We start from the raw sequence: 72,089 nt of genomic DNA, 5'->3' as shown, positions 1-72,089 counted from the left end.
TCCATAGGTTAGTTGAAAATGGTTTCATTACAGTTGAAAATCCATAGTTTAGTTGAAAATGGTTTCATTACAGTTGAAAATCCATAGTTTAGTTGAAAATGGTTTCATTACAGTTGAAAATCCATAGGTTACTTGAAAATGGTTTCATTACAGTTGGAAATCCATAGGTTAGTTGAAAATGGTTTCATTACAGTTTAAAATCCATAGGTTACTTGAAAATGGTTTCATTACAGTTGGATATCCATAGTTTAGTTGAAAATGGTTTCATTACAGTTGAAAATCCATAGTTTAGTTGAAAATGGTTTCATTACAGTTGAAAATCCATAGTTTAGTTGAAAATGGTTTCATTACAGTTGAAAATCCATAGGTTACTTGAAAATGGTTTAATTACAGTTGAAAATCCATAGGTTAGTTTTAAAAGGGTTTCATTACAGTTGAAAATCCATAGGTTACTTGAAAATGGTTTAATTACAGTTGAAAATCCATAGGTTAGTTGAAAATGGTTTAATTACAGTTGAAAATCCATAGGTTAGTTTTAAAATGGTTTCATTACAGTTGAAAATCCATAGGTTAGTTTTAAAATGGTTTTATTACAGTTGAAAATCCATAGGTTACTTGAAAATGCTTTCATTACAGTTGAAAATCCATAGGTTAGTTTTAAAATGCTTTCATTACAGTTGAAAATCCATAGGTTACTTGAAAATGCTTTCATTACAGTTGAAAATCCATAGGTTAGTTTTAAAATGGTTTTATTACAGTTGGAAATCCATAGTTTAGTTGAAAATGGTTTCATTACAGTTGAAAATCCATAGGTTACTTGAAAATGGTTTTGTTACAGTTGAAAATCCATAGGTTAGTTGAAAATGGTTTCATTACAGTTGAAAATCCATAGGTTAGTTGAAAATGGTTTCATTACAGTTGAAAATCCATAGGTTAGTTGAAAATGGTTTCATTACAATTGAAAATCCATAGTTTAGTTGAAAATGGTTTAATTACAGTTGAAAATCCATAGGTTACTTGAAAATGGTTTCATTACAGTTGAAAATCCATAGGTTAGTTGAAAATGGTTTCATTACAGTTGAAAATCCATAGGTTAGTTGAAAATGGTTTCATTACAGTTGGAAATCCATAGGTTAGTTTGAAAATGGTTTCATTACAGTTGAAAATCCATAGTTTAGTTGAAAATGGTTTCATTACAGTTGAAAAATCCATAGGTTACTTGAAAATGGTTTCATTACAGTTAAAAAATCCATAGGTTAGTTGAAAATGGTTTCATTACAGTTGAAAAATCCATAGGTTAGTTGAAAATGGTTTCATTACAGTTGAAAAATCCATAGGTTAGTTGAAAATGGTTTCATTACAGTTGGAAATCCATAGGTTAGTTGAAAATGGTTTCATTACAGTTGAAAATCCATAGGTTACTTGAAAATGGTTTCATTACAGTTAAAAAATCCATAGGTTAGTTGAAAATGGTTTAATTACAGTTAAAAAATCCATAGGTTAGTTGAAAATGGTTTCATTACAGTTGAAAATCCATAGGTTACTTGAAATTGGTTTCATTACAATTAAAAATCCATAGTTTAGTTGAAAATGGTTTCATTACAGTTTAAAATCCATAGGTTACTTGAAAATGGTTTCATTACAGTTTAAAATCCATTGGTTAGTTTGAAAATGGTTTCATTACAGTTGAAAATCCATAGGTTATTTGAAAATGGTTTCATTACAGTTGAAAATCCATAGGTTAGTTGAAAATGGTTTCATTATAGTTGGAAATCCATAGGTTAGTTTGAAAAAGGTTTCATTACAGTTGAAAATCCATAGTTAGTTGAAAATGGTTTCATTACAGTTGAAAATCCATAGTTTAGTTGAAAATGGTTTCATTACAGTTGAAAATCCATAGGTTACTTGAAAATGGTTTAATTACAGTTGGAAATCCATAGGTTAGTTTTAAAAGGGTTTCATTACAGTTGAAAATCCATAGGTTACTTGAAAATGGTTTAATTACAGTTGAAAATCCATAGGTTAGTTGAAAATGGTTTAATTACAGTTGAAAATCCATAGGTTAGTTTTAAAATGGTTTGATTACAGTTGAAAATCCATAGGTTAGTGGAAAATGGTTTAATTACAGTTGAAAATCCATAGGTTACTTGAAAATGGTTTCATTACAGTTGAAAATCCATAGGTTACTTGAAAATGGTTTCATTACAGTTGAAAATCCATAGGTTACTTGAAAATGGTTTCATTACTGTTGAAAATCCATAGGTTAGTTTGAAAATGGTTTCATTACAGTTGAAAATCCATAGGTTAGTTGAAAATGGTTTTATTACAGTTGAAAATCCATAGGTTACTTGAAAATGGTTTAATTACAGTTAAACAATCCATAGGTTACTTGAAAATGGTTTCATTACAGTTGGAAATCCATAGGTTACTTGAAAATGGTTTCATTACAGTTGAAAATCCATTGGTTAGTTTGAAAATGGTTTGATTACAGTTGAAAATCCATAGTTTAGTTGAAAATGGTTTAATTACAGTTGAAAATCCATAGGTTAGTTGAAAATGGTTTCATTACAGTTGAAAATCCATAGGTTACTTGAAAATGGTTTCATTACAGTTGAAAATCCATAGGTTAGTTGAAAATGGTTTCATTACAGTTGAAAATCCATAGGTTAGTTTGAAAATGGTTTCATTACAGTTGAAAATCCATAGGTTAGTTGACAATGGTTTTATTACAGTTGAAAATCCATAGGTTAGTTGAAAATGGTTTCAATACAGTTGAAAATCCATAAGTTAGTTGAAAATGGTTTCATTACAGTTGAAAATCCATAGGTTAGTTGAAAATGGTTTCATTACAGTTGAAATGTTTCATTATAGTTTAACAGCAAATAACATTGTTTAACAGCGACACCTGTTTGATTACATCTCACAATTTATTGATTACGGATAAAGATGTATTAATTAAAGCTAAAATGTATTGAGTACAGCTAACAATGTATTGATTACATGTAAAGACGTATTGACTACAGATAAAAATGTATTGATTTCAGCTAAAGACATATTGAGTACAGCTAACAATGTATTGATTACAGCTAAAGACGTATTGACTACAGATAAATATGTATTGATTACAGCTAAAGACGTATTGACTACAGATAAATATGTATTGATTACAGCTAAAGACGTATTGACTATAGATAAATATGTATTGATTACAGCTAAAGACGTATTGACTACAGATAAATATGTATTGATTACAGCTAAAGACGTAGTGGTTACAGAAAAATATATGTATTGATTACAGCCAAAGACGTATTGACTACAGATAAATATGTATTGATTACAGCCAAAGACGTATTGATTACAGATAAATATGTATTGATTACAGCTAAAGATGTATTGACTACAGATAAAAATGTATTGATTTCAGCTAAAGACATATTGAGTACAGCTAACAATGTATTGATTACAGCTAAAGACGTATTGACTACAGATAAATATGTATTGATTACAGCTAAAGACGTATTGACTACAGATAAATATGTATTGATTACAGCTAAAGACGTATTGACTATAGATAAATATGTATTGATTACAGCTAAAGACGTATTGACTACAGATAAATATGTATTGATTACAGCTAAAGACGTAGTGGTTACAGAAAAATATATGTATTGATTACAGCCAAAGACGTATTGACTACAGATAAATATGTATTGATTACAGCCAAAGACGTATTGATTACAGATAAATATGTATTGATTACAGCTAAAGATGTATTGACTACAGATAAAAATGTATTGATTTCAGCTAAAGACATATTGAGTACAGCTAACAATGTATTGATTACAGCTAAAGACGTATTGACTACAGATAAATATGTATTGATTACAGCTAAAGACGTATTGACTACAGATAAATATGTATTGATTACAGCTAAAGACGTATTGACTACAGATAAATATGTATTGATTACAGCTAAAGATGTATTGACTACAGATAAATATGTATTGATTACAGCTAAAGACGTAGTGGTTACAGAAAAATATATGTATTGATTACAGCCAAAGACGTATTGACTACAGATAATATGTATTGATTACAGCTAAAGACGTATTGATTACAGATAAATATGTATTGATTACAGCTAAAGATGTATTGATTACAGATAAATATTTATTGTTTACAGCTAACAAAGTATTGAATACAGCCAATTATGTGTTAATTACAGCTAATAATGTATTGATTACAGCTAAAGACGTATTGATTTCAGCTAAATATGTATTGATTACAAATAAATATGTATTGATTACAGCCAAATATGTATTGATTTCAGCTAAAAATGTATTGATTTCAAATAAATATGTATTGTTTACAGCTAAATATTTATTTATTGCAGTTAAAAATGTATTGATTACAGATAAATATTTATTGATTTCAGATAAAAATGTTTTGATTACAGATATTAATGTATTGGTTGCAACTAAAGATGTATTGGCTACAGATATATATGTATTGATTACAGCTAAAATGTATTTATTTTTCTTATTACAACTGTAAATGTATTGATCACAGCTACAAATATATTGATTTCAGGTGAAAAATCATTTGGTTTGAATGTTTTATTATTTTAAATTATTTTATTCCAGGAAATAAAGGTTGACTTGTATTGAATTGCATTTGAAAATTATTTTATTATAGTTTCATTTAGATTTTTTTTTTACAGATACAAGTGGTTAATAACAAAGCTTGGTGGAATTCAGCTAAACATTATTTGATCACAATTGAAAATTATTGGATTGAAGTAGATAATGCTATGATTTGTACGTGTATAATGTATATAAAAACAAAAACTCCAAATTATGATTTCAAAAGTCAGATTGTATAAAAGTTTAAAACAAATATACTGTAAACTGACGGACGATAAACATAAGGAGAACGTGAGATTTTAGTATATGAAGAAAACAATTGTGAAAAAATCAAAGACGTTAAGAAAAAAAAAGCTGAGAAACGATTTTACCGTCTCCTGTGTAATTTGTAAGCCCCAGATCCACCAACCTGTGGCCCCGGTGTGTACGAGGAATAGATATCAAAGCGGTTGAGATTGATAACCCTGCTCTAAAACAAGCCAAAAACTTCACCGAGCATGCATGAGCGCACGGTTTCTCTTTCTATTGTGTTGTGCTCTTTTGAGCAACACAGCCTTAAGTAACCCGGATTGACAGTAATGAATCTGAAGGAAGTTTTCGGGCGTCTAAAATATCCGTCATTATATTACCTGTCGCAAATTTCCCCTGCACCTGCTGTCACATTAGCATGCAGCCATTCATTCCATTCATCTAGGAAACATCGTCACGTCGTGAACGACTGTTAAACTGGCTCTAACACGGCTGAAAAGTACAGGCACGTGTCCGGTGGAGGCCTGAGTGATTACCTCAGTGCTTTGACATTTGCAACCGTATTAATGAGGCATGTCTCTGACAGATGTGTCACCAGCAGCCGCCACTGTCTCGCTTGTTCACTTCCAACACTGGGAAGGAAGCACAGTGTGGCCAAACACTGGCACTCTCTCCAGATAATGATGGCTCACCCAGAGAGAGGCACAGTGTTGAAGGAAGTGTGCGCATGTGTGTTTTCACTGGGACAAAGAAGTGAGAAGGAGGCCTGGTAGAGAGGGTGTTTGTGTGTGTCTGTCATTGCCAAGATGGGAATCAGAGAGAGGAGGCTGGGCTGGGACATAAAGACTAGTAGTATAAAAATTGAGTGGGCTGAAAATGCTCAGCAGCCTCCCGTCAAGCAGGGCGATGATTTGCATGTGCACACCAGCCAGCCACAATGTCTATTCTGCATCGAAATTATCCTGCAGGATCACTTTGGAGCGGCGGGAGATGTATGCAAAATGTAGCTACTTCAGCGTCGGCCGCGTGCGTCCTCCAGGGCAGCGGCTATTTCAGGAGATTAGAAAATACTTTCAGGCGAAACAATCAGGTTTACATCAAACTGAAAATACTGGAAAAAGTTTTTCTTCCGCCCAGTTCAGTGCCTAGGTAATGCTAACAGCAGTAATCACACCGAGAATTCTATTTCAGCTTCTACCACACACTGTTTTTCTACATTTGTCTACTGCTTAATCCTCGACAGTGGTCGCAGGAGGCCGGAGTCCATTAGTATATCAGTGCTTTCAAATATTGAAAGTTGAATTTAACATTTATGTGGTTGAAACTTTAATTTTTTTGAAATTCAATATTTGTTTTATTAAACATAGAATTTGACTTTCTAATTCCCTTAATTCAGACAGTAAGTAAGTAAGTAAGTAATTTTTATTTATATAGCGCTTTTCAGGACCAGGGTCACAAAGCGCTTAAACAATCAAAACAATATTCAATAAAGTATATACTTTAAAGGTCAAGATAAAACTGATAACACAACAGGAGTTCCAGAAAATCAAGGAAAAGCCTGAACAAATAGAAACGTCCCGAGGGACATTTGCGGCCCTTTTAGCAGATACCATGTGCCCTGCGGTCTTCGTTACGAAGATATGTTATTATACCAGAGAATGTAAAATGGGTTAAATCATAAAGAAAAAAGCTTCATAAATTTCAATGCTAATTCATTAGCACTGAAATGTGTGTCCTTGTTTGTCTGGGGGAAGCTTTTATTTTGAAGTTCTGAATAAGATAACTCTTATTATTATCTGTTTGTCCCTCATTTGTTTTCACTTCATCAAATGTGTCCCTTTTTCAAAGAAAAGGTTTGGAAACTAATCCTGAATTCAACATTTTTTAAATTCGTAGCCATTTAAATGTAACACAAAAGTCACAACAGACAATATTAAAAGAGCATTATTTATTTATTTTATTTTATTTTATTTTATTTTATTTTATTTTATTTTATTTTATTTTATTTTATTTTATTTTATTTTATTTTATTTTTATTTTTATTTTTATTTTTATTTTTATTTTTATTTTTATTTTTATTTTTTATTTTTATTTTTATTTTTATTTTTATTTTTATTTTATTGTATCTTTATGTTATTGTTTTTATTTTTATTTTTATTTATTTTTTATTTTTTATGAAAAATTGCTGTATTTTCTGTGGCTATTGGAAAAAAACAATTTGGATCAATAAAGTTTTACCTTACCTTACCTTACCTTATTTCAACCAAACATGGTACCACTTTTATACCAACATTTTTTTAATAGAATTTTAAAATACTACGAATTAAAAAATATTGACTTCAGAACTTTTATTTTTGAATGATTGAGACATGAATATCCGATTGTAGGTGTAAAAATCAATTGATTTATTTGGAAAATAATCTATTTCTTTCAAATTCGATTTGTCTTGACCCAGAGAACGCACTAGGGATACCACAAACTCATTTGTTTTCTTGCCTTCGGGTCAACTTGACCCCGAGATAATACAGGGGATAAAAAGAATAACCTAGCGTGCACAGAGTTCGGTACAAGTGTGGAACACGTGCAGCAATTTTGTTCTCCATATACAAACTCCTTTGGGTCTCATGTAATTTCATTGTATTGTTAATATTGCAAAGCTTCTGCCTCGTGTTGCGCGACCTTGATCTGCATTTCCACAAAACTACATCCTTGGTGTGACCTTGTTATTCAGCTCCCGTGTTGGTGTTTTGCTCAAAATCGATTTGATGATTCTATTGAACCATAAACTCGTGGTTTGAAGTAGCTCGAAAACCTTGCTGCGCAGAAACTGTATCAGCAGTGGAAGTGGGATCTTTAATGTCTGCTCTTTCTTTCAAGTCTGATTGAAAGGGATGTTAATTATGATCGTATCGTTTAAAAAAAGCGAGCTCGGTAATAATCACCTAGAGAAGGTTTTTTTCCGCTCCTCGGAGATTGATATGTCTAATGTCTGATTCCTGGATCCTTCCTGGTTCTTTTCTTCTTTTTCGTGTGAATGCCTCTAGACATGATGATAAGAAGAAATAGTTTCATTTAAGAGGCGACATGTAGACATGTCCCATGATAATAATCTTGAGTCCAACTCTCCTGACTCCCATGTTCCAAATATTAAAGTCTTCCTCTCCGAGATGCAGTAACTCCCTCATCATGAACATGTTTTCAACTTATTATTTTATAAAATTCTCCCCCGTCTGAAATCTGGACGAATGAGATGTTACGAGAGAGGAGTTCATTATGTCGTAATTATGGTTTTCACTCCTCCTCCAGCCTCCTGTAATCACATCCTGCTTTGTTTATACTACGAGTCCTTTGGAGGTGGAGACTTTCGGGATAGAATAACTTGATGCTTGACTAATCACAGCAGAGTGGGAGTGGTTATGGTAAACAAGATTTAATCTCCAGAAAAACTGTTTCCCAAATCGCGCACTTCTGCTCTTACACTTATTACACACAGTATTTTGTGTGCACAAGTATAGTGTATAGTGTGCAAAAATGTAGTGCGCAATGAGCACTAAATTGGCCCAGAAAATTGAGTGTGCATCGATGGACACTTTCCACCCTCAACAACCGCCATCTTAGTGACGTAGTCAGTGCCTAACGGAAGCTACGTCACTTACGCCGTGTATTCGGATCAGATACCGGTTTTACCACAATGACAACACAACAACAACAATAACACAATGAAACACATCTTTATCACTTGTTATAATTGGCGAAAATCGCTTTCAAGTGTTGACGATAGTGTACGCAACTCCGGTTGCGATCAGTGTTAAAAAGTAGTAGAAGAAGAAACTGTCGAGTCATTTCAAGTGTGTAGCGGCAGTAAGTAAGTAAGTAAGTAAGTAAGTAAGTAAGTAAGTAAGTAAGTAAGTAAGTAAGTAAGTAAGTAAGTAAGTAATTTTTATTTGTATAGCGCTTTTCCAGATCAGCGCCACAAAGCGCTTAAACAATCAAAACAATATTCAATAAAGTATATACTTTATAGGTCAAGATAAAACTGATAACACAACAGGAGTTCCAGAAAATCAAGGAAAAGCCTGAATAAATAGAAACGTCTTAAGATGTTTCTAGACAGTACTACCCTGTCAAAATGTGCACACTGGCCAAGTACGTCATAATGTGTACTATAAACAAGTGCAATCAAAGAAGTGCGCGATTTTGGGACACAGCCAGTGTTTTCAGTGGGCGGGCCTTGAACACATTTTCCGATGTAAATATTTCAAAGAAAGTTTTGTACCAACAGACACATGAGTACAGTAGAGGTCCAAGATCTACTTCAGAGACACAAAGAAGCTACAGCAGGAGGACCGACCTCAAACCAGCTAATGGCTACATGCAAACATAGCCGAGCTCAAGCATAGAGCGAAAGAAGAAAGAAAAGACGTCAACTAAAGCCACTCCAGTGAACCCTCCACAGCTTTCACCCGAGGTTCTCCACGTGATTACCAACTGATTTTATTGTACGGTAGTGATAATGGCAGGTTGTGGTTTTTAAACCGCTGATCAGCAGCGTGTTGTGACGGCAGGTCCAGGGAGTGACGTGTGACTAAAGGATCCTTGCTGTGGTCTGTTTGCAGGAGCATCCCTTCCCTTGTCTTCTTTCTAAAGCCTTCAAATCAGTTGTCTCTGATCTCAAGCCTGTGGAGAGTTTTGGAAACCTAAAGAGACTCGTTCACCCCCCCCCCTTCCTCCCCTCCTCCTTTCCTTCAGTCCTTCCACTTTAAATGCTTCTTTCATATGTATGAGTCACATCAGCAGCGCATATTTAAAAAAAATGAAACCACTTTCTCCGCCGTTGATTCCCTTGTCTCATTAGAATTAACATTTAGGTGGGGGGGCTGGTAAATGTTAAAGCACGCTGGAGTCGAAACTCGCTCCTAAAAATGGACTTTGAAAACCGTCAAGTAAAAATTACGTTGGTGCTTATCTGCGTTTAAAGAAAAACAAAAAAACTTGAAAATGAAGTCAAATCAACACAATAATAAATCAAATAATATTACTGATGGAAGGTGGAGCCTGACCACGAATAGATCCGAAAGTAAGAACCAGAATTTTAAAATTGATCCTAAAAGAAACTGGCAGCCAGTAAAGAGCTTTAAGGATCGGCGGAAATGTGAGTTCTTCTACTAGAGCAGCTCAAATTGTACCATTCTGAGTTCGGGGGCAGGAGTGGAGTAAAAGTATCTGGATGTTCTGTTCTATGTTAGTCTTTGTATCCTTTGTCTTTGTTGTTTTTCTTTGATCTATGTTCTTTATCTTCAGACTTAGATTGTGTCATCTTGTTCTTTCTCTTTATGTTCTTCTTCTTATTTTATTTTGATTTATTTTTTATGAAAAATTGCTGTATTTTCTGTGGCTATTGGAAAAAAATAATTTAATATTAATATCAATAAAGTTTTACCTTACCTTTTACCTTACCTTAGATTAGATAGATAGGACATTTTCGCAAAATAAAAACTTGAACTGACAATATTTTCTTTCACTTTACAGGACTATTGACTGAGATATCTTTAGTTTATATGATTATGATAGATATATAAACACCTATTTAAAAAAATGAGCACAAAACAGAAGGATAGAAAGGTGGGGGGGGGGGGTTTGTGACCACTAATCAAAACATTATATTGTTTTTATTTAATATACCTTTAGAGGTAAAGGAAAGTAATATCTTCTTTCTTTGCATCCATCAATGTGAAGCCGAGAAGCAACAGAAATAAAGCGTGTAAATTTAAAAAAAAAAGGTGTTGGTAAATCTCGTCTAATTCATGTCGGACATGATGCATCAAACCTTGTTGTCATTCAAGACGCCGTCAGTCAAGGCGGCGGCGGCAGAGGGTTCACTTCCTGTTAACAAGATTTGTTTACGGCGTCAGCGTTGGACCCCCGCCATCTGTGTGTATGTTCTTTCACCACCTCTCGTCGCTCGGCAGGATTGATGCGTCCACCGTCTGTGTTAACCATTAACCGCCATGTTTTGGGGGTACACTCACGGGCGACAGGATGACACTCGTCTCCCGGCTTTGGCAGGGTTTTTTTTATGAAAAGGAGCCTAAATGTTTCCCTTCAATGACAGGATGCTGTGAGTAACCATTAACTCGAGCGGGGTTGAGTGAGTAGACGGATCACGGTGTGCCCCCCTAAATCTCAGGCTGGAGAAATATTAACCTGATAACAGCCGGGGCTCTTCCTCCGTCGAGCCACAGCTAAATGCAGAGACACTGATCCCTCCATCACCATCAGCTTCTTCTTCCTCCTACTCATCCTCTCTCTGTGTTCGTGTCTCTCTTGGCACCGCAGACGGCGGCGCCTTGTAAAGGAGGCCGGGATTGATATGGAGAAAAGGTAGATGTGCTGCTTCCTGCTTGTGTGTGAGAGAAGAAGAAAAAAGGGTTATTTATGCAATTTAAGATGTTGTTTCTTTTTTCACAAGAGTCAATGCTCAGCAATTTAAAAGAAAGTACACCGTAGGACCTGAATGACGTTGATCACACGAGGCACTACTACAAAATAGTCAGATAATATAGAACCAAAAGCCAAAAAACATGAATTAAACTGTAATAGTCCTGATATTAAACCGTTGTAATATTAATATTTGTTTTAATACCTTGTATATTTTAGGGTCACTAATGTGAAAACTTGTCATCGTTCACCAAGACCCAGAGACAACACAAGGGATAACACAACCAAAATGTGTTTTCGTGCCTTCGGGTCATCCTGACCCCTGAGATAAAACAAGGGTTAAGAAATGCAGAAAACTTAATGGAGGCCATTACGAACACATACTGTTGAATGAAGAAGACTCATGTTTTTGATGTTAGTATTGTCTGGTGATTATAACAACGCTTTTAAAAACCTTATGCATAAAAAAAGTTACATTCAATTCTTAGAGAAATAAAATTCCCGTTTATAACCAAGACCACAATAGAAGAAAATAAAATGGGTTTTAATAATATTCAATATCATTTTAAATAGTTTGATGATTAAAAAATATGTTAAATATTCATATAGCTGAAATTTTCTATCTTTATTTTGACCAAAATATTATTTCCCAACTGGTATTGTATCCAAGCAAACCCTTTGTAAGTATTGAGAATATTAAACCATTAACGGAATTCAAATGAGGTCGTCGTGGCAGCGCTTGGACGACTCAAACAGCAGGATTTCTGAAGCTGTCGATCAACAGAGTGATCCTTCATTTCTAAGTTCAAGTGATGATCGTCTTATCGTGTTAACATTTCTGAAAGTTGAGTTGAGATCCACATGTTCGTATTTCGAGTCATTTTTCTATCAGACAAAACAAGAGGTCAGCGAAGACACAACCAACATATTATATAATAATTCCTGAAATATATTTGCTGTAATAGAATTGTAAATAACAGGGAGGTTAATCATTATTATTTTTAATAATAATAATACTGATAAAACGTGAACTGAAATGACAAGCTGAACAAATATAAAACTATACTCACAAGGTGAATAAAGCAGGACAAAAGGAAAAGGTCTGTGTGGACGACTATAGTAAGGCAGAGGTTCTAATGCCTTCATAGGCACTTCCTCTTATACAAGCACTTCAGCTTCAGTAGCTCTTAACAAGCACTACATTTAAAACTATCATGTTTATACTTTAGGCTCCAAAGATAAGCTAACACTCAACCGTTGGCAATTATCTAATGTAGCCACTTCCTCGCAGCACACACTTCAGTTGAAATGAACCCTCGTAATTACAATAACTAGTCAAATGTTAGCATTCTCACACCAAACTTGACATTTCTCACACTTTTATATACACATTCAAACCTTTTTCATTAAAATAAACCAACCAAGAAATATAAAAGCATCAGAAGCAACAGTGTCTAAGTATCTTAACGGCGCGTCAAGTAAATAAATAATAATATAATAATAAAGTAAATGTAACAACAGGCTAACAGCGGTCTAGCTAGCTAAGAGCCTTGTTTAACTTTTCGGAAAATTTCCCCCAAAACGCCATAAAACTTCCGACTTTGAAATTAATAACAACGCTGCTTTGCTTTGCAGACATTCATCATCGCGGTCAAACTCAACTCTGTTTTCCAATGATTTCTTTTTTCTTATCGTTCATTATTTGGTGCCATATTATGATTGTTGTAAAACACAGTTATATAAAACATTTCAGCCAGTTAAATGGTGTTCTGATCAGTTAAAAGGTCAAGTTTGAGATGCGATAAATCAATACTATCCCTGAGTTACAATCTGTCACTGCCATAGATTTCTTCTAGAAGTTCTGGACCACTGTCCAACAACATATCATAACATTTGAATGTAGTATATTAGAGAAGTGATATACCAATCCCAATATTTGAGCTTTGTTGTGTATATAACATAGTTCTAGATGACAGTTTTACAATGCTAGAGATCTAGATTATTATCCAACAAAATATCTTTTTTTTTATGTAAAGCTTTACAGAGATTGATCAATTAAACATTGCATTTTAGCTATGTACTGTACATGGAATTATCCAAGATGATGACAAGTTTATGATGCTATAAATCAATAATTATTCTAAGGATTAATGACAGTTATCTCATCTAGAACCATGAGCCTCACAGAAAGAACAAATAATTTGTATAAATTCTGTTCTATCATTACTGTCTTAAAGGTGTTTTGTTATGAAGTAACTTAATAGCCGGTGTCACTTGACACTCGTTTCAGTCAAGTTTACTCAAAAAACAAAACTTTTATTCTATGTTAATCATTGTATCCTTTGTCTTTGTTATTTTTTTTAATCTATGTTCTTTATCTTTATCTTTATCTTTAGACTTAGATTGTATCATCTTGTTCTTTCTCTTTATTTCTCTTTGTTCTTGTTCTTATTTTATTTTGATTATTTTTTATGAAGAATTGCTGTATTTGCTGTGGCTTATTGGAAAAAAAAACAATTTCAAATCAATAAAGTTCTACCTAAACTAGTGTAGAAAGAGTTTTATATGAAGGTCCGTGAATATAATGCCTGGATTAAACCGGTCCGCGACCCCTACTCTATTGTCCCACAAATATCACGCGATTTAAATGTAGAATTCGCGAGTAACTGTCACTTAAAACCTCTGAAAGTTAACGTCCCTGCCGATGTAACTAGGATTTGTCGTGTCCCGAAATTTACGTGCCCTCGTGTGTCACTTCCGGCTTTTATTTTGAAGGCCGGATCCCATGTGTTTCTGCCAATTTTGACTGGCTCTCGCGATTTGGTTCACCTGTGTCTTCGCCTCACCTGTGCTCACCTTCACTGTTTTTTCAAACCCTCCTGTGTCCGTTACTGTTGTGACGTGGCAGTACTTCTGGTATGTGTTTTGATCTTTTGTAGTTTTTGACAACAAAAAAAATAGTCAAAAAAGTATTTTTTGACAAAAAAAAAACTTGTTGTCATGTCATGTTGTTTGTGTCAGTGGTTGACACTTTAAACTCTTAATAACTGTTTTTTAAATATTTGCTCCGTGTCATAGCGAATAATAAACTAGCATGTTAAGCCTAGTTGAACACAGAACTAGTTAGTAGTTGATAGTAGTGATGGGTTGATGAAGCTTCATGAAACAGTGTCATCATTTTGTGACCGCGGTTGGTGGTTTTAAAAAAAAGATCAGAGGCTTAAAGAAAAACTTGCAAATGTAATACAGCAAAGAATACAATACTGTGTAACAGATCATGGAGGTTCATCGATTTGGCCCCAGGATCTTGATTTTGCCACTTTAGGCAGCCATTTTGTTGATCAATTAACATAATAACTGTTAAAAGTACCTCCTCGGATACGCATCCTTTAGGGCGACGTTAAACGACTTTTTTTTGTTAAAATAAAACAAACATTTTGCATCAATAAATTCAAATTAAGGTAAGGTAAGGTAAAACTTTATTGAAATTGTTTTTTTCCAATAGCCAATAAATACAATACATACAGCAATTTTTTATAAAAAATAAAAAATAAATCAAAATAAAATAAGAACAAGAACATAAAGAGAAAAAATTAGAAAAATACTAAATAAAAAAAATTGTATCCCTTGTGTTATCTCAGGGTCAAGGTGGCCAGAAGGCCCGAATAACAAATGAGTTTGTGGTATCCCTTGTGTTAATTCTGGGTCAAGGTGAATTTTACCCTTAAACACATTTATTTGGGGTCACCTTGACCCAGGGATAACATGAGGGTTATTTTTTATAAAATACAATTTGTATTGAAGTAAAAAAGGGTTTGAAGTTATATTTTTTTAATTGGAATATATTGTTAGTTAGTGTAAAACATTTTTTTATTGAAGCAACTTTTTTTTGTTTAAATAGTAAAGCAACAAATATATCAAATGAAAGGAAAACATGGGCTAAAATATATATTCTTCAAACGAGACAAAACCATTAAGTCAATACTTCAGTAATGAGAGTAACCGGAGGTCGTGACTTCTATCGGATCTTTGAATGACTTTTCTAAATCATTAGAAAATAAACTATATGGATCAGAGGTGAAACGTGCACCAAGAAGCACATTTGTTACTTGCCTTTCATGTGAACTCTGCTTGCAAATCTTACACAACAATGATCATGAAAGAAAATTTCTTCAAATCATCGATTAGCAAAAGGATAAAGAGTCCACGCACTATATCTATGCGAAAGTCTCGCTTCCATCATAGTGAAAAAGGCCCTTGTGATATTGCCAGCTACCATATTAACTCTCCTATGACCCGTCTATTAATAACTTCTCAGCCTCGTACATCATTTCCAAGATAAAAGGAAGCCTAACCTAACACATGGAGAACTTGAAGGTCAGGGGTTCGACTCCAGGCGAACGGATGATACCGTTGTCATACCTACAGAGAAAAGCCTAAATAAGTTGCTGTGGAAAAAAACAAAAAAAAAACACAAGGACCATACTTGATAAGGCATACTCGTGTTACCATGACAACATCGATGGCTGAAGCTCAGAATGCAGAGATGTGGGTAATTGTTGTCGTTCTGATACACAGACTTGTGCAGTGAAATCCTTGTGTTGCTGAGCTCGTATCAGTCAAACGTCTGCAGCACTCGCAGATCTGGAATTCAGCTTAAACTTGGATCAAGTTTACTCGCATTCAATGACGAACGATTGATGCCAAGGATTGATCGTTTGCTTTTCATGCTTCGTATAAGTTGCATGTGTAAAAACAACATCTATGGACGCGTGTTAGTGCATTAATTATTTACAGATGTCACTTCTGATGCTGGATTTGTGTGAAGGAATGTTTGTTTGTACACATTGTCGGAGGAATAAAATGCACTAATGTCAATATTAATCACTGATTTAATTGTGCTTGTTTTAAACAACAAAAACACCCAATTAAACGACTAGTTTCTTTATTCCACTATAATCATTTTATTTCATGCAAAAAAAATGTGAGTTTTAATGTCAGCTTAATGATGTTATTATTTAATAGATCAAATTAGGTCAAATATGTTACCATATAAACATGGTTGTACTTGTATACAATTATTTGAAGAATATTAAAATAAGGAAAAGATGTTCCCATTGATTGATCAGACAAAATATTACTGTGTTAAAGGAAAATCTTGTTTTTTATTAAAGTATTACGCAACATTGTACTCATAGTTTAGTTCATTAGCTGGAGGTGAATTTTTTTTATTATTCTTTTTATTCCCTCTTATTTTTAAGTGAATGTTATTTTCGTTTTTTAATCTTTTTTTTTTTATATATATTTTTTATTTCCCCCCCAGAAAAGACAGCGCTTCAGACTTTCATCTGTGTAATTGAATGGTGCCCCCTGCTGTTCAAACGCCACATTACCCTTTACTCTCTCATCTTCTAAGCATTTCTGTGGGTAATGATGGTGAATTATTCTTGAAACGGCAACAGTTTAAAGATCTTAAATTAACTGTTGAATTATATTGGACACGTCTGCGGTCACACCTGCTGCGTCAGGACTCATCCCGTCACGTGACTCGCCACCTGGTCAGTCCTCCTTCTGTCGTTCTTTCATTTATTTTCTCTCAGACCTGAATTTCCTCAAAACGAAACCTCGATTTTAAACAGTTTCTGATCACATTGAACGAGTATAAATATACATTTGTTGTCATTTCTTCCTTGAACTTCATCATCTATTTTTAATATTTTTTATTTGTTTAGTTTTATCCTGATAGCTGTTCTTCTACCACCAAGGTAATGCACACATTTATAAATATTGTAAACTTTATGACGTTAGTTGAAAAGTAAACGTGTGTTTATTATTTATTTTATTTTATAATATTATATATATATATATATATATATATATATATATATATATATATATATTGTATAATTTCTGCTAGCGTTTGCTATGTAGCATGCTAATAGCAATTTAGCTAATGCTAACTAACTATCCCACTAGAGTCGAGATTATACTTTGTTGCATTAGAAAAATACTTTTTTTGGCCCATTAATCTAAAACACGCGTGTGGTTTATTAGCAGCACCTACGATACATCAATGATGCATTCACGTGTGATAGAATAAAATGTATATTTTTATTTAAATGAATGTATTTATACATTTTCTCATACATTTCCTCCGGTAGATTTCAATAATAAAGAAATAATAGTAAGTAAGTAAGTAAGTAATATTTATTTATATAATGATCTGTTTTGTGTTCAAAAGGCATTTATTAATATATATATATCTTATATATAATTTTTATCATGCTGGCCTTTGAAAGTACATTAAGTCTCTAACAGAAACATCTGTTTGTAAACAGAGTGAATATGTTTGTGAAGGATGGTGAAGGCTTTTATAAAAACGTCCCTTTATTTCACGCTTGTATTGAAATATTAAATCGTATTTTAATTGTGTATACTTCCCCGTGTAGTCGCTACACTATCCTCGGAGATGAGCAACCGTTGCCGAAAGATCAGTAAATATTTGTATTTCAACGAGAATGTTGTTTATTTAAATGAATTTATTTATACATTTTCTCATACATTTCCTCCGGTAGATTTCAATAATAAAGAAATAATGATCTGTTTTGTGTTCAAAAGGCATTAATATATATATATATATATATTGATATATGATGATTTTTATCATGCTGGCCTTTGGAAGTACATTAAGTCTCTAACAGAAACATCTGTTTGTATACAGAGTGAATATGTTTGTGAAGGATGGTGAAGGCTTTTATAAAAACGTCCCTTTATTTCACGCTTTCAATCTTTATTCAAATGCCCCCCCCCCATCCCCCCGTCCCCCCGTCCCCTCTAAAGAAGAAAACTTCTCATTTTCACAGCTTGTCACCTGCTACACACCTGCTAGACCAGGACCACAAAAGATTGACGCACTAAAAGCTTTAAAAGGATATAAAACGAAAATTGACGTCCAAAAAAAAAACCATTGAAAATTTAACACCTTTTTAATCTTTCCTGGTTTTTCATATTTACAAGAAATGAATGACAAACCCTTTTGTCTGGTAATTACAGAGCTGTGGACCTTCATTGTCGCGAGGCTGACGAAGACGTGCCTCGGCTCTCATGCGAGATACTTCCAGCTGGATATTATTAGCCCGTGTTTGCTTAGCAACCACAACAAAAGTCTGATATTCTCCATGTCAGCAGGAAATATTACCATTAATGAAGAAAGTGCCGACAAAGATTATTGTTTAAAAATCTGGTAAAACTCTCGTTTTAAAAGATGTTTTTCTTTGACTACTGTGTTTCAATGTAACGATATGACACCTCTTCATCTTATTTACTTTTTTCTTTCCACAGTTCTGAACCAAGTTCATCAGAAAGATTGACTTTTTATTATTCTGAGGACACATTCAACGTCAGAAAACATGTATTTCACATCAAAAGCTGGGAATAGTCTTGTGTTTTTTTCCCCTCTGTTCAGGTCGCAGGGGGCAGCAGCTTCAGCAGGGAGGCCCAGACCAGCATGTCCTGGGTCTACCTCGTGGTCTCCTACCGGTACCTGAACATGCCCTGAACACCTCACCAGAGGGACGTCCTGGAGGCATCCTAACCAGGAACTCATCCCCAAACCCCAGAGAAGGCTCGGAGAAGATTTGGAGGTGCTGATTCTCATCCCTGCTACTTCACCAGTAGGTTAGGAATCTTTTCCAGTGAGAGCTGACGGTCACGGTCGGACCCAATCCCAAGGTCACCAAACCGGAGTCCCTCAAGGCCCCGGCTACACCTGGAAATTCTTGACGGAGTCACTGGAAATGAGTCCGACTTAATATCCGATATGTGGACCGTAGCTCTGGATCCGTTATTACAGACAGTCCTTAACTGGGTATCTGATACCCCATATTCCCGGAGTACCCCCCACGGTACTACCCCGAGGGACACGATCGAAATGCCTTTAGGATCCTGCCGAAGGTCCTGCCACGACCTGGACCAAAAACCACATCGATCCTCCTGAATCTGAGGCTCGACGATACTTTCCAGAACCTCCAAAATAGACCTCGAAAGGGAGGCTGTGAGGTTTTTGTGATCCCCCCTACAGTTGGAACACACCCTCTGATCCCCCTTCTCAAAACGAGAGTCTGCCGTTCCAGAAGTACTGCCCCCCCAAAGACCATAGAACGTTGCAGAGTCAAGACAGTCCGGACTGAATTCTTCCTGAAATAACCGAACAAGTGTGATTCTCGTCATGTGAATTTGTATAACAATAGTGCCTGTAAATTGGATGAGTATAGTTGGCACTTTTCATGTGAGTGTAGTTACAGAGCATCGCCAGTAAGCGGCGCTCAAACCAATATTGTGTGAAGCAGCTGGAGGAGGATCTCGTTGAATCTTTATCACCATCACAACGACGTAGTACTTCAGCTGAATCCTGTTACTTCAAATGTAAGCAGAAAGTAGAATATTTCGAATAGTTGCATCTTTTTCTAAGAAAATTCTAAATCTTTCGTATGCTTTTTTGAACATATATTTTTTGAACATATATTTACAAAATCTGTAAAAAAAAAAAAGTTATAATAAAATAAACACAAGTATAAAACAAAATTCATATAAATGCAAATGTCAACACATAACTTGCATACTTACATCGGAAACATACAATGTGTATTATGTATTTATTTTATATGTAATTGATAAATTAACAAAAAAATATATAAAAAAAAAAAATACAATTTGTTTTACATTTCCAAGCCACCGTAAGGAGCTCAAGGAAACCACCAAAATCCTAATGCTATGCAAATGAAAACAGAGTAAAGGTAGATGATTGGAAATAAACCGAGAATATGTATTAAATAATACTTGCAGTGTAATTATAATAATAGTTTTTGCTACCATATCATGCCGTGTCTGTGTTGAATGTGTTTCCTCTTGTAACGTTTCAGTGGGTACGACAGAAGCAGCAAATATATCTGTATAAATATTAAATGTTTGCAGGGATCGGAACAGATTGTGTGTCTAGTGGAGCAGCAGTCGTACAACTTTTACTCAGCTGTCAAGTTAAATTAAATGTATTATGTCCATTATTGTGGTATTGACTTCAATCTAAATGATTCATTCTTTACACTCAACTAATGTAATGCAATACAGTGCAAACAAACTGTTAGGATAAATTTAATGAACGTTGTGTCATTTTAAATGGTATTGATGTATTTTCTTTGCTCCATAATTCTCCTTTCTTTCTGGTCTCGCCTCCTGCTCTCAAGATGTGTCCAACTTCTCTCTTTTCGTCCTTATTCCTGGAATTCCCTCCATTCATTCTGAGATATTTCAGCTACACTTTCTCCTCCTTATTCAAGCTCTGTTCATCCCCTCTCCCTCCACTTGTTTCATCCCTTCTTCCTCTTGTTTCCTCTTGGCCTTCATCTTACTTTTTCCTATCCCTCCTCATTCTTTAAGTCTCTCCTCTAATCCTGTTCCTCCTCTTCCTCCCCAACTTTCTGTCCTCCTCATCCTCTAACCTTTTTTACATCCCCTCTTCATTCTCCTTTGACCTCTCTATCCAATCTCTATTCTACTCACCCCCTTTTCTTTTGCTCCTTCCTCCCATCCACCTTTTCACTCCCTCTCTCCGCCCCTCCCTCCCTTCTCACCTCCTCCTCCTACTCCTCTCACTCCTCTGCAGGCCCTGCTGCTGCAGAGTGAAGCTGCGTGACGTCACAGAGGGCTGGAGCGCCTCGTCGGTTTTAGGAGCCGGAAAAAAAAGGGGGGTGAAGACCTGGAGGTGAGTAAAAAACGCACGTTTCTGTAAATTCCAAAAACCGAACATGCACCGGTTCGTGTCCGACATCATCCCGAGGTTGATTTTTTTTTTTTAACGGATGTCCGTGAAGGTGTCGCAGTGACAAGAGAATGTGTGCGTCAAGAGACCGTTGCTGCTGCTGCCTTCAGTGTCGTCACTGACGCTGACCTCAAGACATTTTTTTTTACTCCCCAAAAAATTGTGAGAGGTCGTGAGGACGATGGGTCGATGGTTTCGCTGCCGGGTCCACACCCACTTGCAGCCGAATCCATGTGTGCCGTTCAAGCGCTGCGTCTCTGCCGCTGTTCGCTGTCAAAAACCACGATCAGAGGCATCCACACGTATGACATGGACCTGGTCTTTTTTAATGTTGGATGAGGTCGAACGTGAGTCTGTGCAGGTGTAGCCTTCGTGCATGTCGTGTTTTGGGAGTACACATGCGCCAAACACTGGCCAGTTTTTTTTTTCTTCTGGTCATTCATTTCATCAAGGAAGTGAGCATTTGAAATATGAATAATAATAATTTGTTTGTAGCTGTGATCTACAGAATCAGAAACTTGTATTGCCAGTGATGTAAACATGTCCTATGATTTGTTTTTGTGGTGTCAGTACAGAATATAATATATATAAGGATGAAATAACACACACACAAAAAAAAGCAACCAAGCATTAAATGATTTTGCATTAAACCTCATTTATTTTTAATCACACTTTGAAACGTCATTGTCAAGTAAATCAAACTTGTTTTTGTGGTATATTTAAAAAAAAAAAGTTTGTCATTATAATATTCAAATGGCACTCAAATTTGCTGAAGAAGTTTTAAATCACTGAATCCGTCCATACATGGTGTAAAGCAGTGGTCCCCAGGTACCATTTGTTAGTGGGTCACACAGAAATAAATTTTAAAAAAAAGTTCTATTTATTATCACTGCCTGAAAGGTGTTTCATTTTGAGAAGAAGACCAGATATTCTCTGAAATAACATGTGCATTAGTTGACTAGTGACGATGAGTAAAGCACAAACTCGATAGAGTTTGATAGACTTCAATGAAGTAGATAGACTTCATTAAATTTCTCTGGAGATCACCTTCAGGAAATTAGATTTCCAGTTCACAGCAGACGATTTAAGCTACAACAAGTTTCATATAAGCCAAGAACAAAATGAAAATAAAAAGAACTGAGCGCAAAGAGATAACAAAATGTGAATATAAAGTGCATACTTTGTGTTGTTTTCGAAGGAAATGACACAAAGACCTATAAGGATACAAAGGTTAACATAGAATAACATCATCCTTACTCTCTGCTCCTGCCCCCAAAACACAGAGTCATAAAGTCTAATAGCATGAGTAATGAAAGAGTCTATTAGTGTTGCATCTAGGGAGAAGCATTCGTGCACTAAACTTCTGTTTTTATAGTCTTCATTTCATATAATTAAGACTTAAACACAAACTCGCATATTGGCACAAAGTCACTAAAAGGTAGGAGACACACGCATACAAAACAACATCTTCAGCATACAATCAAATCTACATAGACGCATGTGAACAGTCCAGAGCTGACTCAGCATTATGGTGAGATGCTGTTTTTGTTCACTTAATTGTAATTTTTTTTGAAGGTCATGCTAACGTCTGTGAATATAATCCTGACATTAAACTGGTCCCTGGTACAACAAGATTGTTGGGACCCCTGGTTTAAAGAGTTTGTTCACTCAAACCTCACTTATTTTCTTCTCACCCTCATGTCGACTAAGATTTGGGATTATTTTCATAGTAATCTGTTCCTTTTTAGAGTTGTAAAAAAATGTATGTCCATTTTCATGTAGTGTCTGGAGCTCAGTTGTCGTCCCCTCCATCTTCGTCTAAAAAGACATCCAAATACCTCCATACCACTCGTCTGTAGCGTCCATCTTGTTTTAAAGCCTCGACAAAAGTAATTGTTCTGCAAAAGCCTAAATAAGTCTCTATTTCTTAAGCCTGGAAATATATCTGGAAGTGTTTCCTCATTAAAACACACGTCAAGACCTTTTACAAGTACCATTCAGAACAACATATTTCTTTCATTGTTATCAATGTATATAAACTCCGATATATATATATATATATATATATATATATATATATATGGACTTTATTCACTTGCTGTGGATCTAACATTCATGTTCATTGGTCCCCAGTCAGTGCAATGGATTCATACACATTAAGAGCACTATTCCAAGTAAAATGACAAGGGCTGGGTATGTAGAATTTCTGTTCTTTGGAGACGCCGACCAAAATTCTTTCTTTAGTATCGTGTATTGAATCGTAGGACTTGATAATACTGTCGGCGATTGGCTGTAATGTTTACGGACGGGTTCACCTGCACAGATGGCAAGTACCTGGAAGTCGTAGGCCGGACTTAAATGGTACTCACGCCAGCGTTGGCAATGTTCGTCTGCGCACCATCCCCATGTTATATAGATCTACTTAACGTTAACTGAACCGGCTAAAATGCTACAATGCGCAATACAACATGTAAAAGACTGGTGACTCGAGTCATTTGTTGACGCACAAACATGCACCGAATCAATTTAAGAGCAGAAAGTTGCTCCGTATTTGACTGCATGAAGAACAGTCGACGGTCATCATCCTCTCGTCATTGAAGTCTGCCTTTGAACGTTCAGCCTGATTTAAAGTCTCCGCTGGTCTGCCCTTCGTTCGACAGTATACACTATTGTTAATGCAACTAAATACATGCATCGCTCAGTCGGTGAAACATGGATCAATGATACCCTAAGTTATTATTGTGTAGCTTTATTCTATAGATGAATTGAGTCTGCAAGTTTTAACATCCAACCAATGTTTACTGTTGTGTTTATCCTAGTAGCCTCTAACCATGATGTGAGGGGGACAGTAATAGTGAATCCAGTGTGATAGATAGATATCTCACATCTATTCGATCAATAGATAGAACTTTATTGATCTCTCTGGAGGTCTCCTTCGGGAGAAAAACTGCCAAGTCAAAAGCATTTAATATTAAATAGTTATTTCATCGCATGTATTTTTTGCAATAGAAACTAGTTTAGGATGCCATTTTCTCTATGTTACAATTAATCTTGAATCGGGAACTGTTGTCAAAGTATAGATAACGGTATTGGTACCGGCATTCAAAAATCCTCGATTGATACCCCGCCCCAAAAATGACAGCAATGTGTTAAATACAAATAGTTATCCTGCAGCATTTGCCGATTAATCTTAAAAAAAATGTTTTAATTAGAAAGCTATGCTGCCTTAAATAGTTGAAAACTATTCCATCAGAAATTGACACCCTCTAAAAATTATCCAAATTCTTCTCTGTCTGTGACTAGTACTCCCTGTTTTGGACAAACGAAGTGTGACAAATGTGATGCATATGTTCAAATTAAAACCTGAAACAAAAGGAACACTGCCATAGAGAATCACCCTCTCTGTTCCTTTTCCTTTTCTCTAGCTTTTCCTTGCATCAAATACTATCAGAATTATTTGTTGGCTTAGTGCTCTTTCCCATCTTTCCACTCCCCTTTTATCAAAAGTTCAGACATTTATATTCTGTGATGATTTATTGGTGCTGATATAAGCATTTTTTAACCTTTTTAAAGACCCCTTTTAAGTATTGTAATTGAAACATTTCCAAACAATTTCCTCACTTTGAATGTTTTTCTCTCTGTCGCACCATAAGATGGAACAAAATACATGCATCTCTAATGGCAATGTTTGTCCAGCACAATTGTTATTGGAAATAGATTCAGGGGGCGATGGATGATCGACTGAGACACTGCTGACAAACCAAACATGATGTAAAAAACCACAGCTCACACACGACACTGATCGTTTAGAATGGCTGAAGATGTAGAAAACGTTTCAAATTGAAATGCTAACTGTGTGTCCGTACAGAAACGTGAGTTCATCTGGTGACATGCCGTCACTTTGAGAGGAATTGTTGATGCAGGCAGACAATCGGTTCAGTGAGACAGAGTCTGGATCAATAGTAGACGTCGGGGTCTGACCATCAACTCCTGTCTCGCTGCCACATCCTGATCCGTGACACTCGCGACCGTCCTTCAAGTAGCATGGTTGCTAAAGTTGCTTTGACGTCGCAACGTTTAAAAGGCGTTGGAAAACCAAGAGAGGTTTGAAAGAACCTTTAATTGTGAAGTTTAAATGTGTCAATGTTGACCGACATCTCCTTGTTCGGCCTTTGATTGGAAAATTGTTTTTCGGTCTTGTCCTGCTACTTGGACAGCTCTTGAAGGAGACGGCGAGCAAGGTTTTTATAGTCGCTGTGTTCATCTTCAAAGTGAATCCTTCTGGAAAGATGTCAGAGCTCTTAAATCCGCGGGTCCCAGTCAGCTGCTGTCACTCAAGGACACATTTTAGCACCAATTTATTAAATACACAGCTTGAGTTACACACTGATCATAAGGGGTCTCGTTCGAGAGCGTCCTCGCTGGCTGTGAAGATCTGGTCTTTGACAGAGAATCCTAGTTTGATGAATGATTCAGGCCTTGCTTGAGTGGTGGCTTTAGCCGAATTGAAAAATAACGTAACAGCTTGTGGCTTGTCAAAATGTTGGCTAACGTCTACAAGGTCTGACTATATAGCTGGTGAAAAAATATCTGAAAATCTGGCGACATAAGTCCATCTGTTCTGACCCTCCATCCTTTGACAAGTGCCAGTCGTCATGGCTGCCTGAATGTTCGAGTTATTATGGTTCAATTTATCCTTCAATCTTCTTCCTCAAAAACTATCCATAAATGGCTCAAATGTTCTTTGGTTCAACTCGTAAGCATTTAATCCCCTTATGACAAATTTGAATATTGACTTGTTTTCTTGGGTTTTCTTTCTTTCATTCTTTCCTCACTCGTGAACTAGACCTCAAGGTACTTAAGAAAGAGAATTTCTGACATGATATGTGGTTCGGTACATGTTAGTGAGGATACAAGATGATGGAAGTTTTCATGTTGTATGTTCAGGAGAAACGTTTACAACATATTTCTTGTTAAATCTTCCTTTCACTCCAATTTTCGAAGCCTAACTATCGCCCCAATCTGGTAATAAGAATGCGGCAATTACAGTGAAATGCATTTTTGAGACGGTGACGGTTAGATATAATCGGAACCCAACATTCTGTGGTCGTACTTCCTGAGAAGACAGTCCCGGACAGTGGAACGGACCAGGCACCACTGAGAATGTCAGTCTGGGTTGTCAGTAACAAATTCCTTATTGTCATATGTTTTTAATCATTCTATGATATGTCCTAATGTTTGAAATAGTTGGCATATGAAAAAAAACTGTTTTTGTCTACTGCTATGCTGTGAAATAAAAATTCTTGCCATTTACTGATTGTGGATAGATAACTCTCGGCTCTATAAATTATGCAGTATTATCAAAATAAGAGCTAATTACACTTTTGCCCATGCAAACGCTTGTGACCCACTGAAAACATTCCTACGACCCACTTTTTGGGTTGAGACTCGCCAGATCTGGAGCACTTGCCATTATGTTTCATTACGGTTATTCTTAGTATTTTTCAACAACTGACTATCTTCCCCCGACCCATTTGATGTAAAAACATATACAGTATGGCCATGTGAAGTCTGGTCATTTTAGGTAATGGATCCACTTCCCGACCACTTTAAGTTGACAACCAGGAAATGCCAGTTGACTTAAGGTCTTCCACCATAACCACTTAACCCATAGATCAATACGTCTCTCCGAGCTTTCAGATATTGATGTCTTGTTGCCTGTTCACAACTTCAGTGTTGCCTGTTCACAGCTTGCAGTCGCATGAATGCATGCTTTGCAATTGTATACAGTTTCCAAAAAATCCAGGTCACCTAAGAAATTCCGTGGAACAATGAAATAGTTTTTAATTCCAGAAGACGACAAGGCCAAAGCACATTGACGAACATCTTGAACTATGCAATAAAAAGTGTGGCCTCATACTGTTTTGAACCTGTAATCCACTAAAATATAATTTTTTAATATTTTTATATATATTATATATATTATATCTATATATTATTGATTTTCCCCCCAAGTTATTTTATTCATTCCCGAAAAGCTTTTTGGCCCTACGGTTTCACAGCTAATAAACACATCATGTAAACTCCAACATTTATTGTATTCCCAAAACACTGCATGTGTCGACTCAGCAAGTTGTGTTGCTTCGAGACGGAAGCTTCATGTCAGTCTGTGTGTCTCAGCCTCGAACATACTTGCAGATCCTCACCTCCTCAGCTTCTTAAATTGTTTATACACTTGTGTAAATGTGAAATAGTTGCGTTTCTTAAACAATCTTTTATACATTTACAACATATTACCGTTTAAATTGGAAAGTTTGAGTTATTAAAGTTATATATTATACACTTTAATATTGCATTTTTTTCCACGATATTATATAGATATTCTACAGCACTTTATTGGTCAATTTATTTAAATTTATTTCTATATCTATATATTTATTTCAATTATAAATAATACAATTTAAATATGTAATTAAAGAGAAACTAATGTGAAAACCCAACTCTCCTGACTCACTTACATGTTTCAATTTTTGAAGTCTTCCTCCAAGATGGAGTAAGTCTCTAATCATGAATACGTTTTGGAGTTAAAACTTTTTTGAGTTCTCGGCGAACGAGAGGTTACGAGAGCGGAATCCATAATGTCGTAATAATGGCTTCACTCCTCCTCAAGCCAGCTTTAATCACGCCCAACTTTGTTTATACAAAGAGTCCCTTGAAGGTGGAGACTTCTGAGATTTATGACATGCAGTGACAAACCTCAATGCTTGTCCATACATACTCATGACTACAAAATAGGTTAAGAACATCTAGTTAAGAGACACTTAAATAAACAGAAAAAAAAATTGTATTTACGGTGTTTGTCCTTTTTTCTGTATTGAAATGAACTTTCTTCTGCTTGACATTATGTCAAATTATGCAAGATTCAGACACTGACTAGGGACGAGAGGATACAGTCGACTCCAGAAGCTTTTAAAGCTTATGTTTGGACATATTTAAGTTTTAAAGCAAATGAAAGCAGTTGCGACTTCGTCAAGAGTCATGTGGTCTGTAAATTCTGCAACACAGGAGTCAAGTACTCGACAATACTACACATATATCCTTGTTCCTACGGTATCACAATATAAAACGTATCATGAAACTTATTGTATTGTGAGATTCTTGACAATACACGCATACTTTCATGTAACATGTGTGTCTCCTCCCTCGTAGGTCATCATGTGGACAACCACACAAGACGGGCTGACTAAGAGTCGGCGACATGTGTTGTGACGCCTCAGGTCCTCCACGGCCAGCGGGGCTTCAGGCACCTTTCCACTGAGACGCCCAAACCCCTCGTCCACCATGAGAGGATCCTTTCGGTGCTTGGCATCCGTGCCCTCGTACTGGCACCGCTGTTGTGCCGCTTAAGTTCTCGCCGCAGCAGTTGTTGCACGGAATGGCCTCTTTGGATTTGCCCTACCGCTGTCCTCGCTGTGGGGAGCACAAGCGCTTCCGAAGCCTGTCGTCTTTGAGAGCCCACCTGGAGTACAACCACACGTACGAGACCCTCTACGTCCTCTCCAAGTCTAACAGTGTGTGCGACGCCGCTGCGCTGCTCCCCCTAGTGGCCGAGGGGGCTCTACTCGCACCCACTAACAACAACGACCCGTTTGAGCCTCTACGACCTTCCGCCTTAAAGGAGCGGCAGTTCCAGTGCCGCGAGCTTCCATGTGCAGATGACCTGAGTCTCACCCCGGCCAATTCCAACACCGCCGCCCGCTACATTCCCAATGTGGAGTTTCCCCTCGGAGATTTTTTTATGAAGAAAACCATGACGTCCACGGACCCCAGCGCCCACGGGAACCCCAGCACGGCCGTCGCCGTGGCGGCAAACGTGGCCGCGAGTGCAGTGGAGGCGGCTTACGAGGAGGGTCTGGCCCGACTCAAGGCCCGAGCGTTTGAGCGCCTCGAGCTGGACGAGCGGCTGGAGAAGCTTTCTGAAGAGGTAAAACTCTTTCAGGGTGAGCCGGTGTGTATTTCATATGACCTGAAATTCTATGTGGTACTGTGGCGCTAATAAATCTGTCAAAATGTTACAGTACTTTAGGACTTTGGTAAGCTACGAAGCCAAACCTCAAGGCTCTCTAGTAATACTCAGAGAGGCTCCGCCGAGGAGCTGCCGAATCGAGGCTTTGAAGTATTACACCTTGAAGCCCCGTAGTATTACTATGCAAGGCTTCGTACTATTACTCTGTGAAGCTAAACTGCACCGGGAGGTGTTTTACTATTACTCTTAATATGACTCAGCAAGGCTTTGTAGTATTACTTAACAAGGCTTTGTAGGATTACTTAACAAGGCTTTGTAGTATGACTCCGCAAGGCCCTGTAGTATTACTCAACATGGCTTCGCAGTACTACTCTGTGAGGCTCTGCTGCACTGCAAGGTTTTGTAGTATTATTTAATTTGTCCCTGTAGTATTACTCAACAAGGCTTCGTAGGATAAATCCACAAGGCTCTGTAGTATTATTCAATAAGGCTCTGTAGTATTACTCAACAAGGCTTCATAGTATGACTCTGCAAGGCTCTGAAGTATTACTTAACAAGACTTCATAATATGACTATGCGAGGCTCTGAAGTATTACTCAACAAGGCTTCACAGTATAACTCTGCAAGGCTCGGAAGTATTACTCAACAAAGCTTGGTAGGATAACTCCACAAGGCTTTATAGTATTACTCAACAAGGCTTCGTAGTATAACTCCGCGAGGCTCTGAAGTATTATCCAACAAGGCTTGGTAGGATAACTCTGCAAGGCTCTGAAGTATTACTTAACAAGGCTTGGTAGGATAACTCCGCGAGGCTTTGAAGTATTACTTAACAAAGCTTGGTAGGATAACTCCATGAGGCTTTATAGTATTACTCAACAAGGCTTCGTAGTATAACTCCGCGAGGCTCTGAAGTATTACTTAACAAGGCTTGGTAGGATAACTCTGCGAGGCTCTGAAGTATTACTCAACAAAGCTTGGTAGGATAACTCTGTGAGTCTCTGAAGTATTTTCAACAAGGCTTCGTAGTATGAGTCTGCGATGCTCTGAAGTATTACTCAACAAGGCTTTGTAGTATGACTCCGCAAGGCTCTGTAGTTTTACTCAACAAGGCTTCATAGTACGACACTGTAAGGCTCTGAAGTATCACTTAACAAGGCTTCGTAGTATAACTCCGAAAAGCTCCACTACACTGTGAGGCTACGTTGTATTGACAGACTATGGAGTAATGTGTATTAGCTACTGAACATCGGTGTGTGTATATGGACCCAAAATGGCACCTGTTAAAAGATTTACTTCTTAAGCAGAAAAATACAAAAGGCAAAAAAAAACGTAACACGCATAGAAATATCTTGCATGATTTCACAGTAAATTTACTTCATAAATGACTGTGTGACCCGAGGACACTCATTGAACCTCCTGGTCTTCTGGGTCCAAAGGTGGAGCAGAAGATCGCGGCTCGCGTGGGTCGACTGCAGGCCGAGCTGGAGAGGAAGAGTTCTGAGCTGGAGCGAGCCAAGCACGAGAGCGAGCTTCTGGGTCAGGAGAAGCAGGACCTGGAGAACAAGGCCACGGAACTGTCTCGGCAGGTGGACGTCTCTGTGGAGATGCTGGCCAACCTGAAGCAGGACCTGGTCAACAAGGAGGCCGAGCTCACGCACAAGCAGCAGTGAGTCCGAGTTCAATGTGGAATAAAAAATATATGTTCTTATTGAAACGGGGTGTAAGAAAATATCGACACACTTAATTATTGCAATATTCTTTTCCACGATACTGCAATTATATTTGTATATATTAATACAACATTGTAGTACCTACAGTAACTAAATATACTACAATATATTACTACAATATTGTAGTACCTACGGTATATAAATATACTAAAATATATTACTACAATATCATAGTACCTACAGTATGAAAATATAGATATTGTAGTACCTACAGTTTATAAATATACTACAATATATTACTACAATATTATAGAAACTACAGTATAAAAATGTACTACAATATATTACTACAATATTGTAGTACCTACAGTATATAAATATACTACAATATCGTACAACAATATTGTAGAACCTACAGTGTATAAATATAATCCAATATATTACTCCAATATTATAGTACCTACAGAAAATATCGACACACTTAATTATTGCAATATTCTTTTCCACGATAGTGCAATTATATTCAACAGCACTGCATTTTTTTTAAAATGGCATTTTTATTACTTTTTTTCTTCCCTTCCCTTTTTCTTCGTATTTCTTTAATGGTTTGTATTTTTTAATAATTCAAAATTAACGTTACAATTAACACACAAATATTCACAGCTTCTTTTCATGTCTTGGACGACTGCGGACCAGAGGATACAGTCGATTCCAGCAGCTTTTAAAGCTGATGTTTGGACATATTCTGGATTTAAAACAATTGAAGGCAGTGACGACTTCATCAAGAGTCATGTGGTCTGTAAATTCTAAATACCAGAGTCAAGTACTCGACAATACTACACATATAAACTCTATATTATCGCTATACGTCATGTCGTTGCCCCTGTGATACGTATCCTTCGCTAGATTCTTTCCAATACACCCCCTTATTATTGACGCATCAGCTTCAATCCTTCAACTCTTATCAATATTAATGCTAAGTGAAGTCCACAGAGGGATCTGGAGGCGCCAGTGACGAGTAAGAATTATTTAATATTCCATCCACACTTCCTCGGGATTTATTTGCCACAGTCGCTGGTGAGGCTTTTCAGTCTTAATCTGCCAGGTCTGACGGGGATCTCACTTTGTTATCTGACCTGGAAGGCAGCTGTCGGTGGCTGAATAAAACCCGGTTCTTATCACAGGCCCACGATTGCACAGGAAAACTGGTCTGTGACGAACAAAACTGCTGTGCTGATGCTGGAACAGATAAAGTAAATAGGAGGCAGCATGTTGGTTTTGTTGTAAGTGCTGCAGCCTGATAGCTGGAAAGTTTCGGCCAGAAAGTTTCCATCGTCCAGGCATTAAAAATGGTGACAAGTGGCATCTTGCAGTTTTTATAAGCATAAGAAGGACCTGAATAACGACAGAGGATACTGTAGACTTTAGCAGGTTTCAAAATGAACACCAGAGTCAAGTACTCGACAATACTACAATATATTAATACAATATTGTAGTACCTACACTATTTAAATATACTACAATATACTACAATTTAGTACTGCAATATGGTTATGTACAAATATACTACAATATATTACGCCAATATTATAGTACCTACAGTATAAAAAATATGCTACAAAATAATACTGAAATATTGTAGTACCTACAGTTTATTAATAAACTATACTATTGTAGTACCTAAAGTATATACATATACTGTAATAAATGTACGATGATACTGTAAAATAATATATTGACTAGCAGGTTTCAAAACGAACCAGAGTCAAGTTCTCGACAATACTACAATATATTACTAAAATGTTGTAGTACCTACGCTATATAAATATACTACAATATATTAATACAATATTGTGGTACCTACACTATATAAATATACTACAATATATTACTAAAATATTGTGGTATCTACAGTTTATAAATATACTACAATATATTACTACAATATTGTAGTACCTACGGTATATAAATATACTACAATATATTACTACAACATTGTAGTACCTACAGTGTATAAATATGCTACGATATATTACTACAATATTTTAGAACCTACGGTTTATAAATATACTACAATATATTACTACAATATCATAGTACCTACAGTATATAAATATACTACAATATAGTACTACAATATTGTAGTACCTACAGTGCATAAATATACTTGCTTACTTACTACAATATACTACAATATGGTAATGTAAAAATATACTACAATATATTACTCCAATATTATAGTACCTACAGTATAAAAATATACTGCAATATATTACTACAATATTGTAGTACCTACAGTTTATAAATATACTATACTATTGTAGTACCTACAGTAAATACATATACTGAAATAAATGTACAATGATACTGTACAATAAATATATTGTATCTTTGCCTCTGTATATGAATCACCAGATTCTTGCCAATACACTCCTAATAAGCTTTGTATCTTACATTTGGTGGCTTCATATGAGATAACATATAACTTTATTATTCCGTCAGTATTGTTCTATGTTTTTATAATTTTCTATTTTTCAAAATGTTTCCAATCAAACTGACACAACCTTAATTTATTAATACTATGCATAGTTTGTGGCAAAATGTGATTTTTATTATTTAGCTTTTTCGTTTTTTACAGGTGTGTTGACTTTAATGCAGATGATCTACACACACTTGTAAAGATCCATGTTATCTCACTCGACTAAAGTCTAGGGTCTCACTACGTCATCATCATCTGCCGTTGCTCCAGACCCACAATGACTTCCTCGGTCTGTCTGAGTCTGGGGAGAGTCTGGCACGGGAACACTGGACCATTGAGAGTCTGAGGTGGAAAGAGAGCATCATACACAGCAAAGGTCTTCAAGGTCGATGGCTAGTTGACAGCAAACTACCCCTGAGCTGCTTTTGGCCTCAAACCTACTCTCTCAACACATTTGTTCAACTTTGTGTTCTCACTCACAAACTGCCTTTTTTTTTTTTTGGGAAGGAATGCTAAAAATGTGACTCGCGAAAAAGAAAACGGGAGTTGCTAGGCAACCGTGGGAATCGCTTCAAAGATGCATTTTGGCTGGCGGCAGTTTGATGTGGAGACAACATGCTGCTCTGCTTTGTCTTCTGATGAAGAGTGACAGAGAGTTTAACTTCTGATGAAGCCATACATTGATAATGAGCCTTAAAAGCTCATCGACACATTGTCTGATTTTTGAGAAAACTATCAAAACAGGATGAAGTCTGAACACTAATGGAGAACCGCCTGAACTTTAATTCAACTATTGCAGGATTACAGAAATGTTGTTCCGAACACATTTGATCCCACCAAACACGGATGAGTAGATCTGAGTCAGTACTTTGAACAGATGTATTGCGTTTGTACAGATGTCGATCACAACCAAAATCTGTCTCGGAAACTATTGTAGGAGCGAGGATATATTTGTAGTATTGTAGAGTACTTGACTCTGTGATCAGTGATCAGTGATGTAAGAACAACACAGGAATTTGTTGTGGTGAAGTGGAAAAAGCAAGACAATCACTTGACTCTTGATGAAGTCTAGCTGCTTTCATCTGTATCTTCATCCGGAGTCATCTGTATCCTCTCGTCCTCAGCCGTCGCAGAGATCTCATTGGATTTTATCATTTATTGACTGTAGATGTAGTGGCTGCTCCCACTTAGCGGTGGGAAGTTCTATTGCGACAAAAAAATGAACAAACGCAATGGATATTTAAATGATGCTAGAGTCGACTGTATCCTCTCGTCCTCAGTCGTCGCAGAAATCTCACTGGATTTTATCATTTGTGGACCATAGATGTAGTGGCTGCTGCCGTTTAGCAGTGGGAGGTTCTATTGCGACAAAAAAATGAGCAAATGCAATGGATATTTAAACGCTGCTAGAGTCGACTGTATCCTCTCGTCCTCAGTCAGATCTTGCAGGATTTAATTTAGTTTATTTTTTCGTGGAAATGTAACTAACCAGATAGCAGCACTACATATTTTGCAGATAAATGAACTAACACCATGTTGGTGTATGTTAATTGTAAAACTAATTATATAATTTATTATTTTTTTGTTAAACAAACTATACTGAGATATAAACCTTACACCACCTTACAGCAAGAAAGTTGCAGGTTCACTCCCAGGTCGGGAGAGAGGTCGCTTTACTCCTTGAATCTCTGTAGTATTACTATGCAAGGCTTCGTACTATGACTTTTCTTTGTGGAGTTTGTATTTTCTCCCTGTGTTCTCCGGTTTCCTCCCACAGTCAAAAACATACAGAGGTTGATTGGGACCTTTGGTAAATTTATAAAATATGATTTGAAAGATAAAAAATAAATATAGTATTTAGTAAAAATGAGAGAACATGACAGTGTTTTTAGCCATCAATGTTGAACATCGCAATATCAGATATTTTCTCACACCTTTCGCTACTAGTAAATGGCACCTAATGTGAAAATCCAACTCTCCTGACTTATTCACATGTTGTAAATGTTGAAGTCTTCAAAATGCAGTAGTTCATTCATCATGACGTTGCTCCGTTTTGAAGTTATAACTTAATAAAGTTCTCTCCCGTCTGAAATCTCGCCAAACGAGATCTCGGTTTAAATTAAACATTCTGACATCACACTGGTGCAGGTGTCCTCCCCTAGAAGCCCTAAATCAGTTAAGTACCTACATGTTAATCGTGAAACTAAATAATTAATAATAATAATAATGTAAACATGGTGAGAGTTAATTCTGCCTTTAGGTGTTTTTGTAATGTGTACATTAAGCAGCAAACCTTCTTTTTATTATTTGTTTTTAACGTACAAAACGGGAGTTTCAGAGCTGTGTTTGAAATTTACGTGAGTCCTTGAATGCAACTCGTGATTTTGTGACCAATCAGAGCGGAGTGGGCGTGGTTGCTCGGCTAGCTGTTGAATATCGATAACAGGAAAAAAATATTGCTACATTCAAGTGTGTTTATATTTTCTTACACACCTATTGTTACGAGCTTTAACAGTTGTTTTTTTTTATTCCTTCCAAAACCCGACGAACAGAACCTTGTGAATCCTTTTAATGTTGGTCATCACCTCTGCGTTTAGGGAAGTGGCCCAGATCGACCAGTTCCTGCAGGAGACGGCGGCGCGGGAAGCCAACGCCAAAGTTCGCCTGCAGCAGTTCATCGAGGAGCTGCTCGACCGGGCCGACCGTGCGGAGAAGCAGCTGCAGATCATCAGCAGCTGTGGAACGACTCCAAACGGAAGTCTGGGACGCTGCAGCCTCCAGGCCACGAAGGGAAACGGGCATCAGGTGAGCTGCCAGATCATTTGTCAAAGAGCTCCAGTAATATCTTCTGGGGGAACGCAAAGGTGTTCCTGGAGAAAGTGGGAGACAGTCTCTCTCTTCTAACGAGTCCCGGGCCTGACCCGTGGTCTCCACCCAGTTGCCCAGAAACACTTCACATTCAAATAAAGGGACAAAAATCCTACAGTCGCTTAAATTGCAGGCTAAACAAAATTTATATTTACCTAACTTTCTGCTTACTTTATCTAACGGAGGATGACAATTTCCACACGTACATAACAACTAGTGTGATGTAAACAAAAGAACGTTTTTAACTTTTAAATCCATTAACGTTTTCATTTCACTGCTCCCACTGTAACGTCATGTCACGTGACGTCTTATGTAAATCTGCGTGAATTCTTATTTTTATTTTCTCGGTTGTTAAAACGATTATCCGACGAGCCGCATCAACCAAAGACCTTAGCCGTCCTAAATTTAGACTTTCTCTTCTCCGACTCCGTCTGCTGCTGCATGCTGGGAAAAGTGAATAATCGGCGTGACAGGTGCCGGACTCACAAATCACTTGGCACTTTTCGGGAAAACGTTTTCGGAAAGGGAAGCCTAACCCAGTAGACGCAGTCACACATACGTCAGCTCTTCTTCTTCATCATCGCTGGCACTCGTCTCCGGAGAAAGAGACGGGTTTCCACCTGCAGCAACGTATTTTTGGGAGCGAGAAGAAGTCACCAAGAACTTGTTCGTGCTTCATCAGATGTCTTCTCGGACAGGACATGTCTTGATAGGATCTTCCTGTGGTGGAAATCTTTTGTAAAGCTGCCATGTTAAGAAACTGCACGACATCGACATCAGAACAGATATCAGAAGGCAGCAAACATTGATTTAAGGGCTTCATTATTGAATTAAAATCTAAATGATAATGATAATAATGACAAAAAACAATGGTTAAAAATGGTACCATCAGTAATGTAATCAAAAATCAAACAAATTATATATTGTTTTTAATATATATGTATATGTTTTCTTACGCTATTGTCTACTTGACTCCTTCAAGAAACATCTTAAGACGTTTTTATTTGTTCAGGCTTTTCCTTCATTTTATGGAACTCCTGTTGTGTTATCAGTTTTATCTTGACCTTTAAAGTATATACTTTATTGAATATTGTTTTGATTGTTTAAGCGCTTTGTGACCCTGGTCTGGAAAAGCACTATACAAATAAAAATTACTTACTTAATTACTTACTTACTATATTTACTCTTATTCTACCTCATCCTGGCGATAAATGTTATTGATTTATTGACTTCAATTTAAAATATGTCCCCATTAATATGCTTAATAAGATTAAAAAATCTTAGGTTAATCGTCTTTAAAACATTTAAATGTCTTAACTGTACCAAAATATAATGGTATCATTGTATTGGCTGCCTCTGTTTAGTTAGTTACTTTTTTTATATGTGAAAATAAGTGCATGTTTTTCAAGATTTCCCCAAAAAAATCATTTCTGGGGTGTTTGAACAATTCAAAAAATTAAAGTACTGAATAAAGACTACGTTCTTCATTGACATGTTGCTGTACGACTCTCTTACCCCACCGTCTGGTTGGTAGCTGTAACTACAAGACATTACAATCCAAAAATTGTCAGGATTTCTTGCACCAGGGCCTGCATTTTATCTCATTCTTAACTATTGTATACGTGAACATTTTCGTCTGCTCAGTTTGTAAACATTCACTGACTTCCCTTCTCTCTGCAGAGGAGCTCCAGCATCTCCGGCAGCACAAGAGGAATGTATCAAGTGTCGGACCGCCGCTCCTCCCCCAGCACCGGGTGAGTGCCCGTCAAGAGTCGCCTTGGTTTTTGATCATCGTTGTGACGGACGGCGAGAAGATACATCACTGGAGACCAAAGATAATGAGTCGCCTCACATTCTGGGGTCGGTTGCTCTCGGAGCTGCTGGGACTCTGTGTCTAGTGAGGGTCGGATGGATTGAAACACAACGGGTCGGTTTTGTCAGGAGTAGCGGCAGATTGTTGAAGTGATGGTTCACCCAACGTTCAAACGTCACTCATTTTCTGCTCGCCCTTGTGTCGACTAAGGGTTGGGATTATTTTCAGAGCAAATCTTACTTTCTACAGCTGACCTGGGCAAATTGACTGTATTTATGCAGCCCTTATAATGTCAAAGTATGATCATGTATAAATGGTTCTAATGCATTAACAAATGTTTGTAAATATTTTGTATTAATCATTAATTTACATTTTCCAACAACAATTTTTCGAGTATATATTAATCCCTCCAAAAAAGTTGTGGTGAAGTGGAAAAACCAAGACAATCACATGACTCATGAGGAAGTCTAGCTGCTTTCCTTTGTTTTGAAACCAAAACGTTATCAAAACATAAGCTTTAAAAGCTGCTGGAGTCATCTGTATCCTCTCGTCCTCAGCCGTCGCAGAGATCTCGCTGGATTTCATCGTTTATTGACTGTGGATGTAGTGGCTAGTGCTATTTAGCGGAGGGAAGTTATATTGCGACCAAAAAATGAACAAACGCAATGAATATTCAAACGCTGCTAGAGTCGAGTATTTGAAGAACTGTTAAAAAACTCATATATACAAGAATAAAATTGCAGCTTATTAAGCTTAATAAATGTCACGGGCTTTTAACGAATGTCCTTTTTTGGGGGGGGGGATTTTCTCGTCTTTCTTTTTGCTTGACGGCCCCTAACAACATTTACACACTTTAGTGTGGCCCCTTGAAGAATTATAATTACCCACCCCTGTTAGGAGATAGACAAAAAATGTATGTATTTTCATATGACGTTCACAAATGGCGCCCACTTCTGTTCGTCCTAACACTTAACCAACTCCAAATACCTCCATACGGCTCGTCTGGAATAGTAGAAACCGTTTCCGAAAAACAAGTCTCTATATCAAGCTTATATGTATCAGATGCTAAGAAGCTAACATGCTACACAGACAGGAAACACTCTTAAAACATAGACTTCTTTCATTTTTAAGGAGAAATTCCTCTTGTCGAGGCTTCATTACAAGATGGACGTTGCAACCGAGCAGTATGGCGGTGTTTTTAAATGTGTATTTTTGGACGAAGATGAGACTCATGTGATTTTCTTGGTGTTATCTTGATCTTTTAAGTATATGTTTTATTGAGTTTTGTGACCCTGGTCTGGAAAATCGCTCTATAAATATAAATTACTTACTTACAAGTCGCTACATTAAAATGGACACACATTTTTGTCTCCAACTCCAAAAAAAAAGAAAATTACTCGGTTAATATCCCAACCATTAGTCGACATGAGGGTGAGTAGAAAATGAGTGGATTGTAGGTGAGAAATCAGTTGAAACTCTTGTCTCTTCTGACCTTTGCTGTCCTTTAACTGCCAATAACAGCAAAAATAGTGGAACTATTTCTACTTTTCCTTTGATTAGTTTAGTTTGGAGAAGTTATTCACTGGTTCCACGCGACCACAGACAAGCAGTAGACGATGGATTCAAGTGTGGAATGAAAAGGGAAGAGACGTCTCGTGGACAGAAGTGATGTTCCCTCAGCTTCCGTGAGGCAGAGCTCCTGCTGGGCAGTATTTCTGGGTGTCGAGCCGGAGTCTTGATGCGCTCGCACTCTCAACGCCGTCACTTCCAGTTGGCGTGTCAACATGGTTCCCCTGCCGTGACGTCACGTCGGTTTATTAGTCATCGGTTCTCCCTGTGGGACTCCTGGACGTTCAAGTAGAGATTGGTGCTTTTCCAATATTAACGCAAATATTTTTTTGTTTTTATTGGGGTTTTGTAAGATAAAGTTGTTTATATTAGTCATTTATTAAGAATAAAAATGGTCTTTTTTGTTGGTTTTGCTCTTTAACTATATATATATTAACTAAAAAATGTCTGCAAACCAATTACTAGACAATATGATTATATTTAAATTGGAATACTCTATTACTTAAATGTTCCCGGCAGCCATAAATGAAATTAAATTCATTTTCTGTTAATAGAAAGTGAATCTTTACAACGAAATAATGTATTCATTAAAAGTGCAGAAGGTCTATTTATTTCTTAAATAATAATTGTTACCAATATTGTTAAAATTATTATTTGTGTCTCTAATGTTTTAACGTGTGTCAACTTTTCATTTTAATAAAAACATTTGGTTTTAATTTTGGCAGCTAAGGATTTCAGGACATTTATTTATTTCATAATTACATTTAAAATATATATATATATATATTAAATATATATATAGGTCATCATTGAACTGTCATCAATCGTATCTTATTCATCACTTTCTTAATCCAGTCTTCCGTTAACCATGAGCAGCTGTCGTGATTGGTCTGGTTCTCTCAAGTTTTCTGCCCCTTAAACCTTCTATCCAGTCAAGTAACTTGATTATTGTGAATCCCTTAAAAGTCCATTAAATATTCTGTGTGACTTTTTCCTTAGTTTAATACAGAACTTAAGCCAGTTTATGTTTAGACTCAGTCATCAATAGTTTAGTGGATTCCTGCCAGTGGAACGTTGACACATGAATATCAATCTTCTTGCATAACAGAGTGATGGTTAAACCTTTTGGTTTCATAACCACTCTGACACTCATGGCTACTTTTTAAAGGAGTTACAGATGTTGTTGTTGGTGAACATGCATACGTGATCTTCATGACCCTTGTAGTATCTCTCATGAGGGTCAGATGGTGTGTATCTGCAAGAAGGTTTTTCTTTTTTTAGTTCATTTACAAGTCTTGAGCGTAGGAGGTCTGAGAATGAAAGATGGAGCCGTGACGGTTCATAGTCCTGATGGTTTGAAGGCCGGAGATGAAGATGAGTCACAGAGGAGAGAGTGCAGATGATATAGATAAGCAGAGGGAGGTGATTAGGTAATCGTGACCGAAGGCTGTACACAGAACGCTGGCGCCACCATGTGACACATATACTGTAATATTTTTAGCTCGTTTCAAGTAAGGCTTGTCTTATAGGCCAGAATCGAATGATGTGTATCACAACAAAATGATATATTGCGATACTGTAGTAACATGGATATATGTGTATTATTGTTCGAGTACTTGATTGTTTACGGACCACATGACTCTTGACCAAGTCATAACTGCTTGTATTTGTTTTAAACCAAAATATGTCCAAACATCAGCTTTGAAAAATGTTCGAGTCGACCGTATCCTCTCGTCCTCAGTCATTTCCCAGGTCTCGTGGAATTGAATTCTGTCTTTAGCTGTGGAGAATATAATGAATTAAGTTTAATCTCAATATAAAAATGAACAAACCCTGTAAATATTTGTATGTTAACTGAAAATTTTTAAAAAAAACTTTTATTTTATACACACTTTATTCATGATAAAAAAAAAAAAATTATATTTTCTTACGTCCATAGTTAAGTCGATATAAAAAGGAACTATGCATTGGCTCTGAACTAGGAACGTAAGTGCAAAAAAGGAGGGATGACTGTCATCTTTTATAAATGTGTCAATAACGTCGATCTTTGTTGACTCTTTGTCTTCAGGGCCTCGGGTCGGATCAAGTCGGTTTCTCAGGGTTCAGGAGGCTACGACAGCGACAGCGTGGAGATGCACCCCATGGACGAGTGTCCCGAAGCCCAGTATTACCCCATGCAGTGTCGGATGAGCGAGGGGGGGGCCTACGAGCGCTCGCCGGGCTGCGGCGGCTCCAGGAACTGGGGGCTCCGCAAACAGGCCATTCAGAACTGGCAGCGCCGGCCGTACAGGAACAGCACCGAAGGCGAGGAGGGGGACGTGTCCGACGTGGCCTCGCGGACCACCGAGTCCGAGGTGGAGATGTGGGAGCAGGAGAGGAGAGCTGTGGCCGAGGTGCAGCAGTCTGCTGCCCCGCACCCTCACCACGGCAGACCTGGGTATCGACCCAGCGCAGGTACACTTACATCATCTCCAGATCTAGGTCACAAATCATTTTACTTGCAAGGAGAGAGCAACACAGAACACACTTTCAACCGTCCGAGTTCTCTGTGAAGCACAGAGCTGTTGGTTATATTTAACCAAACACAAACTTGAATGATTTACTAATCTCAAGGTCAGGGGTTAGCGTTCACTGTTTTAAAGATCGTACCTGGTATTAGGAAATCTACTCCGTCATTCCTTTCCCACACAAGCCGTGAAGGAGGAGAGGTTCAATCATGATAGTAATAAGTAGTTGGTTACATAATATTAGCTTAGCATTTTCATTCATTCATCATTAAATCCTAGTAATAATTCTTAATAATTAAATATCCTAAATTATGGATTGCATGTTTATTTCCATAAAATGTCCATTAAATGTTTTTTTTACAAAACTGCTATTTTTTATTTTCCAACAGTTACAAATGAATAAAAAATCCTTTTTATTTATACATACAGCACAGTTTTTCTACTTTTTTTCTTACCTGTTCCTCTTAGCTTAGCATTTTCCCATCAGAAATATGACCAAACACTTTCTTCATCACAGACTCTATGTTTTTGTTTTTTCCCACAGATTTCCCACTGATAACATATGAATACATATATTTTATATTTATATTTATGAGTTGATTATTCATAGATACAATATTTATCGAAAGAGATTTATCTTATTTATTTATGACTGGTCACTGAATCATTCATTCATTTTCTGCAAGTGTGTGAACCGTTTGCGTGCCCTGAGACTGGGCCTCCTGTCCAGGGTGTCCGCCGCCCCTTGCCCGAAGAAACTGGGCTGGACTCCAGCCGCCCCCGTAAACCCCATAAGGGATAATAAGGCGGTACTAAAATGTCATTTGTGGTTTGATTTAGTAAAATGATGCAGTGATGATTCATAATAAATAAGACGCATCTCTTACAATAAATAATGGATGTAAAATGTGTAATATGTGATATAAAATGACAAATGCTGCTGTTTGAGTTTTAAAAATAAGGAAAAGGCTTCTCTCGGTTCCCTTTAAGCTTTTTGTGGTAAATGTTATTTAGTAGTTGGCGAAAAAAAACAGCTTGTTTTATGAGCAAACCCTTCTGTGCACTGACTGTGCTTCAGGTCGCTCTGAAGGCCTCCACAACAAGCCGTGTCGTCACGAGAAGAGCCCGTCCAAATCCAACGAGGTCATCAGTCCTGAGGTCCTGAAGATGCGGGCGGCGCTCTTCTGCATCTTCACCTACCTGGACACCAAGACTCTGCTCCGGGCGGCCGAGGTCTGTCGCAACTGGAGGTTCGTCGCCCGTCACCCGGCCGTCTGGACCAGAGTGTTGGTGGAAAACGCCCGGATCTCCTCGAAGGTGACGTTTGCCGCGACAGAGGAAGAGTTTTTTGTTTTTTTATGTGACGTCCTCATTTCCTCTGCCTGTAGTTCCTCAGCACTTTGTCTCAGTGGTGCACACAGACGCACTCGCTGATCCTGCAGAACCTCAAACCCCGACAGAGAGGGAAGAAGGAGAGCAAGGAGGACTATTTGAAAAGCACACGGTAAGTAGTCAAGAGTTCATAGAAAGATTGAGGTGATGAAATTAAAATAGTTCAATGAGATTTAGTTAAACCTGGTCAAGTATCTGAGCGACTTATGTCCAGTGTGTCTCTTCACATGATTTTTAGATCTCAATTTTAGAGTTACAAACATTTTTGAGAGATTTCTTATATTAACCCTTGTGTTATCTGAGGGTCAAGGCAACACAAGGGATACCACAAATACGTTTGTTTTCAGGCCTCCGGGTTACCTTGACCCTGAGATAACGCAAGGGTTAAGGAGATGGCATTTCTACTAACATACAATAAAAAAATACTAGTAACAAAATAATAAAAAAAACACATTTTATTGTTATTATACATACAGCATCTACTTCTTTTTAAAACATACCTGCACTTTTGTTGTTGTTATTCAAAACTGGTGATTTGATTTGGAAGACAAATCCTAGTAATAGTTCTTAATAATTAAATATCCTAAATTATGGATTGAATCGCATGTTTATTTCCATAAAATGTCCATTAAATGTTTTTTGTACAAATTTACAATTGCTATTTATTATTTTCCACCAGTTACAAATGAATAAAAAAAAGCATTTTTATTTATACATGCAGCACAGTTTTTCTACTCTTTTTCTTACCTGTTCCGCTGTTTTTTACTGCTCAAAACTGCTGATTTTATTTTATTTTTTTAAATAATTCTAGTTATAATTTATAAATAAATCCTATTTGCATTTTTTTTTCCCGACTGACTGAGGGACTCAAGTGTTTTCTCTGGTGTGTTTTCCTTGATCGTCCGACACGCTCTATTAACCGATCTCCTCGCAACAGGGGCTGTCTTGAGGAGGGTCTGGAGTCCTTGTTGAGGGCCACAGGAAGTAACCTGCTCATCCTGAAGGTCTCTCACTGTCCCAACCTGCTGACCGATCGCTCCCTGTGGCTGGCCAGCTGCTACTGTCGAGCGCTGCAGGCCGTCACGTACAGGTCTCGCCATCTCCCCTCTTTTTAAAAAAGTTTAACTATATTTTTTAAAAATGTGTGTGTCGTACAGGAGCGCCACGGATCCGGTGGGTCAAGAAGTCATCTGGGCCCTCGGTGCAGGTTGCAGAGACATAATCTCTCTACAGGTGGCGCCGCTTCACCCGTGGTACGGCGACTTATTCTCGTTAAAAGCGAATGGAGAATCTCACTGGGTCGTTTTTTGTTTCCGATTCGTTCCAGTCAACAGCCGGCGCGCTTCAGTAACCGATGCTTGCAGACGATCGGACGATGTTGGCCGCACTTACGAGCTCTGGGAGTGGGCGGGGCCGGATGTGGCATTCAGGGACTCGCCTCTTTGGGTAAACGGAAGATAGTTCAATCAAATATAAAAATAATGGTATATTTGTTCAGACTTTTCCTTGATTTTCTGGAACTCCTGTTGTGTTATCAGTGTTATCGTGACCTTTAAAGTATATACTTTATTGAATATCGTTTTGATAGTTTAAGCGCTTTGTGACCCTGGTCTGGAAAAGCTCTATACAAATAAAAATGACTTACATACTTACATTTGAACTTATTTACTTTTGAACTTTAAAGGTTTTGTTGTACTAAAAATGTAATTAAATGATTTCTATATTTGAAAGTATATGTTGGCATGTTTATACCAACATTTATATACTGAATTTAAAAGGCTTTGAATAAAAACATTATTTTAATTGAATCTTTGAAATTCATTAATTAAATCTTAAACCTTTTAATATCATTGGATTGAATGAAAACGTTCCAACATTTGAAATGTTAAATATAACAAACAGCAACATTTCCTATCTCGGTACAGATACACGTAGATATTTGTAAATGATCTCCACGCATTCCTGACAAGTTAACAACAGCTATGCCCCCATATATTTTATTTTTATTTTTAAACAACCAATTGCTATTATGTTCTTGAAATATACATTTGCCTTCGTAGTGTTCGAGAGTGTATCAAACATACGCGCCACTAGAGGTCAGTGTTGCGTGATTTGACGCTCAGGGTGAACAAAAATTTGTTCAGGAACCAAAAAAAACGTTTTGTGTTTTGTTATCATAAATTATGTGTCGTTTGGTGCATTCATTTTGCCGTCCTTCCTTGTCCCTGCAGCCAGGAACTGCATGCGCCTGCAAGTACTGGAGCTCGACCACGTGAGTGAAATCAACCAGGAGGTGGCAGCAGAGGTCTGCAGAGAGGGTCTGAAGGGTCTGGAGATGCTTGTCCTCACGTCCACCCCGGTGACCCCCAAAGCCCTGCTGCACTTCAACAGTGAGTCTGAGCTGGTTGCTCGGAAGTAGAAATTATTGACTTTAGCTTCAATAAACCATCCAGATGAAAATCTTCCATCAAACTAACAAAACTGGGAGAAAAAAAACTTTTCCTCCCGTCCCCGCAGGCGTGTGTCGCAACCTGAAGTCCGTTGTGGTCCAGATCGGGATAGAAGATTATTTTGAGGACCCCAACAGCCCAGAAGCCCGAAAACTGTTTGACGAGATGGTGAACAAGCTTCAGGTGAGGCCTCGCTTCCTTCCCTTGGTTACGTGCTCGCTAGGAAGAAAATGAAATGTTTAATTTATCCACTGTGTTTATGATTATTAAGTAACGTGTTACAGTAACTACAGTAGTTTAGTTACAGATTTGTAAGAACCCGTAACATGTTGATCATTTCTGTGATCTTAAGAGCCGTGTTACTCGTCACTTCACCTGCCGGTAATTGATGATAGCAGTATGTTTGCCTATCAATGGTTGATGTCGTTTGTAACTCCGGACGCTAGAGGGCGGTGTCCCTCACCAGAGTGACTCGAGAGGTCGTAAACTGTTCATGTTGATGACGCCTCGATTATAACGTCCTTCAACTAAGGTCGTGTTTGATTAAAAATTAACAACAGAGAACAAGGCAATGAGTCAAATATTTTTTTTTAAATAGTGATCCAGTGTGTGAGTCAGAGATTCACCTTGAGTTACACAGGACGTGAGTCACCCTTTTGATAGTAGATCATAATGTTTTATAAGAGGTCCTACTTCAGTAGATGAAGCTTTGAACAAAAGACAATGAGGAAGTGATGACAGAGTGATGCTAAGTGCAAAGTGCTCTGAAATCCTGGCGAACGAGAGGTTACGAGAGCGGAGTCCATTATGACATAATTACAACATCAGTCCTCCTACAGCCAGCTGTAATCACGCCCCTTTTTGTTTATACAATGAGTCCCTTGGAGGTGGAGACTGTCATTTGTTATGACAAATCATAATGTTTGACCAAACACAGCAGAGTACCTTTCTTTTTCTAGACTGTAAGGCACACTTTAAATCACACCAGGAGTCTCTCTGTCATTACCTGTGAATTACACTGATAGTGTTTTCGTCACATCCCTGTTTTTCCGTCTATTGTCCGTCCGTCCGTCCGTCAACGCCCGTGTTTGTGGTCCAGCTCCGACAGGCGTCGCAAGAACCCGCAAGATCTCTTGAGGATTCACGTATTTTCGAGCGATACGAGACAACATTTTGTAACTACACCTGCTCATCTGGGGAATTAAATACATTATTAACGTGTGAATTATTTTAATTTGATTTTAAATTATTTGAATTCAGTAGAATTACTCTGCTAGGCTTCCTGGTATTACTCAGCGAGGCTTACTGGTATTACTCAGCGAGGCTTTGTGGTATTGCTCAGCGAGGCTTACTGGTATTACTCAGCGAGGCTTACTGGTATTACTCAGCGAGGCTTCGTGGTATTACTCCGCAGGGCTTCCTGGTATTACTCTGCGGGGCTTCCTGGTATTTCTCCGCGAGGCTTCCTGGTATTTCTCCGCGAGGCTTCCTGGTATTACTCCATGAGGCTTCGTGGTATTTCTCCGCGATGGCTTCTTGGTATTACTCAGCGAGGCTTTGTGGTATTACTCAGCGAGGCTTACTGGTATTACTCAGCGAGGCTTACTGGTATTACTCAGTGAGGCTTCGTGCTATTACTCCGTGGGGCTTCCTGGTATTACTCTGCAGGGCTTCCTGGTATTTCTCAGTGAGGCTTCCTGGTATTACTCCGCGGGGCTACCTGGTGTTACTCCGCGAGGCTACCTGGTATTACTCCGCGAGGCTACCTGGTATTACTCCGCGAGGCTCCACCAGTCTTCCTGGTATTACTCCATCAGGCTTCCTGGTATTACTCCATCAGGCTTCCTGGTATTACTCCACCAGGCTTCCTGGTATTACTCCGCGTTGCTTCTTGGTATTACTCAGCGGTGCTTCCTGGTATTACTCCACCAGGCTTACTGGTATTACTCCGCGAGGCTTCCTGGTATTACTCCACCAGGCTTCCTGGTATTACTCAGTGGTGCTTCCTGGTATTACTCCGCGGGTTAGGTATTACTCATCGTAGCTTCAGGGTTATAATCCTCAAGGCTCCATGGCATTATTTCACGAGGCTTCCTCATATTACTGCAACGTTTCGTGGTCAGGAGCGTCTTGAAATAATTCTAAGAAGCACAAATGGAGGCTAACGAGGCTAACAAAAAGTAGACCCGTTCATTGATCGTGGGCCTTGTTATTCAGTGCAACTTATGGTCTGAATAAATACAGTAAATATTTTCAAGTGACATTTCTTCTTTCATGAATTGCAGGCTTTAAAGAAAAGACCCGGGTTTTCTAAAATCCTCCACGTGAAAGCAGACAGCCTCTGCTAACGCCTTTTGTCGACACGTCTATCGAGCTTAGTTTGGAAAGAAGAACCGGCTGTTCCCACAAAGTCGCCGCCCGCCGGAGAAGCCTCGGAGGAGACGAGATAAAGGGCTGATGAGCTTCATTACACCAACAGGAAAGAGAGGAACCAGTGTTCTGTTCACGTGACTCGACGACGGCACCTGGACTCTTCTGGAACGTCTGGAAGTTTTTCTTTTCATGGGAGTACCGGAGCACAAGAGGAACTAGTGTTGATCGGTTCAGATACATCTTCCCCGATGGTTTTCCTCTGACGGACCTGCCGCTCGTTTCATCTCCAGCTCGTCCTTAATCCGCGTTTTGTTCGTCTGCTTCCTCCCTTTGAAGACCCGTGTCTCTCCGAAGAAGACTGGACGTCTAATGTTCCGAGGAGATCCGCGGGAACAATGTTTTTACTATTGAGCCAGATCTCCAGGTGCCGTTAAAGTGTTTGTATCGATCATGTGAATTTTAATACTCGTTCATCCACAACAGTGCCATTCATGGGAGCAGATCTTCAGATAACGGCTGCAGCGCCCCCTGCTGGACACCTCCGAGGGCCCTCGGGGCTCCAGAACCGTCTGGTTAAAGTGTCAGGAAGCTTTGATGGAAGCGTCTGGATGAGGAGGTCTGTTCCCACCGGAAGTGAAAAATGTTTTTTTAACAAACTCTGTAAAATGTATTTTAAGGCAAATTCTTTTAAAACTCTGGAACCATTTCCTGAAACCAATATACAGCCTTTGAAACAAATTTAGTGCAATTGTTAAGTTTGTAAATCAGTGTCTAGAGTTTAAAAAAAAATGTGTTTCAGAGTTTGGAAAATTTGTTTTGCACTTCCGGGGTCACCGTACTACTCCATCTAGCGTGGGAATAGTGTAACTGCAACTGTCATCGTCGAAAACCAAACAGAAAACTATTTTTTATGTCAAAAATGTTACATATTGTCGCTCAAAGATAGAGTTTTCGTTTCAAGCGTCGAGAGTTGAAAGAACGGGACTCGTTGTTGTGATACAAGTACAAAAGAACGACACAACCGTGTGCGATAACGGCAACACGGTTTCCAAAAAAAAAAAAAAAAAGGACAAAAAGCAGACTCGTCTTTTCGGAGACGAACAGTTGACGGACACACACTCGTAGACTCGAGACAATCCTGCCTTTGATCGTCCTGTAAATACCGTTGTATAAAAAAGAGGACCAACCTTTGATGTGTGATATACTCGGAAGTGTTTACAAGTCTGACTGGTGAGCTTTATATACCAACCGCGTACTAGGAAATAAGAAAAAAAAAAGGGTGAAGATAATAAGTATTTATTTCTCTGAGACAAAAAGAGCGACGTGTAATACTGTTGGCATGTTTGTGTTGAAGCGTCAATCATTACGTTGCCTTCTTGTTCTGCTGCCAGAAAAATCGATGTTGAACCAGCTTGAGTTTTTTGCCTGCAGAAGATTTTCTTTCATTCGGTCTGTTGTTGCACTAGTGAGGAAATACTATATAGATATAAATATATATATATCATTGAAATGTTTACTATCAGTGTTGTTTTAAAGTCCATGATTAGTATTTTTTTTGTTTTAAGTCGTTCCATTTTCTTGCGCGAATGTTTTCACAATAAGAGCTCCCGAAAAAAAAAACTTTTAAATCTCTCCTGAAGTAATATCACTTTAATTCCCTCTAATGTTTTATATCAACATTATTTAAAAATATAAATATAATTTATATTAAAAGTATTTATTCTAAATAATAAAATGATGAAATATATTTTAAAAAAATAACCTTTTTTTTTCTCCAGTAATCTGTTGTGAGTTTTATTTATTTTTTTAATTAATAAATCGTTTATAAATAAAAAAGTTCATCTAATTATGATAATAAATAATATATATTAATCGATGTATTTCTCTTTTATATGTATTATCTTAAATGTATTTTTTAATATTGTACAAAAAACGTATTCATAATTTATAATAATTGAATATATAAAATCTATTTATCAGAGAATGGAATAAAATTGATATATTATATTGATATCCACTCTCGCATTTCGTCCCAGTAAGCCAGGGCCACAGGGTTGTCGTCATCTTACCCCCAGCTGCTGGTGAAATCACTTTGAAAATGTATAATCTAATCTAATACATCAGACAGCGATTCACTTATGACTCTCCATATAGGGGGGGATGTCCCCCGCCTCGCTCCCCGAGTAGCTGGGATCAGCTCAACAGAACGTGTCAGTAAAGAAACTAATCATTTCCTTCACGTTTTGACTCTTTAAAATGAATTAAAACCTTAAAGCACACGTGTCACGCAAGAGATTTAAATCCATGCAGTCGAGGTAAAAAGGGGTCACGTGACCGTCGTCCGACACACCTGGGACAGGTGATAACGCACAAGTGGACTTTTTGGGGGGATTTTAGGGGGTGAATATGACATGTTTTTTTTTTTTCAGCTCCGTGACGAACACGACTGTCACGTGTGCGACTGTACAAACGTGGCCTCTCTGTACATACGTGCCGTTACGAATGATTGTACTTCATGATACTTTAACGATGTACCTCAACTCTCCGGGACGATCGACCGCAATACATGGAAAATGTTTAACCACTTATTTTTCACTTGTCATCCATTAAATTGTCTTTTCCCGCCTTTTTGTGTGGATGTGAAGAAGAAGAAGAAGAAGAAGAAGACGAGAGACAAGGATCTTCTCTTGTATTTTAAAACCACAGTATTAATAGTTACAGAAGGCACTTTACAAAAAAGTTAAATTAGAGATGTTTTCAACACACATGAGACGACAGCACCATTGGCAACGTTGAACTGTACACGAGTTAAGACTCTACACCTGCTCAGGTAATGCCCAAGACTACCCAGGTAGTCTTCAAAAGTAAGTCGACAGATGGGGGGGGGGGGGGTTAGAGGTACTAGTTCGCACGGCCGGCTTTGTCCTGGTACAGTTCTGTCAGGCGGGCGGCCTCCCTCTGTCCCGACAGCAAAGCACCATGGGTAGTGGAATAGTATTTTCTGTGGGTGGCCTCGCCCGCAAACAGGACCTGCAGCGGCTGGGGGGGAGGAAGGGGGGGAGGAAGGGGGGGGAGAGAGGAAGTTAGTCATGATGTCATCGCTGTTCACTCGCGGACCTTCTGAGGCCACAACACGCCTCAGGTTTCTTCAGTCTAGACTCTAGACTGAAGAACATAAACAGTCTGAGCTCAACGACTGCCTTGGATTTACCTAAACACTAGTACTACTACTACAAGTCTAAATACTACCATAACAACTTCTCGAAACAATAATAATGCGAATACTCATGCTTCAAATACTACTATGACTGATTCAACCTATACTGGGCCAAATACTTTATAACTACTCTAGAACTGCTCAAACACGAATAATACTGCTTTACATAATACTGATACTGCTGCTACAAATACTACTAATACTTTTACTGTTACAAATTCTAGTCATACTGGTCCAAATACTATCACCACAACTGCTCAAAACTCTTATAATGCTGCTTTACATAATACTTATAATGCTGCTCCAAATAATATCACAGCTTCTGATACTAAATAATAATACTACTGTTATTTATGCACCAAATACTACTAATAACGCTGCTCTAAATAAAACTATTACTGCTTAAAAAAAAAAAACTGCTACAGATGCTCTAAACACTATTACTACTGCTCCAAATACTACTATTGCTGCTTCCCAAATAATACTTTTACTCCTTCAAATACTAATACTGGTAGTCCTACTTCTAAGTTTACTCCTGCATATACTACTACTTCTCCTGCTCCAAATACTAATTTTACTCCACCAAATACTACAACTACCTCAACTTCTCCCAATAATACTTTTACTCCACCAAATACTAATACTACTTATGGTCCAAATCTGCTTTTACTCCTCCAAATACTACCACTCCAAAAACAAATACCACTGTTCCACAATACTCATTTGACTCCTTCAAATACCACTTTTACTCCTCCAAATACTACTACAAATACTGCTGCAAATTCTACTGCTACTACTGATCTAAATACGAGTTCAACTACTGCTCCAAATACTATTACTACAATTACTACCACTGCTTTAAATACTACTTCTACTCTTGCTCCAAATGCTACTATTGGCCCTAATACTACTTTTAATCCTCCAAATACTACTACCAATACTGCTGCAAAGTCTACTGCTACTACTGATCTAAATATTAGTACAACTACTGCTCCGAATACTATTACTACAATTACCACCACTGCTTTAAATACTAGTTCTACTCTTGTTTCAAATACTACTACTGCTCCTAATACTACTTTTAATCCTGCACATACTACTACTGCTACTACTGCTTTATTTACCACTTCTTCTCTTGCTCCAAATACTACTGCTAGTGCTACAATTACTTGTCTGTTTCAACTTCATAGTACTGGTCTTGTCAGTGATGCAGTCGAACATGTGGCATCTGAGAACAGAGCTCTGCACAATCGTGGGTGGAGGTCAGAGGTCAGAGGTCAGGTGTCATGGCACAGAAGTCTCACCGGAGCTTTGCTGCTGTCGCTGTAAGGCAGTGGCAAGGACAGCCTCTCGAAGTCTCCTCCGCTGGAGCCCACCCTGGTGAAGGAGTAGGACCCCCGAATGTAGGGGTTGCTGCCCCAGGAGGAGCGCAGGATCCGCCGAGGTTTGGGAATGTCAGGGTTACCTAGAGGCAAAGAGGAGGGTCAGGAGGCGCGAGGGGCGATGTGGTCCATCAATAAGTGGCACGGGTCAGCACCAGTGAGTCCATATGTGATCTGAGGATTACAGTGTTGACCTACATTCTCTCCATAGGAAGAGCTGACATCAGCTCGGACCATAATCTCAACACAAGAGACAACTTTTGGATTATTGTAGCAGCCGCGGCTCATACTTTAATGTGTGTCCTTCACATACGTTCTGATACATCTAAGATGCTTATACTACTACTGCTAATAGTGCTACTGCTAATAGTACTGCTACTGCTAATAGTGCTAATAGTGCTACTGCTAATACTTTTACTGCTTATAGTGCTACTGCTAATACATTTACTGCTTATAGTGCTAATAGTGCTACTGCTGATAGTGCTACTACTAATATTTTTACTGCTTATAGTGCTAATAGTGCTACTGCTAATACTTTTACTGCTTATAGTGCTAATAGTGCTACTGCTAATACTTTTACTGCTTATAGTGCTAATAGTGCTACTGCTAATAGTGCTACTGCTAATACTTTTACTGCTTATAGTGCTAATAGTGCTACTGCTAATAATGCTACTGCTAATACGTTTACTGCTTATAGTGCTAATAGTGCTACTGCTAATACTTTTACTGCTAATAGTGCTACTGCTAATGCTTTTACTGCATATAGTGCTAATAGTGCTACTGCTCATACTAGTACTGCTAATACTGCTAATACTGCTCATACTAGTACTGCTAATACTGCTAATACTGCTTATACTGCTACTTGTGCTACTTCTAATACTGCTAATGCTACTACTGCTATTACTTCTACTCCTAATACGACTACTGCTTCTGCTACAACTAACACTAATACAGCCAATCCTGCTACTGCTAATACTACTTATAGGTTAGGTTACTGCTTCTACAGTATTAACACATCGACTTGTATGTACAGGTTGTTAGGATTAGTAGGGTACTATACACAGGTACTATACACAGGTACTATAGGTGCAACAGAACGGCTGCCTTGATACTTGATAGTCCTGTTTGTCTATTGCTTATTTTGTGTGTTATTTCATTATTTTATTGTGTACTGACACACAACACATTCCTATGTGATTCTGATTGTGACTCCAGAAGCGTATTCATAGTAGAGAACCTTGAGAGGAACTGAAGAACATCAAAGGACACTTCACTTGAAACTTCCTTATCCGACTCTCAAGGATCTGTAATAATTCAATGTTTCAAAAGTCGAAAAGGGTCAAAGTGACCCGAAGGCCAGAAAATTGTTTTTATCGCTTGTGTTGCTTCTTGAGAAAAAACACTCGGGTTAATAATGTGTATATTGAACTGGATTGCATTTCTTTTAATAATTTAATATTTTTCTTAGATTTCTTTACACACTGAGTTTGATTTTCTGATTCCAAAAATTCAAAAACATTTCTTTACATTTTTGGCCTTTTTTTAATTCAATATAACAACGTTGGCACCTGACAATATTGAATTTAAAGAGCCAGGTATTAATTATAGTTAGAAGGGAAATACATATTGGGTTAAGAATATCAAGTGTAAAAAATCTCATTCATTTTGAAAATTGTATTCAATTATAAAAAAGGAAAATAAATTCCCCAATAAAAACAGATTAAAACCCTTTCACTATATAAATGATTAAATTCATAATAAAAAGCAGGGCCGGGTCTAGAAAGGCATGTTTGAGGGGGCAGCCACAAATCTTGAGGGGGCATTGTGCCAGGCCCCCTCTTGCCCCTGCCTAGACCCGGCCCTGGTTTGAGGGGGCACAACATTTATTTGAGGGGGCCAGGCCCCCTCTTGCCCCTGCCTAGACCCGGCCCTGGTTTGAGGGGGCACAACATTTATTTGAGGGGGCCAGGCCCCCTCTTGCCCCTGCCTAGACCCGGCCCTGGTTTGAGGGGGCACAACATTTATTTGAGGGGGCCAGGCCCCCTCTTGCCCCTGCCTAGACCCGGCCCTGATAAAAAGCACTAATTCCATGCTTAAAAAAGCAACAACATATCACCTAAAAATGTAAAGATTCAACATGTTAAACTGCTTCACTCTCATACTTCCACGTGTTCTGACCTGTGAACCGCCGCAGGAGTTCGGTGCAGATCTCGGCCACCGTCTCGTCGTCGCAGCGCTCCATGTGCAGCGCCTCCTGCCCGCAGATCCAGCCGCTCAGCATGTAGCCGTAGCGCTCGGGCGGGTAGAGGACGTCGAAGCTGCAGATCTTCTTGTACCACAGGTCCTCGGGGTAGACCGGGTGCTCCAGCTGGGCCTCGTCCTCCCACACGAACTGGATGCTGTTGCACTCGGGGCTCCAGAAGGGCTGCGAGAACTCCAGGAAGATCTTGTCGGTGGTGCTGATGCCCAGCTTCTCGATGGCCAGCACCTTGTCCTCGGGCAGCGAGGGCGAGAACATGGCCTCGTGGTTCTGCTTCAGCAGACCCAGGGACGCCGTGACGATGACGTGGTCCGCCGCCATCCACTCCTCGTCCTCGCACTCCACGTAGACCGGCCGGCCGCGGTCGTCGTCGTAGCGCCCGTGGTTGTCGCGGTTGTGGTTGTTGTGGTCGGCCTTGGGCTCCTGGCGGCCGGCCGAGTAGTTCCAGTGGACGCGGCGGACGGGCTTGTTGAGGCAGACGGTGCCGGACGGGATCTCCCGGGCCAGGACCTCCACCACCTTCATGAAGCCTCCCGGGATGACGTGGTGAGCTCCGGGGATCTCCGTCCACTCGCCGAACTCGCTCAGGGAAACCTCGTCCATGCTGGGCGAGCTGCTCTCGCAACTCTCCACCTGGGCGTCCAGTAGGAAGCGTCAAGAATACACGACATCAAAGTACTTCTTAAATACACTACTTTTGGAAGTACATCAGTGCCGTCGCAACATTTAAAAGGTAAAAACCTTTCAATTAGTCACTTAAATAAAGCATTTAATTATTTTATATTTAAGGTTGAATTATTGCTTTTGATATTTAATTAAAAAGTTCCTCATTATTATACCAACGTTATTTTGAATTATTTGAATTAAAATATTAAACTCTATATTTAAAAAGTCAATTAATTAAAAAATATATATATATATTAAAAATAATGTTCAATATTTTAATGTACAAATCATTGAATTAAATGGTTGAATTTAAAAATTCCAGATTATTCTACCAACTTTATTTTAAATTATATGAATTAAAATATTAAACTCTATATTAAAAAAGTCAATTAATTAAAAAAGTTTTTTTTTTTTTTTAAATGCAATATTTTAATGTACAAATCATTGAATTAAATTATTGAATTAAAAAAATCCAGATTATTCTACCAACATTATTTTGAATTATTTGAATTAAAAGATTAAACTCTATATTAAAAGAGTCAATTAATTTTTAAAAATAATTATTCAAAAGAATAATTTAATGCAAAAAAAAGAAAATTAAATACAAAAATGTCAACTTTTAAATACTTCAATAAATCTTACCACAGCAGGACATGCATGAATGACATTTAATTTAGAAGAATTAAAAATAGAAAATTAATTATTTGTTTTTCAACTAATCTAAGCTGACAAATGACAATTTTAAATGAAGATTAATCCATAATTTAATTCATACAAACACAGGAGCTGCTCGTAAACACATAAAATAGAGCGAGGACGCTTGTAAAGGAGTGTCAAACTATGATTAATTGTGATTAATTTATTAATAACAAACTCGTTTTCTTAATCAAAAATCTTGGTCAGTCGAACCCTGAAGTGTAATACTTTGTTAATGATGTGTTATTTAACAAAACTTTACAATAAATGACAAGTTTTTTCTCATTTACTAATATTTTTAACTTTTATAATCATGAATTTAAATGGGAATTAATGGATTTTCTTTCAATCCCTCGACTAGTAAGAGCCACCGTGAGTCTGGCAGACGCCTCACCTTGAGGTACTGCTGCAGCATGGAGAGCTTGAGCCTCTTGGTGACCTCGGAGTCGTCCCGGTCCAACATGATCCTCTTGCGCACCACGTCCCGGGTGAAGACGCCGACGCTGTTCTGGCTCTCGGCGCAGACCGGCTTCCCGTTCTGGAAGAACTCCTGCGTCAGCTCGTACACCTGCGAGGGCGGGAGAGTTCGGCGAAAGAGTCATGGGGAGAAAAAAAAGGGGAAGAAGAAAGAACGGAGGTCATTGAAGGTCAGAAAAGCTAAAAAAGAAATGTCAAGAGAAATTCAAATTGCACTCGATGTAGCACGTTAGCATTTTAGCTTCTGCTCCAAGATACCTCAAAAAATAAGTAAGTAAGTAATTTTTATTTGTATAGCGCTTTTCCAGACCAGGGTCACAAAGCGCTTAAACAATCAAAACAATATTCAATAAAGTATATACTTTAAAGGGCAAGATAAAAGTGATAACACAACAGGAGTTCCAGAAAATCAGGGAAAAGCTCAAATAAGAAAGTCTTAAGATGTTTCTTAAAGGAGTCAGTAGATCCATCAAGCGCAAAGAGGAGGAAGATCGTTCCAAAGCTTAGGAGCAACAGCCTGGAAGGATTTCTCTCCTCTGGTCCTGAACCGTGTGTTCAGGAACCATCAGTAGATTCTGATCCACAGACCTCAGAACCCGAGCTGGGGTGTAAGGCTGGATCAGATCAGTGATGTAAGGAGGAGTCTGACCATGAATAGATCTGAAAGTAAGAACCAGAATTTTAAAGTTGATCCTGAAAGAAACTGGCAGCCAGTGAAGAGTTTTAAGGATCGGAGAAATGTGAGTTCTTCTACTTGAGCGGGTCAGAATTCTCGGCATATAGACTTGTTTGAGAAAAATTCAATGTTACGTCAATACAAGATGTTACAGACGAGCAATATGGAGGTATTTGGATGAATTTAAGTGTCTTTTTTGAGGAAGAAAAGTGGGCCGAACATGGTCACCGTAAATCCAAACAATTCCATCAAGGGGATTAATCGTCCTGCAGGCCTAGACAGGACCAGGACCTGACCTACTTCCACTCGTACTGGACCGATCGCGTCGACGGAAAGCATAGAAGTTATCGCCCCCCCTCACCTGATTGTAGAGGTCGCTGAACTCTTCCACCAGGTCTTTGGGGATCCTCTTGCCGACGTTGGTCTGGTAGTGAGCCACGCCGGTCTTGGTGTAGAGGCTGATGCGTCCCACGCTCCTCTCGCCGTCCGTGGTGTCCTCCAGCAGCCCGTTGTCCTCGGCCAGGTGGTAGACGGGGTTCCCGTTGGCGCCATGGATCCACGTGGCGCCGAGCTCCAAAGTAGCGTTTCCTGTGACACGGGAGGTCGAGTCTTGATATTGATGCTGTTGCGGCGTCCATCTTGTTCACGGTTGTTTCTTTTAGAAACGCTAACAACTACATAAGTAACACGTCTTTGCTAGGGTTGGTTGAAAATAACGATACACTTAAATGTTATTCTTTTCCAGATACTGTATTGATATTCAGGAGCCCTGTATTGTAAGTATTTTTTCATTGTACACATGTATTCTTTTGCTTTGAAATTGTACTTTATCTTTTAAAGAACTAAACTTTATTTAATATGTCAATGAATTGAGTGTGAAATATAATAATTTACATTCATACGTTTGTTCATTTTTGTGTTGCAATTGAACTGACGGCCGCTAGGTGGCAGCCGTCGTTATGACCTTCGCAGCTAAAGTGAGTGACTGAGGACGAGAGGATACAGTCGACTCCAGCAGCTTTTAAAAGCCGATGTATGACATAATATGGACATATTTTGGTTTCAAAACAAATGAAAGTAGTAACGACTTTGTCAAGAGTCATCTGGTCTGTAAATTCTGCAACACCAGAGTCAAGTACTCGACGATACTACAAATATACTCTTGTTACTACAGTATCGCAACATGTTGCATTATTTGCCCCTTCATCATCATGACACATATTGTATCTTTAAGGCTCTTGCAAATACAAAAACCCTCGTCATGTGAGGAGCCAAAATTGTTCAAAATAAATAAATAAACTAAAGGGTTAATATAGAATCGAATTAATACGAAACACAAACTGTCCAAAGCTTGTCTAATAAAGCCGTCTAAATGTCCAGATTAATAGTTGACATTATTTTATATATATATCGTCAACAACAAGTAATGATGTGGTTATTCATGGTATGCAACTAGTTCTTGGTTAGTGGGGTGTTGGAGGGTCTGGGGGGACCTTAAATAGAACCTTGTTTAGCAATAATATAGATATGTTGTGAGTTAATGAAGTCGTGACACTATGAAGGTAATGAGGTCAACTGGAGGTCTGACACGTGACCCTGGTTTTCCTGCTGTCGGGTCAGAAGGGGTCACTTGAACAGCTGTAGGACAGTAAATGATTATGTCACAGGAATGTATGTTCATTGACTTGTACATCACAAAGTCAATGATCTGGCCACATCCATGTGTGTGTGTGTGTGTGTGTGTGTGTGTGCATTGACCGTCGCTGCGGTCAGTACAACGCTCACAAGCCGACCGTTCATCAGGATGAAATCAGCGTCCCGATGATCCAGCTCCAGTAATAATGGCTGTGCGTGAGAATGACTTTTTTTTTCTCTCGCCGAGAAAATGGCGATTAATCCGCAGCGAGGTCGGGTCGACAATAAACGGGGGGAGGGGGTGCGACGACATGTGTGTCAAGCAGGGAAAAAAGCTTAAACTCTATAAACGATAAAATGTTTTCAATGTCCATTTTAATCTTCCGGCGCATTTTAATCTGAGGTCTGGGGTCGCGGGGTCAGCAGCCCCAGATGAAAGCGGTCCAGACTTTCCTCCACCACCTCGAATCTTTTCGTTCTCTGGGTCAAAAAGTCTGTAACCTTTTTGTGTTACTGCGAGAGAAACGACTGCGCTGTGTTGAGAGATAAATGTTGATTCAGGAGCTTCATCTACAGATGAGGGGTTTTCCTGACAATGACACTAATGAAACAGGGGAGGGCGCCAAAAACAATCTTCTGACGTCTCAATCTTAAATAGTCACAAACAGTACCACATGATTTCAATTAAACTTAATATTGAGATAAATCAGTGTATATCAGTGCACTCGGAGTACTGAATGGTTGTATAAGCCAAATTTGATTTGATGATGATTCGATGGAAGTTATTTTTAAGCATTGAATTTGTTTGTTTTTTAATAATATTATATAAAAACTTCTTTTTTTTTTACACATTCTAAGTAAAATAATTAAAAATAAATATTCTAAATTTAATACATATTAATTATTACCATTTTAAAGTCTGTAATATTGTCTGGAGGCACTACCAATATTTATATATTGAATTTAAGAAATTTAAATAATATATTAATATATAATAATTTTTTTTAAATAAAATATCAAACTCTAGATGCAAAAGAATATTTTCCTTTTTATTAATTGAATTTTAAAAATAAAACAATTGAACCTTAACTATACAAAAGATTTAATATAATCATTTATAAAAATTATTCAATGAAAACAACAATATTCAATAAGGGTTCTGCTCCGATAAACTGTAATTTTGTAAGTAAGTAATTTTTATTTGTACAGTGCTTTTCCAGACCAGGGTCACAAAGCGCTTAAACAATAAAAACAATATTCAATAAAGTATATACTTGTGCTCGATGGTTGCATGCAAACATGTAGTTGTAGTTCAGAATCTCATCCGCGGAGACGTTGTCGCAGCAAATGAACTCGGCTCACTACTGACGGTAAATCATCTCACCGTGCTGAATACTGTGTACTCTGCCTCCGATGTGATCTGCAGCCTCTAGGACCGTGACATCCGTGAAGCCGTTTCTCAGGAGGAACTTGGTTGCAGCCAGTCCGGCCAAGCCGGCGCCGATCACCACTATTCGAGGCTGCCGACGAGTGCCACGACTGAGAGGATCATCAGTGCTGTCAGCTGAGATTTCACAACTTTGCATGCCGTCCAAGCTACTCTTCTCTGGAGTCTGGAGGGGGGGGGGGGACAATAAGGCACAAAAGAATGTAAATATTTCATTTAAAAAAAAGGTTTTTAAAAGCACCTGCTTCCATGTAATCTGAGTCACATGACGAAAAGTGCTGACAAAGTACGTCAAAAGGTCACGTCTGGGGACGTGACAATAAAAGACGCAGACCAAACAAAAGCTAAAAATGACGACCGGATTGGAAACTGCTTCATCAGGGAACACTAGAGTGACCAAGACAGGTTTAAAGCTCCTAGAGTTGAGACTCTAATCTAGTTTTAGGTCAATATTTCACTGATGGCTGTTGTCATCACCAGTGAAATTAAAAGGTTATTAAAAAAAACTTTTATCTGGGTTCACTATTGTTTCACACAACGTTAGTGCAGGACACCGAGAGAAAAATGATTAGTTTTAAAGACAGTTTGACAGAGAATACATTTCATTTATCAGGTTTTTTTTTCAAAAGCACCATGAATCACTCTGGCCTCTAGGACCGTGACATCCGTGAAGCAGTTTTTTTCGTAGCAACAATTCAGTGGTTTAAGGAAAAACAAACGATCCACAGTATCTGATCAAGTAAGTACGACTTTCAACACAACCTCATTCAGGGGGTCAATCGGATATCTCGCTTTTGTGTGTGTGTCCACTGCAAAATGTTGTTTTTTTTTTTGTCTTATTTAAGGGCCATCGTGCTAACATGCAAAAGTGTGCAAACACACAAAAGATCTCTTTATCCTTAAGAGGAACTCAATATAGTATCTGTTAGCGTGGAGTTCTTGTCTCGCAGCGTTCGGCAAAAGTGGTCGCTAACCTTTTTCATGTAAAGAGTCATTTAGGATCGTTTCCCGCCACGGCAAACTTCATTGGCGCCGCATAATCTGCTAAATGCTGAACCAGTAACAAAAATTAAAACTCAATATATCAGGAAAAACAGTGTTTCATTGATGAAATCACTTGACTTTCACAGATAAAAAACATGATTTTATTTTTTACTTACCGAATTATTTTGTAATAAAAAACAGTGACACTTTTAAGCGCATTAAACTAACATATTTATGCATATTTTAAACACATTTCTCTATTCGGGGGAACTTCAAGGGTATTATTGAATAAACTACACATTTTATTAACATATTGAAAACTGTATTAATATAATATAATATTTTGTTTGACAAGTGCTCGATTGGATCTAAATAGACTCTGTGAGGATGTATTAATATTTGACCCGACATGAACTAAAAGACACAACAATTCTTCTTAAAGAAAAGACAAGACTTCACCTCATTGGTCGCTCAGCGAGAGAAGAGAACACATGGCAACTTTATCAATAAGTGTTTTCTTTCTCTTTTTACACTTTGGGCTACAAAGTCACATTTAAGGAACCGAGGACTGAATCGGAGACGGTGCACGAACGACCTCTAGTAACACTCGTAGAGTTCACCGATTCTGTTAAAAAAAATTGGTATGTTTTAACATTTTACAGAACAAATCTTATTTAACGTGACACAGGCTTTTTATGAGAGGATCGTGAATCAAAGGGTAATCTGTTAATTCATGAATTCTGAAGGCAGTTTTCCAGGCTGATTTCCAAGAATTTATAAATGTCGAGTTGGTTTAATCTTCTTAATCTGAAAACTGTTGCTGTGTCTGTTTTTCAAGCGTGAACGCACCTTGATCAAGGTGCAGCAAAAATAACAACACATAATACACCTACAAATACACACCCCATTTATTTGATTATATAACAGCTATTTACGACCGGGTACATATTATTTTGATAACTCCAGCTACAGATGAGGGTTTCAATGATAGATCTGATCAATGGATTCTCCTTTATTTCCAGGTAAGAACTAGTGTCTCGTGAATTCCCTGCATGAGTCACGAAGACTCGACAATGCATTCGTGTCGTCATCACAGATTTACGCGTGAGCCGGCCCTGGGCAGCTGAGGGTGGAGTGGAGACCGGCAGGAGGGGGGGTTGGGGGTCCAACACTGACCTAGAAATGGCAACACTGATCCTCCTCTTAACAGAATAGTTTATGGTTAAACATTTCCCTCGTCTTGTCTTCACAATGTATTTTAAATAAACAAGTGTCCTGCTGTGGCTCTCGCTTGGCAAATAATCAAACTAATCTAGTGGCTTTTTGCCAAACCCCCCCCCCCCTCCTGCATTCCTCACTGTTCAGTGAAAATTTTCCCGAAAGTGGGATGATGGAATGGAAAAGAGAGGACGTTTGTGAAGCTGAAAATTACTGTATAACGTTTAAATGGAGCCACATCTGAAGATGATGCTGTTCGGTGGGAGGACCGACATGACTCACTCTTTCACTAAATATGAATAATGATAATAAATGCATAATAATATATGATATTTAACTGAGTGTCTACTATTTAAGAATTTAGTTAGTTATACTTTGTTGTAAGTGACAGACAAAAGACATTTGATCTTAAGAAATCACTTTTCTTCCTGGTCACCATTCAACATCTAAATACACGCTCAAGGAAATGAATTGATGACAAACATGGACAGTAACGTTGACTCTTTTCACAGTGATTAGAAAAATCAATAACAACATTGTTATTACTAAACAAACACTAGTTCTTGAAGTGTCTCCGTTTAATGATTTATTGATGGGACAGAATAAAAAAAAACGCACCTATGAAAAGGACATTTGTTCGAATAGAAGGCAGTGAAAAAATAGTGTTTTGGGAAGTGATATACTTAGAGGGATGTTTACCAACTTTGCGCTGGTGGGATCGAGCGCCACGTATGTAACAGTTCGGCGTCAAAAAGCGTTGAGAAAACACGGTTTTTAAAGCAGAAACTTCATTAAAAAAAAAACACAAAAAAAACATCATCCAGTAAACAACATGAAGTAGAAAAACATTAATCTTTTAGTCCAGAAAGTGTCATCGGTGTTTAAAGAAAGCGATACAATACAACGGTGTCACAACACTCGGACAAAAAGCTTATTCGTGTTTTTGTTGTTGTTGTTTTTCTGTTAAATCTAACGGTGCGAGGAGCGCTTTGTTTACATCCCGGTCAGCAGACGCTCTTTTTCTGGCCGAGATGCAAAAAAAAAAGCGCTTCTGCGCGTCAACACCGTTCAATGCGTGACGTCGCCATTCGTTGTTACCTGGACTCACTTCGTCGTCAGCTGGAGAGAATCCTCGCGCAGCTCCGTCAGTCTTCGTGGCTTCTCGACGCACCGGCTCCGCTTCGTATTTATGCCGAGGAACCAGAAGCAGCCAGTTTACCGCGTGGCTCCGCCCACTCGCTGAATATTCATGAGAGTCGCCGCCCTACGTCACGGAGCGAGTCTGCGCAGACGCAATCTTTGTTTAATTTTAATTTAAAAAACAGTGTTTGAGCTCAACAGCAATACAGGAACCGTAAAGAATTGAACACGTTGCTCATCCCAAGGAACTTTTTTATTACACTCGAAAAATATCAGACCTTTTATGCTCTATTTATATTCCATGTTCTCATAGTTCATATGTGCTATAATTAATATTTACCATTAAACAGTCACTCGTTTTGGAACAAGTTCACGTTATTTGTTTTTTGGGAGATTGAAAGTAAGTAAGTAAGTAAGTAAGTCATTTTTATTTGTATAGCGCTTTTCTAGACCAGGGTCACTAAGCGCTTAAACAATCCAAACAATATTCAATAAAGTATATACTTTAAAGATCAAGATAAAACTGATAACACAACAGGAGTTCCAGAAAATCAAGGAAAAGCCTGAACAAATAAAAACGTCTTAAGATGTTTCTTAAAGGAGTCAGTAGACTCCATCAGATACAGAATGTTGAGGGGTCTGTGAATTCCACCCCCATATTGTTATAAACGCGCTAAGATCGATTAACCCTTGTTGTTATCTCAGGGTCAAGGTGACACGAAGGCCAGGAAACAAATGTGTTTGTGGTATCCCTTGGGTTGCATTCAGATTTATGGAAGCCATTTTGACACATTGAAAGCTCATGTAATGGTGCCTGACAGAGACGAGAGGATACAGTAGACTCCATCAGCTTTTATAGCAGATGTTTGGAGATATTTTGGTTTAAGAACATAACAGTTACAAGTTTGTAAAGAGTCATGTGGTCTGTAAACAATGAGTTACTGTAATTACTCAATACAACAATACTATAAATATACAGTATTGTTGTTCCTACAGTATCACAATATATCGTAATATAGCCAGTGTAGACTGAGAACATTTTTTTTAACTGTGGTTGTATGTCCATAATTGGTGATGTAACATTTTCTAAGGTTATTAATGACAATAAAAAGATGTAAAAGAAGAAGAATATTTTCGTTGTAACACAGTGATTACTCCCTTCAGTGTGTTTTAGGGAGGACATGTAAATTAACCATAACAGAAACAGTCAAGTGGAACTCAAATGTCTTAAAGTATTAAAGTACAGTACTGTGCGGATATGCTTCTAAGGTAATATTGCTTTGGTGCTATAGTTGAGATCATCCTCTCATGGAAACAGGAACACAGCGACCCTCGGTCCAACATTGATGACACGTGAGAGGTGTGTCGCGCCGATGAGTCGTCTTCTCCGCTTCCTTTCGGGTGATGCATTCAAACGTGTGGAAACAGAAAAAAAAAAGTGGGTGGCTGGGAGGTCAACACACCAAAGCAAACAGTTTCTCTTCCTTCGAGGATTTCCTCTTGGACTTGAAACAACCTTTGGATTTCAACTTAAACTCAGTGTTGTCTCAGGGTCAAGGTGACCCAGAGGTCTACAAGTTCAGAGTAGACCGTACTTTCTGAGGAGGCTTCGATCATTTAACATCTGCAAGAAGCTCCTCTTCATGTTCTACCAGTCTGTGGTGGCCAGTGTCCTGTTCTATGCTGGGGTGTGTTGGGGTGGGAATGTGTCCAAGAGGAGTGTCAACAGGTTGGACAGATTGATCAGAAAGGCTGGCTCTGTGGTTGGAATGAAGCTGGACTCACTGGTGACAGTTGCTGAGAGGAGATCATTGAACAAACTACTGTCCATCATGGATGATGACAGTCATCCTCTCAACACTGTCATCAGTGATCAGAGAAGCAGATGATGATGCAACACTAATAGACTCAAGGACTCATTCATTCCTTGGGCTATTAAATTGTACAATTCTGAGTTCGGGAGCAGGAGTGGAGTAAAAGTATCATGTTAGTTTTCTATGTTAGTCTTGGTATCCTTATCTTTAGACTTAGATTGTATCATCTTGTTCTTTCTCTTTATTTATCTTTGTTCTTGTTCTTATTTTATTTTGATTTATTTTTTATGACAATAAAATTGCTGTATTTGTATTTGCTGTGGCTATTGGAAAAAAACAATTTTCCCGAAGGAGACCTCCTGAGGGATCAATAAAGTTCTACCTTACCTTACCTTACAAACAAATGTGTTTGAGGTATCCCTTGATCCAGAGGCAACACAAGAGATACCACAAACACATTTGTTTTCGGGTTTAGGGTCACCTTGACCCAGAGATAAGACAAGGGTTGAAAAAAAAGTACTTTGATTTTATATTAATTAAAATATATATATACATCTAATGCAGCATTTAAAAATGTAGGTCTTGTGTAACTGGTGGCAGATCATTTTTAAAAAGAAGCTAAAGACTGTTAGTGTAGTGTAACACGGTAAGTGTTATCAGTTGAGCTAGTTTTATATTCCCGTCGTGGAATAAGGACACATCATTTCATGCCACAAAGATGTTATCATCTCACTGGACTATGAACTCACGCTTGGTTGCGTGTGATTTTGAAATCCTGTCCGTCGTGATTAAGGAACAGCAAAGATGAACGAGCAAGCGTGAGACCAATGACTGTAAAGACGTAGACAACAGCAACTCAGACAAACGTGGACGCGACAGCTCGTCTTTAGGGTCTGGTCCGTTTCATTAGCTCTTGAAAACTTGAAAAGGGTTTTTAATTATGGATGTCAAGAATTATACAGAGAATTCCAATAATAGCAAAAACCTAGGTTCATGGAAATTTGGTTTATTCTGTGAATATCAGTTAACGATACAGTTTTTCGACCAAAAGCGATAAAGATTTTGTTCTTTTTGCGTATCTGTCTGTATACATGTCTGTATTGTATGTACTGTATTGTCCCTCTGTATCCTTCTTGTTCTGTGTCTTTGTAAAGTGCCTTTGGGTACCCAGAAAAGCGCTATATAAAACCTATGTATTATTATTATTATTATTATTATATTGAGTTTAACACCCCTGCCGTGAATTATTATAGTTAAGAAAACTGTTGTTTTTACTTTAACGTCATCTAAAAGTGGACTGTTAGCTAGTCAATCACGATGGTAGGTACATTTGTTATAAGGTGAAGTGAATAAGACTAGAGGTAAATATAGTAAATAGTTAGTATTATTAGTAGCGTTTTTTTAAAACATTTCTTACACAAGCTGCAAATCTGAATGAGGGATCTGGACAAGAATTCTCTGACAGATTAACTGGCAGAAAACTTGAATTAACCAGACTAACAGATGACTTTAATGGGAAATATTTTTGAGCCTTTCCCAGTTGTTGACAAGCTGGTTATGTAAGTTGAGATTGTGTTGCTCATGGTCTATTCAGCACACCCAAGAGTGTTTGCCGGAGTGTGGATCTGCGGTGATCTGATTAAGAATGTGTGTATTTGGCTTAATGATTGATTCGATGAGTTTAAACAAGGACAGGGAGGCTGAATCTAACCCTCATCCGATCCATAGAATACACGTGAAGTGTAAGACCCACGAGTCAGCGACTCAATCATAGGTTGTTGCCGATCCCATGTCCCTCGGTCTTATTTACCTCTCGCGGCGACAGCACATGTACATGGGCGTGTTTTCCATACAAAACACAGCACAGTGGAATGCTTGCACGGGATTGGTGGAACAATCAGAGCTGTTTGTTGGTTTAACTGCACACAGAGACGCCACATTGTGAGTCCAGTCAGCGCCGGGGTTACTGTATTGTCCGGGACGACCCACCTCCCTTTTTTTTTGGGGGGGGGGGGGGGGGGGGAAGAAAGTGTCTTTTATTGAGTGGTCACTTGGAACATTGACAAGAGCCCGGAGAAGAGAGGAGTCAGTCAGCCGGCTACAGCGACTCTCATGATCATCAGCCATGAATTAAAAGCTTCTTCCATCCACCGGCATAACCACATTCAAGCTTGTCAATGATGCTGCTGTGCTAGTTCTCATGAGCCGTCCTGACTTCTAATCGCTTCCCCTGCACGGATAATTACATTTATCCACTCACGCCTCACTTTAATAGATAAACATTGTCGCTGTGCGTTTTTTTTATTTTAGTAACGTCATCATGATTCCTCCTTGTTGACAGTTGTTTAATCACGACCGGTAAACTTAAGATCTAGTTTAGTCAAAACTAAAACATCATGTCCTCTGCTGCCCCTTCCTCTATTCCACATCTTTTGTAGATGCTATTACGCCACTAGTTGCGCAACTTTCTTGGCTAGAAGTCTGAGGTTTCTGTTGTTGCAAACAAGGAACCCTGTCAGTGTTTTGCCCCTCATTCGAGCCCTCTTCCTCCTCAGCCCCCCACTCTCACTGACAAACGTCTCTGCCACAGTTTTGTTTGACGCCTACCTTTGTCGTGAATTGAGTGAAACCCTTCAAGCCAGTGGATCTGAGTATCAGTTTACACCAACAGAGATCGGAGAGACTTGTCTTCTTGGTATAAAAAACATCTCAAAGAGAAATCCTGATTGTTTTGGTGCCAAACCATGTGAAACCCAAGGGTCACCCCTGGTCCCTTTATTGTTTTTAATTAACCAGTATATACATTTAAATCTGTTCATTTTTGAAAATGTTATTTTCTTGATTTAAGTAAAATTTCAAATCGATTTTTGATTGATTGATATTCTTAAGCTTTCTATTAGAATAACTAGTATTGAGTACTATCAGAATAACAATTCCATTGTTTTATGTACATAAGGTAAGGTAAGGTAGAACTTTATTGATCCCTCAGGAGGTCTCCTTCGAGAAATTGTTTTTTCCAATAGCCACAGCAATTACAGCAATTTTTCATAAAAAATAAATCAAAATAAAATAAGAATAAGAAGAAAGAGAAATAACGAGAAAGAACAAGATGATACAATCTAAGACTAAAGATAAAGATAAAGAACATAGATCAAAGAAAACTAACAAAGAAAAGGATACAAAGACTAACATAGAACAGAACATCATGATACTTTTACTCCACTCCTGCCCCCGAACTCAGAATTGTACAATTGAATAGCCCGAGGGAACGAATGAGTCCTTGAGTCTATTTGTTTTGCACCTGGGAAGGAGGAAGCATTCGTGCTCTCATTCTGCTTCTCTGCTCACTGATGACAGTGTTCAGAGGATGACTGTCATCATCCATGATGGACAGTAGTTTGTTCAATGATCTCCTCTCAGCAACTGTCACCAGTGAGTCCAGCTTCATTCCAACCACAGAGCCAACCTTCCTGATCAATCTGTCCAACCTGTTGACACTCCTCTTGGACACATTCCCACCCCAACACACCACAGCATAGAACAGAACACTGGCCACCACAGACTGGTAGAACATACAGTACAGAGGAGCTTCTTGCAGATGTTAAATCGAGAAAGTACAGTCTACTCTGAACTTTCTTATACACGTCCAGCCACACACCGAGGTACTTATAGTTATCAATGAGAACATTGAGAAGGTTGTCTCTGTTGTAGGCACGGAACTGGACAGTCTGACATCCATAGCTGAGCGACGCTCCCTCAACAGGCTCCTGTCCATCCCACAGCACCATAGACCGACAGAGGAGCAGCTTCAGTGACAGACTGTTGTCAATGTCCTGCTCCACTGAAAGACTGAGGAGATCATTCCTCCCCCATGCCCTCAGACTCTTCAACCTGCATCACACATGACGCAGACTCATCCCATTCTTTATAAGGTTTTATATATCTTTTTTAATATTTTTTTTATTTTATTTTAGTTTTATTCTATTTTCTTTTCTCCTTTTTATACATATGTTTCAGTATATTTTAGACTGTACATAACTGCATACCTCTGTGTTCTATCTCTTTGTAACATATTCTGGAGCTGCTGAACCGTGAATTTCTCTAAGGAGATGAATAAAGTATCTATCTATCTATCTATCTATCTATCTATCAACTATCTCCACCTCGTCGCCTCTGATGGACACTGGACGTGGCTTTGTCCTGGATCTCCGAGAAGTCCAAGACCAGGTCCTTGGTCTTTGAGGTGTTCAGCTGCAAGTGGTTCCTCTCACTCCAGTCCGCAAAGTCACGTATTAGACTGCTGTACTCGTCTTCGCTGTTGTCCCTGATGCATCCAACAATATTTTTTTTTATGTATATATTCATTTAAATAATGCCAAAAAAATCTTTATGGATGTTTCTTGTCCTGTATATATATTCATAAAGTTTCGTTACATTTTTTTTTCTTGTCAAGCCAACAGTTCATAGCCTGTGTAGCTGGGACAGTTTCTAGGTAATCATAATCTCTTTACTGTAGAACACCAAAAATAGAAGAGGAAGTCAACGGGAAATGATAAACACAGCATCCTATCTTATCTTCCCGTGAGACAATGAGAGGTAAATGTACAAATCTTCATGAATGAAACCCTCTGCTGTGTCCCATCCGGTGTTTCACGGTGGATAGAAAAGAGGATGTCGGTTGTAAGGTTTGCTGGTTTTTCTTTTATCCCATAAAGTCTTAAACTATAAAGTGTCTTGAGATAACTTTGTTATAATAAAAAACTTAAATACAGTTAACTGAATTGAATTTCTTTCATGCTTTCGGGTCATCTTAAACCAGGAGATAACACTGGGGTTAAGAGTCTGTATTGTCATTATATAGCATTTGAAATTCTAATTTGATCTATTCCAAGGGTACAAAGTCACAATTATATTGAGCTTATATCATTTGGCGCTTTTCATGGAGCTGCAATAAAAAAAACAACCACCACGCAGTGGAGCGATGGTGAAAACAGTGGGTCACAATGATGACGTCATGTCTTTATTATGGCACACTCAAGTCACGTTGCATAAGCAGCGATCATCTCCCAGCGTGTGATGCAGTCAACGTGCCTGTAGGTGGCAGCAAATAAATACACGCTTGAAGCTGGAGTCTTCATGGAAAACAGTGACACGTAGATACAGAATAAATGCACTTTAAAAAAATGTATCTGTTGTATATATCCGTGCATTTCACACATAGGCCTTTCAGTGGCGCACGTTTGAATGAATCCACCTCTCAATAACTACTTTAAGGTTCTTTATACACCACAGGGATCTGACCGTGTACTGTTATAGGTCAATAAGAGGTTTATCATCAAATGAACATCAGTGCATTATATCAAAATATCACTCCCACTACAGTCTGTGTGGTTTCCATGGCCGCGACACACACGCTCTGCATCGAAACTTAGTAAAACAACAACACACGGGGGAACAACAACAGCTAGAATTTAATCAGCAGCTATGTCACGTTAAGAGTCGCGAATATATCAATGATCGACCCACGACCGCCCAGACCAAAGCGTCAGCAGCGTCTCTGACGCCCGGCAATGAGAACCTACGAAATCAACCAGAATAAATGTCTAGTTGTTGATGTTTAGTTAGGAAACAAAATCTCATTAAACTGCAACGACACACACGCACACAGATACACACAGACACACACACCCCCCTACACACACAGACACACACACACACACACTGCATATTTCAGTGACACACTGAAGCGACACACACAAAAGAAATGCATTTACTCATGTAGTTCATGGAGGAAATGTGTCGGATAAATCCTTTGAAGCTTGTGAAAGACTTGTCTCGGAGCTAGCATAACTTTCTTAACAACGTCCAGCTTTTCTTGAAAAGTCCTTCTTGTAAATGGCTTTGCAAATATATCCGCGACCAGATCAAGCTCCTCAGCCATTCTGTGTTGAAAAACACAAAGCGAAAAAAAACGAAATTAACCCAAATCAACGTTTGAGCTCCGTGTGACTAGTCTCACAGGTATCCAATCAAAGGACATGAACGTATCACGTGTTCAACGCGTTCAGCGTCTTGGCAGCGTTCAGAAGCCAGGCGCTGACGTTGAGGTCGCCAACTCGAATCTGATTGGTTAACACAATTCTTTCGGCTGCCGTTTATTTCAAGGTACAAGAGCCACTTCTG

At 38.2% G+C, this 72,089-nt stretch overlaps 2 protein-coding genes across 5 annotated transcripts; one reads left to right on the top strand and one right to left on the bottom strand.

Moving 5' to 3' along the window:
* Positions 1-20,982: 20,982 nt before the first annotated feature.
* On the top strand, positions 20,983-49,928 carry fbxo41 (F-box protein 41). Of its 3 annotated transcripts, none has more exons than XM_087807167.1 (14): positions 20,983-21,090; positions 28,357-29,131; positions 30,610-30,839; positions 35,920-36,127; positions 37,871-37,944; positions 41,641-42,026; positions 43,158-43,396; positions 43,468-43,583; positions 44,409-44,561; positions 44,629-44,724; positions 44,799-44,917; positions 45,703-45,861; positions 45,989-46,104; positions 48,207-49,928. In XM_087807167.1, the coding sequence occupies exons 2-14, from the start codon at positions 28,583-28,585 to the stop codon at positions 48,267-48,269; spliced, it is 2,508 nt and encodes an 835-aa protein (XP_087663293.1). In that variant the 5' UTR covers positions 20,983-21,090; positions 28,357-28,582; the 3' UTR covers positions 48,270-49,928. The 3 variants fall into 3 exon arrangements, with proteins under 3 accessions (XP_087663293.1, XP_087663276.1, XP_087663285.1); XM_087807150.1 differs by lacking the exon at positions 20,983-21,090 and adding an exon at positions 22,503-22,585; XM_087807159.1 differs by lacking the exon at positions 20,983-21,090 and adding an exon at positions 22,516-22,678.
* Positions 49,929-50,951: 1,023 nt separating this feature from the next.
* On the bottom strand, positions 50,952-64,114 carry smox (spermine oxidase). 2 transcript variants are annotated; one of them, XM_087806862.1, is made up of 7 exons: positions 64,051-64,114; positions 60,688-60,916; positions 58,030-58,256; positions 56,910-57,083; positions 55,072-55,786; positions 52,816-52,976; positions 50,952-51,333 (listed from the first exon to the last, which is right to left on the bottom strand). In XM_087806862.1, the coding sequence occupies exons 2-7, from the start codon at positions 60,887-60,889 to the stop codon at positions 51,196-51,198; spliced, it is 1,617 nt and encodes a 538-aa protein (XP_087662988.1). In that variant the 5' UTR covers positions 60,890-60,916; positions 64,051-64,114; the 3' UTR covers positions 50,952-51,195. The 2 variants fall into 2 exon arrangements, with proteins under 2 accessions (XP_087662988.1, XP_087662996.1); XM_087806870.1 differs by having other exon boundaries at positions 64,061-64,080.
* Positions 64,115-72,089: the final 7,975 nt, after the last annotated feature.

This window comes from Callionymus lyra, chromosome 1 (assembly GCF_982586985.1).
Source record: "Callionymus lyra chromosome 1, fCalLyr1.hap1.1, whole genome shotgun sequence".
NCBI classification, from domain to species: domain Eukaryota; kingdom Metazoa; phylum Chordata; class Actinopteri; order Syngnathiformes; family Callionymidae; genus Callionymus; species Callionymus lyra.
This window is presented reverse-complemented; position numbering and strand designations above follow the sequence as displayed.

Excerpts from the sequence above, each read along its gene's own strand:
- fbxo41 (XM_087807167.1), top strand. The coding sequence starts at position 28,583 with ATGGCCTCTTTGGATTTGCCCTACCGCTGTCCTCGCTGTGGGGAGCAC. Across the intron at positions 37,945-41,640 it reads CGCTCCTCCCCCAGCACCGG|GGCCTCGGGTCGGATCAAGT; the intron begins GTGAGTGCCCGT and ends CTTTGTCTTCAG. Across the intron at positions 44,725-44,798 it reads GTGGCGCCGCTTCACCCGTG|TCAACAGCCGGCGCGCTTCA; the intron begins GTACGGCGACTT and ends GATTCGTTCCAG.
- smox (XM_087806862.1), bottom strand. The coding sequence starts at position 60,889 with ATGCAAAGTTGTGAAATCTCAGCTGACAGCACTGATGATCCTCTCAGT. Across the intron at positions 57,084-58,029 it reads TCAGCGACCTCTACAATCAG|GTGTACGAGCTGACGCAGGA; the intron begins GTGAGGGGGGGC and ends CCGCCCTCGCAG. Across the intron at positions 52,977-55,071 it reads ACTCCTGCGGCGGTTCACAG|GTAACCCTGACATTCCCAAA; the intron begins GTCAGAACACGT and ends CTTTGCCTCTAG.